This window comes from Lithobates pipiens, unplaced genomic scaffold, assembly GCF_037356315.1.
Source record: "Lithobates pipiens isolate NorthernLeopardFrog02 unplaced genomic scaffold, aLitPip1_a1.2 Scaffold_25, whole genome shotgun sequence".
Taxonomy (NCBI): domain Eukaryota; kingdom Metazoa; phylum Chordata; class Amphibia; order Anura; family Ranidae; genus Lithobates; species Lithobates pipiens.
The window spans coordinates 88258885-88330973 of NW_027507787.1; the positions used below are offsets into that span (position 1 = coordinate 88258885).

A 72089-nucleotide genomic window follows, 5' to 3' on the forward strand; every position below is an offset into this window, starting at 1 on the left:
GACAATTGCGCGGTCGTGCGACGTGGCTCCCAAACAAAATTGACGTCCTTTTTCTCCCACAAATAGAGCTTTCTTTTGGTGGTATTTGATCACCTCTGCGGTTTTTATTTTTTGCGCTATAAACAAAAATAGAGCAACAATTTTGAAAAAAACGCATTATTTTTTACTTTTTGTTATAATAAATATCCCCCAAAAATATATAAAAAAAACTTTTTAACCTCAGTTTAGGCCGATATGTATTCTTCTACATATTTTTGGTAAAAAAATGCAATAAGCGATTATTGATTGGTTTGCGCAAAAGTTATAGCGTTTACAAAATAGGGATAGCTTTATGGCGTTTTTTATTAATAATTATTTTTTATTTTTTTTATTGTGACTGCGACATTGCGGCGGACACATCGGACATTTTTGACACATTTTTGGGACCATTGACATTTTATACAGTAATCACTGCTATATAAATGCAGTGATTCCTGTGTAAATGACACTGGCAGTGAAGGGGTTAACCAGTGGGTGGCAGTGTAGGGGTTAAGTGTTCCTAGGGGTGTGTTACTAACTGTGGGGGGGCTGGGCTTTCATTTAGTGAACAATGATCTCTGTTCCAATCACATGGAGCAGAGATCAGCGTCCCTAGTTGCTAGGCAGAATGGGAAAATGCTGTTTACACAGCATTTCCTCCATTCAGCCGTCCCGTGAGGCGATCGCGGGGTATGCCCGCGGTGATCGAGTCTGCGGGACCCGCGACCAGACTCGCGGGGGTCCCAACCAGCACACGAGCGCGGCGGCGTGTTCGCGATGGCAGGGCGGCATTGAAGATTGGACGTACCTGTACGCCACTATGCCTGCCCGTGCCATTCTGCCAACGTACATCGGCGTGCGCTGGTCGGGAACCGGTTAATCATAATTTCATTTCTATATACAGCGCAGGGGCCCCCACATATAGCTAAACGAAAGGACTTTGTATTTTTATTTTAGAGTTTTTTCACTTTTTTAGATCTGCTAGGGGGGGAGGGTTTGTCTGAATACCGAATAAATCAAATTAGGTAACTGAAGTGACATTCTGTCTGCTGAGTATTCGATCCACTGGCAGTGCACATTTTACGACACCCAGCTTTGTCTTGAGAGTAATATTAGCAATAAACTGAGCATATATAAATAAATATAGTATATTAACATCTGTGATGCTGTTTAGATGTTACATTTTGAAAGAAGCTGTGGACACCAGCAGTAGGAAGGTGGCGGAGGCCATGTTGGTACACCCCCCACTGCTCAGCGCTAAACTTTTAAGCTTTCAAAATGTAACATCCAAACAGCATCACAGATCTGACAGAGCAGGTGTGTTAGTGTAGGGTCCAGGTCGTGGTGGAAAGCTTCATATTTTTCCCCAAAATATGTTGACTTGGAATACATATTTCATTTTCATATATTAAGTTGTAAGAGTGTTAACATAAAAGTGGGTGCAGTGAAGGACTCATGGGATGATTAGTGGGTGGATTTGGTGGCACAGCCAGTGGGTAGGCCATGGGGAATGTTGGTGGTCAGGCCCCAGGGGCACAAGCCTAAAGCTATGTAAGGGGCAACAAAATTTCTAAAGGCTGCCCTGCATAACAGTAATACTGATGATGTTTTATTGAAGGTGGTTGACTGAAAACCAGGTACCAAGGACATTAGAGAATCTTAATGCAAATAAATCACCAGGGCTAGATGGCTTACACCCATTAGTCCTTTTTGAGCTTATTTTAACTATAACCAAGCTGTTATTTCTAATATTAAACAAAACTTACTGACGAGAATGTTACCAACTGATTGGCATAGAGCAAATGTGGTACCAATTTACAAAAAAAGGATCAAGATGTATACCAGGGAACTACAGACCAGTCAACCTAACACCGATAATATGTAAGGTATTTGAGGGAATGGTAAGGACAGCCATCATTAAATGGTGGTTGGAGTAATGAAAGACCTTCTTGTTTGACTAACCTGTTATCGCTCTATAAGGAAATAAGTGAAAAATCAAATGGTGGAAGTCCAGTGTTTATATTTTGCTAAAGCATTTTTGATATTTTTGATATTGTATCTTAAACATTTCATAGATGAAAAGTTTAAGGTCTGTTGGAGTTGATAAAATTGTATGTACTGTACATGGATAGGAAACTGGTTACATGAGTGGGTCTAGACAGTTGTGATAAATGACTAATTTTCTGAATGGTCTAAAGTTGTGAGTGGTGTGCAGTACGGTTCTGTCTTGGGACTAATGGTTTTAATTTGTTTATTAATAATGTAGCTGTCGGAAACAAGAGCTCAGTTTCAGTGTTTGCTGATAATACCAAAATATGCCGGGAAATAACTTCATCAAAGGATGTGGCATAAAGAAGATCTTGATAAAATGGGGCAACTGCATGGTAGATGAGGTTCAATATTGAGAAATGTAAATATATCTACTTAGGTGGAAAAATACTCATGCAAAATATACATTAGCAGGGGCTCCCCTGGGACAATCAGAGATGTAAAAGGATCTGAGGATGCTTGAAGATCAGACTTAACAATTGCATGCAATGCCAAGATGCAGCTGTAGGTGTAAGTGTACCCTCGTAAGGGCTGCTGAGTGTTGTGATCCGTCTGTCACCCTGCCCAGCAAGGCACACAGTCTCATTCACCCTCAGGCTGAAAACCAGTCCTTGAGCTTTGTTTGTATTTTTATTGAGGGGAATAAACTTGGATGGATGGGTTATTCATGAGATGCCCAAATGAATGCATAAAAATACATGGGACCAACTATATATGCCACCGGTATATACAAATCTAATCTTCAACTCCAGCCCATCACTTGCTTGCAGACTTCGCAGACCAGCTAGCACTGATCTGTAGGGCTGACACTGACTCAGCCATGCCTAAGGTGAATGCCCTTTGCAGGCAGGGACTGTGGGCCCTTTTGGTGTAGAAAAATGTAGGTAGTCCCAGTGCTAGCTGTCCACATGGCTACTGAGCCTAGTACCACATCTTCAGGCCCTGCCAGCCCTCCAAACTGCAGCAGCCTCTCTCCACTGCCTGTGCCTCCACAGTCCACTCCACTGACTCTACACCCATCACAGACTGCAATCTCCCAGTCCCTTTAGGCGTGCCTCCCAGTCCCTTTCCTGACTTTGTGTCACTCACCAGCCCTCCTGGATGCGACCTGTTCCTCCCTGGAGACTTGCCCGGCAGTGCTCTCTCCTGTTGTCCTCTCTTTCTCCTCCTGTCCAGGACACCTCCACGTGTTCTTAGAAGGTCCTGTCCGCACCCGAGCCCAGGCCCAAGGTCACCCCCCAGACTGGGGGGCTCCCTCCAAGGCCACGACAGCATAGCACTCCATCTCCAGCTTCCAACCAGAACAACTCCTTCCCAGCTGGGCCGATCCTGATTATTGAAGGAGGCTTGCCCCCTGCAAATCCAAGTTGGGGATTGGTCAGGGCTCCTCAGAACACCCCAGGCAGCTCCGCTTCCCCTCACCTCTCCTTTTCCAGAAGATACCAGAATGTTCTGGAAAGAAGTGGGAGGTCTTAGTGTTGCTGACTGTGAGTCCCCCAGCTCTGAATGAGTCACTCCCAACCCAGATCAAAACACACCCAGGCTTGGCTAGTGTCATGCAATGCATTCCTCAGTGGCCAAGCTGTCAGATCCCCATCCCCTGGTCTTCTGGCCTTGAATGCAGTCCCAGAAAAGCCCCACACTCATGTTTCAACAGCGGTTAGTAAGTACACTAACAGAATTCCATTCACGCAAACAGGCTACATTAGAAAAGGCCATCAAAACAGGAACATCCTATAGGTGGAGGAGCTAATGCCAGTTGTTAGACAACCACTGTTGGTGGTATATTCAAAAAACATAACTCATAGAAACATCCTCTTAAAGGAGGTCCCTAAGAATACACATGGCTTTTGCTTCACAGAAAAAATGTTTTTGATAATAGTTGTGGCCTATACCTTATAACGCTGTACTTGTCAAGGAAATGTTTTTATCACCCACACACTAAAAAGTAATACCAAATCTCAGAATATTACCACTACATCACTGATTACTGTTTCTATATTCTTACATTTTACTGTTCACATACAGTATCATGGTGACCCTGACCTTTTGGCATGTCCCCGACTATCCCTGTTTGCCTGTAACCCTGAACCTTTGGCGTGTACTCTGTTGTCCTTGTCTGCTTGTGGCCCCGACCTTGGCTTATTCCCTTACTATCCCTATAGTCCTGTTGCCTACTGTGGGTATGAGCTAGGGGACCCTGGGGGTCGTAACCTGGAGCCAGTTGCAGCCCAGTCCATCCTCTCCACTAGAGGCTCTGGTGAACACCTGCTGGCTCTTAGACTCTGCTCCCTAGGGAATCTTACGCTCTAACCCCAGTGGGATCCGTGTTGGTGTTCCAGTGGCGCTGTCTTCCTTACCACCCTGACTCCCATCCGCAGCAGTCAGCTGTAGGGTCCACTACCTTGTGGTGCACGCCTGATCCCAACGGTGTGCATCTGTAACCTGTCCTCAAGTGACCTGACATACAGTATGTACACAGGTAAAATGAATAGCCTTAAAGATTTTAAAATCATTTTAATAGCGCAAAACTAGCCATAGAGCAGAAGAAACAAGTTAAAGAAATGGATCCCAATAAACCAGCTATGATAAACTATTGAACGTAAAGCCTAATGCCATGTACACACGGCCGGGCTTTCTGAATGAACGCACTAGCCCACACATGACCGGACTTTCCGGCAGACTAGGTCTGCCGGTCTTCCCGACGGCGTTCCAGTGGACTTGCCCACACATGGACTAAAGTCAGTTTATTTTGAACATAATCGATACCAGACCCTTATCTGAGCACGCAGCCTGGCCAGTCAGGAAAGGGGGTGGGGACAAGCGAGCGCCCCCCCCCCCCCCCCCGAACCGTACCAGGCTGCATGCCCTCAACTGCGGGCCCCCCACCCCAAAGCACTTTGTCCCCATGTTGATGAATACAAGGGCCTTTTCCCGACAACCCTGGCCGTTGGTTGTCGGGGTCTGCGGGCGGGGGCTTATCGGAATCCAGGAACCCCCTTTAATAAGAGGGCCTCCAGATTCTGGCCCCCCACCCTATGTGAATAAGTATGGGGTACATCGTACCGCTACCCATTCACCCGGGGGAAAGAATGTCAATAAAAAAAACACACTACACAGGTTTTTAAAGTTGTTTATTAGGCAGCTCTGGGGGTCTTCTTCTGACTTGGGGGGTCTTCTTCCAACTTCTCCACGCTTTCCAGTTCTCCTCCCACTCTCCGGCTTTTTCTCCCGCTCTTCTGCTGGGCTCCTCCACTATCTTCATCCAGCTCTTTTACTAGCGGTGGCCCGGGCTTCTCCTTCGTCGCCTTCTTCTTCTTCCTCCTTCTTCTCTTCTTCCGATGTTGACACAATGCTCTATCCAATTATATAGGCATAAGGGGCGGGGTCACCGTGTGACATCCCCGGTGACCCCGCCCCATATGCCTATATAAGTTGATACACAGCATCTCCACGGCATTACAGCGGGAGTGAGCGTTGTGTAAACATCGGAAGAAGAGAAGAAGAGGAAGAAAGAAGACGACGGTGACGAAGGAGAAGCCCGGGCCAACGCTAGTAAAAGAGCTGGCAGAAGAACCGGAGAGCGGGAGAAGAACCAGAAAGTGAAAAAGTCGGAAGAAGACCTCCGGAGCTGCCTAATAAACTACTTTAAAAACCTAGACAGAGGATATATATAGGACAAGGCTAATGGTCATATTCATCTAAATCATAGAAAAGTGCCACATCCCAGTTAGAGATTATTTAAAGAAAAGGGGAAATTAAGAAAAGGGACTGGAGGGTAACCAACCCCCCGGGACTTTTACAACGGCACCAAATATATTCAATCAATAGATAAAATCAATGACATTTTTATTTTAGTGTACAAAAAGCATTTTTCAAACAATTACATCCATTTACATATATAATAAAAGATGCGGGTATACAAAAGTTGGTATGTAAGCCTACAAGGCTCCATAAATTACCACATTTATATACGATTTAAACTGCATTGTTTCTTTCCTACATGTTTCGCTCTTCAGAGCTTCCTCAGGACAATTGCAGAATACAGCAATCAGTAGAATACTGAAATTATACAAACAAATCATTTGTTTAGAGATACAGATACATGGATAGTTCTGTACACACACAACCCCTAGGGGTACAAGAGGTGTTTTGCCCATATAGGCTGACACATTTAATTGAATAAATCTGGTGGTAGGGTTCATTCATGTCCAACATATGGGTTGGAGAGGAATGAAGCCCCCACCCTTAGAGTATTGAAACACAAGGGCATAGTTTGCATATCAATATTAAGTAACCTATTGGTTCTCCAAAAGGGAACAACCAGACCATTTGTATGGATGGTATCCCAAAATTGAATACATAAGGTATGAAATATAATTCTCCTTTGTGGAGATTGCAGATAGGGTCACAATAAAAATAAAAATGAAAATAAATAAATATAAATAAAAATGAAACTGAGATATGTGACAAAAACAAATAATACAATGAAAAAAGTGAGAAATAAGGGTAAACAAAATATTACAATGAAAATAAAATGAAATAAAAAAGTAAAACAAACAAAAACAAAAGAAACATCTTACCCCATATACCTGACAATATAATTGTCTATCATAGTTTTCAAATGTTATATGCATCTATTAGTGCTTAAGCGAGGACAGACTGTCTTTTTTATCATCAAGCAGGCGGATCGCGGCGAGAGCACCCTTAAGGATCCCCCAATTACTCCCCCCAGGGATCTGCAGAAGCACGAGGAACATATATATAATATATGTAGGCCACTTCAATAAAATGTCGAAATGGCACAATCAACACTGTAAAACATACCTGGTAAAACCAAGAAAATGGCTGAACTAGAACCAGTTAGGCTTGCCCGGTACCTATGATCCCCATGTGTTGTCAGATAGAGATTAAGCAAGGTATAAATTCTAGACACAAGAGATCTCTCTGTGCTGGTCTCTAAAAGAAAAAAGTAAAAAGAAAGACCATGTCCCCATCAATGTTGTATAAACATCTCAAGAGTATAGAATGCATAACTCTAGACTTGGACTTCAGGATCATCCGTCTAGTCCCATCAGAGCCATTCCATTCCTACCTGTTGAATATAGTAGTATGATGTAATCAGAAAGATTTGAGTGCTTTTTCATCCATACAGCAGCTCCACATGTCAGCTTCCATCGCTTGTTTGGATGACACTGACCGGGACCCGCGTTATAACTCGTGCTTCCAGCCCGGCAGCGTCTGACGTCACCGCCGGGCTGCGGGCACACCTACTGGGAGGATCTCCTTCGTGCGCGTCTAGATGGCAAGTGCGCATGCGCAAAGGACGTGAATTACGTCCGTATAGCGTATCGGCCATATTGGATTCTGGCCAAAGTCAGGAAATTTGCCAGTGATGATCCATCTATGCCTGTACTCTGATAGGAACCTGACATTCGATCAGAGACAGGCAGCCATGATGGCTGAGGGCAATATGCCCTGATCTTACTATCAGATAGACCAAAGTGCAAATAAACAGAGATGAAGATGGGCTGACACAAATGTCAATCACCATGCATCCCTAATTTCAAGGTGGAAAAAAGAATTGTTTGCAACAGACAGGCAAAAAAGGAAGGGGACCTCACATTTAGAAACGGGGCGGGCTGATCGAACCCCTAACTGGTTGGAAAGGGTTATAGGTCAAACCCGCCCCGGGGTGCCCGTACAGACCCAGGGAAGGCAGGGAGCCCTTGGAGGGTCCCTTTCAGGTATAGAGCTCTCACCACAGTCCGCGAGCCATCAGAATCCGCGACAATGTATTGCCTGTTTGATAAAATACAATTATTTATTGCTGCAATATACCAAGGAATAATAAAAAAAAATTTGCATCGAGCTCACACCCGTCCCCTCTGATAGCGAGTATCCCATACGGACAATATCTCCGTCTGAGACGGAATTGCAGCAGTCATGAGGATTTTGTCTCAGAAGCTAGGGAACTAAAGCCACGTACACACGGGCGGACTGTCTGGCCTACTTAGTCCGCCGAAACACATTTCAGCAGACAGTCCGCTCGTGTGTGGGCTTCAGCTGACTTTTTTAGCGTGCAGTCTGGCGGACTAAGTATTTCAGAATGTTGGAAATACTGTCCGCTGGACTCGCATTTCGGCGGACAATCCGCCCGTGTGTGTGCCAGTCCGCCGTACTTTTGAAATGAGCAGACTTTTCCCGCCCGGAGAAAAGTCCGCTCATTTAGAGCGGGTATCCAGGTAGGCGGGGCCGCGGCGGAGACGTCGCTGGCCCCGCCGCCTGGTATGGACTTAAAGGGGAACCCCAACGCCGAAAAAAATCGGCGTGGGGGTCCCCCCCAAGTCCACAACAGACCCTTGTCCGAGCACGCTACCCGGCCGACCAGGAAAGGGGGGCGAGCGAGCGCGCCCCCCCTCCTGAGCCGTACCAGGCCGCGTGCCCTCAACATGGGGGGGTGCCTTGGGGAAGGGGGGGCCCCTACCCATTCACCTGAAAATAAAAGTACCAAAAAAAACACAACACAGGGTTAAAATATTTTATTGCACAGCTCCGGGGGTCTTCCGTCTTCGGGGGTCTTCTCGCCGGACTCCTCCGCTATCTTCTTGTAGCTCTTTTGCTAGCGGAGGATTCCGGCACCTTAAGGGTGCTCTCGCCGCGATCCGCCTGCTTGATGATAAAAAAGACAGTCTGTCCTCGCTTAAGCACTAATAGATGCATATAACATTTGAAAACTATGATAGACAACTATATTAACTCACCAGATATATGGGGTAAGATGTTTCTTTTGTTTTTGTTTGTTTTACTTTTTTATTTCATTTTATTTTAATTGTAATATTTTGTTTACCCTTATTTCTCACTTTTTTCATTGTATTATTTGTTTTTGTCACATATCTCAGTTTCATTTTTATTTATATTTATTTATTTTCATTTTTATTTTTATTGTGACCCTTTCTGCAATCTCCACAAAGGAGAATTATATTTCATACCTTATGTATTCAATTTTGGGATACCATCCATACAAATGGTCTGGTTGTTCCCTTTTGGAGAACCAATAGGTTACTTAATATTGATATGCAAACTATGCCCTTGTGTTTCAATACTCTAAGGGTGGGGGCTTCATTCCTCTCCAACCAATATGTTGGACATGAATGAACCCTACCACCAGATGTATTCAATTAAATGTGTCAGCCTATATGGGCAAAACACCTCTTGTACCCCTAGGGGTTGTGTGTGTACAGAACTATCCATGTATTTGTATCTCTAAACAAATGATTTGTTTGTATAATTTTAGTATTCTACTGATTGCTGTATTCTGCAATTGTCCTGAGGAAGCTCTGAAGAGCGAAACATGTAGGAAAGAAACAATGCAGTTTAAATCGTATATAAATGTGGTAATTTATGGAGCCTTGTAGGCTTACATACCAACTTTTGTATACCTGCATCTTTTATTATATATGTAAATGGATGTAATTGTTTGAAAAATGCTTTTTGTACACTAAAATAAAAATTTCATTGATTTTATCTATTGATTGAATATATTTGGTGCCGTTGTAAAAGTCCCGGGGGTTGGTTACCCTCCAGTCCCTTTTCTTAATTTCCCCTTTTCTTTAAATAATATACTTTAAAAACCTGAAGTGTTTTATTTTTTATTTTTTTATTAACATTCTTTCCCCCAGGTGAATAGGTAGGGGTACGATGTACCCCATACTTATTCACATAGGGTTGGGGGCCGGGATCTTGGGGCCCTCTTATTAAAGAGCATCCACCCCCATGTTGAGGGCATGTGGCCTGGTACGGTTCAGGATGGGGGGCGCTCGCTAGTCCCCACCCCTTTTCCTGACCGGCCGAGCTGCATGCTCGAATAAGGGTCTGGTATCGATTTTTGGGGGAACCCCCATGCCCTTTTCAGCGTAGGGGCTTCCCCTTAAAATCCATACCAGATCAAAGGGCCTTGGAGGGGCATTCCCTCTCGTGCTCGCTGCGATCGGAAAATGTGTTTTTTCTATTGCAGCCAGCGCGAAATGTACAGTACCCTGTCGCCGAGAACCATTTTTGCGGGTAGGTGCTGTAGCTGCCCTTTTGTCGTATTTGGTCCATCGGTCTGAGTCCGGCGGAGTTCCGACGGGAACATTTAAAACATGTTCTATTTCTAAAGTCTGTCTGATTTTTGGCATGCAAAGGTCCGATGGAGCCCACAAACGATTGGCATGTCCGACGGATTTGTTCCATCGGACCTTTGCTGTCAAAAAGTCCGGTCATGTGTTTGTGGCATTAGAGTATCAAATTAAATGATAAAATAAGAAAAAGGGGCTTTACTTACCTTCAGTGTGATGCATAGCTCCCTGCTGTCCCTAATTTGGAGCAATGTCCCTCTGTCCCTCATTCCTCCTCATTTGTCCCTCATTTTGGTCTGGTCTATATAGATGTATAGAAAATGCACTTTTTATCTATCAAAAGTGTTTTCGAGCGCTAAACCTTTCATCTGATTTCTAAATTGTTGCAAATGTAAATTCTAAGAGCCAATATAAAAGGAATACTAGTGGTAAAATTAGCACTTGTGGGTTTAACCAATCTTGTTATCTCCTTTGAGGGGGCGTCGCAAGGGGTATCTCCTATGCCTGCATACTTTTGCTGATTTTGCTCATTTCCATCTCAAAAAGTTGGGAGGTATGGTGTGTCCTTTGAACTTCTGTCTTTTAGTTCAGTAGTAATTTTGTTCCTCTGATGCTCATCCCCACCCCTGCTGAAGTAATCTTTCGATGCAGTAGCGGGGGTTAATAGAATTGAGGAGCTGTCACAGACTCTCAAGGGTGCCGATTATGCTGCCCATCCTTTCTGTTCAGCTACCCCATTCACAGAAGTCAAACTAAAGCTTCTATGGATGAAATACGATCTCTGAATGGAGGAGGCAGACCTTTCAATCATTTGACTATGCTCCTTTCATCCGTTTTCATTCATACAAGCTGTAGTACTTAATTTTTTAGGGTACTTGGCCTGCAAGAGTACCTGTTTATAAACTTCACATAAGCATAACAAATATCCACTTTATTAGAATGAGGTAAACCTAGTCAAAAGTATGTGGTATAAATTGTCATGACTGATTAAAAGTGCTTGCCTGATCATAGACCTGGCTTTAGTCCAATGTTACTCACTGACCCTTTACGAATTACACTGTATTACCAAGAATATTGGAACGCCTGCCTCTACACGCACATGAACTTTAATGGCCTCCTACTCTTATGCCCTGTACACATGATCGTAAATTCCGATTGGACCTTTTCCGGCGGATTATATTGTCGGAAAATCCGACCAGCTCTATCAGACTTTTTCCGTCAGAATTTCCAGCTGGTGGCCCTCCAGCTGTTGCAAAACTACAATTCCCATGAGGCATTGCAAGGCTGACAGTTACAAGCAGGATTCCCAAAGGCATAGGCATGATGAGACTTTTTCGTTTCGCAAAAAATGTTTTTCCAAGCTATCAGCAGGATCATTGATGAGGTAGAGGATAGTCAATCAACATAACAGAATAGTCATTCAGCATCAGCATAGGCAGTCTTGAAGGGATGTGACATTTCCAAAAAATTATTCAGTTACATCAGTTTCAGGTGCGTGGTAGCAGGTGATGATCCAAGACTGATTCTTCTTTATGAAGGTCAGTCGATCAATCGAGTCGGTGGACAGGCACTGTGATCGGTTACAAAGCCTCCAGCAGCACTGAATGTGCGTTCCGAAACAATGCTGGATGCAGGACAGGCCAGTAACTCAATTGCATACTGTGCAAGCTCTGGCCAGGGATCCATTCTCAAGACCCAGTAAGAATTTTCGGTGGGAAAGGTGTCCAAGTCTGACCTTGCCCCTAGGTATTCCTGACCCATGTAAATCAGATGCTGGCGATGGTTGCTGGAAACAATCATACCTTGGGGCTGTGGATTAAAAAATTGTCTGACAGCATCGGTCAGATGGCCACCTTATCCACCGCTCCTTCTGACCGAAGCCTCAGCAACACGTTGTCCAGGACCAGGAGTTTGTAACCTCCCAGTCTCTGGGAACGCGTTGCACAGACCTTTCTGCAAGGCCTCCCGGAGATGTCTCATCCTCTGCTCCCTCTGCGATGGCAAGATAAGGTCCACAACCTTACCCTTGTACTGTAAATCAAGGAGAGTTGCCAGCCAGTAATGGTCCCTCTCCTTGATCCGAAGAATACGAGGATCCTTCCGCAGGCTTTGCAGGATCACGGAGGCAATGCAGCATAGGTTATCTGAGGCACTCGGTCTGGAGTCCTCTGGGTCACTAAGGACGACATGATCCGCAGCCACCTCCTCCCAGCCACGTACAAGTCTGCAGGTTTCTTGGGACAGTAAATCATCCCTAAAAGACTGTTGCTGCTGATGCTGAGTGCCAGGCTCCACCTCCATGCTGACACAATCCTCCTCCTCCTCCTATTCCTGTGTGATGGGTGGGACAGCAGGAACACTGTCTGGATAAAGGAGCTCTTGAGAGGCAAGGAAGTCCTCTTCCTGCCTCTGTTCTGCCTCAAGTGCCCTGTCCATTATTCCAAGCAGCGTATGCTCCAACAGGTGGACAAGAGGTACAGTGTCACTGATGCATGCACTGTCACAGCTCACCATCCTTGTGGCCTCCTCAAATGGTGACAGGACAGTGCATGCATCCCTGATCATGCCCCACTGGCGTGGTGAAAAAAAACGGGCTCCCCTGACCCTGTCCTGGTGCCGTAGTTGCAGAGGTACTCATCGATGGCCCTCTGCTGCGTGTGCAGCCACTGCAGCATGGCCAACGTTGAGTTCCACCTGGTGGGCATGTCATATATAAGGCAGTTCTTGTGCAGGTTCAACTCCTTTTGGAGCTCAGCCAGCCGAACACTGGCATATGATTGGCGGAAATGCACACAGACTTTCCTGGCCTGCCTCAGGACATCCTGTAAGCCGGGGTACCTGCCCAAGAACAACTGCACCACCAGGTTAAGAACATGCAGGGCACATGGGTCAGTTGTTCCTGTCGGAGAGCGGAGAGGAGGTTGGTGCCATTGTCGCAAACCACCATTCCTGGCTTAAGCTGGCATGGCTTCAACCACCTCTCGGCCTGCCCCTGCAGAGCTGACAAAATATCTGCCCCAGTGTGGCTTCTGTCCCCCAAACACACCAGCACAAGCACGGCATGGCATCTTTTTGCCTGCGTATTTGTGTAACCCCTTGAAAGCCTGCGGAGCACCACTGGTTCCCAAGGACAAAGCACAGGAAGAGGCCATGGAGGAAGAAGAGGAAGAGGTGGATGAGAGAGGTGTGTCACAACCAGTAGTAGCATTTTCGAGGCCTGGTGGTGGAACAACCTCCAACACTACTGCACCTTGCCCTGCATCCTTCCCAGCTGCCAGAATAGAGCCCCAATGGGCCGTGAAAGATGGGTAACGTCTCTGTCCATGCCTGCTGGACCATGAGTCAGCGGTAATATGCACCTTACCGCTGACCGCCCTGTCCAGCGAGGCATGGACATTGCCTTCCACATGCCGGTAGAGAGCCACAAATGCCTTTCGTGAGAAAAAGTGGTGTTTGGGAACCTGCCACTGAGGAACCGCACATTGCACAAACTCACAGAAGGGGGCCGAGTCTACCAACTGAAAAGGCAGCAGTTGAAGTGCTAGCAATTTAGCCAAGCTAACATTCAGCCGCTGGGCATGTGGAGGGCTGGGAGTGAACTTCTTTCGACTGGTGTACTGCTAGCAGAGTGCCCACAAGTACTTGGCTGTGACACACCTAATTCTACACCTTCATTCCTCTCACTGCAGGTTTCAGAGAGGACTGAAGGTATAGTGGGGTTGGAGATCCCAGCTGATGAGGAGCAAGGAGAGGTCTGCTTTGTTCTTTGTTGTGGGTTTTTAAGGTACGCTTGCCAACAAGCTGCATGGCAAGTCAACATATGCCTGGTCAAGCATGTGGTGCCCAAGCAGCTGATGTTTTGACCACGCGAGATACGCTTAAAACATATGTTGCAAATAGCAACAGTGCGATCTGATGCACTTGTCTCAAAAAAGGCCCACACCAAAGAACTTTTGGAATAATGCACAGAGGCAGCGCCCTGCACAGACGGAGCTCTGCGGTGTGATTCAGTCGGTGTGCTGACCCCGGAGGGCATCCTGCCTCATTGGAGATGTGCCTCCTCCTCTTCCTCCTTTCTCCTATCAGGCACCCATGTGGAGTTAGTGACCTAATCATCCCCTCCCTCTTCATCACTAGAGCAAATCTGGTAGTATGCTGCAGCTGGTGGAACATGACTGCTGTCCTTCTTGAGCATCCCCACTCTCTTCGTTCATGCTACTGCCTTCCTCTAGCTGGAAATCATCAGAGCCTTCAAAACACTGGGCATCCTCCTGGAGCATGTACCCAACACTATGCTCAAACAGTTCGGGGAACTCCTCAGGAGAACATGGTGGGTCTAGGGAAGGAGTGACTGATGACATTGAGATGAGGGAAGAGGATGCATTGGCAGCTGCTTTGCTAGTACCCTGAGCCTGGTTGAGAGAGGATGAGGAGGGCTTGGTCATCCATTCTACCAAGTCTTTGGCATGTTTTGGCTCAACACGTCCAGCTGCCGAAAATAATGACAAGTGTGTCCCATGGCCACGTGCTGATGACGATGCACCGCGTCCACGACCAGCACTGTTGCCTCTAGACACAGAGCCTGCTTGCCCTCTTTTATTGGCGTGATTGTCTGCCTCTCCTTGTTGGCCTTCCAGACATACTAAAGCCTGTAGGGAGATGAGAACACCAGCAATTGGGAGTAGCTTCAGGTGTATACCGTGCAGGTGGCATAATACACCGACTGTAACTGATCCAGATGCCTGTGTTAGAGAAACTGAACAACACCAGCAATCAGGGGTAGCTTCAGGTGTATACTGTGCAGGAGGCATACGACACACACTGTAACTGCTGCAGATGCCTGTGTTACAGAAACATAACAACATGAGCAATAAGGGATAGCTTCAGGTGTATACTGTGCAGGAGGCACAATAAACCCACTATAACTGTGCTAGGTTAACAAGAAAAGATGACACTGTCCCTGCCTATCCTGCTCTCTCCCTACATGCCAACACACTACACAAGGTGCTGGCGGCCTTATATAGTGTGGGGCGTGTACTAAACCCTCCGGAGCTATAATTGGGCACAGGCATCCTTGTCATAACGGTCTCTCCTCGCTTCCGGCGCTGTGATTGGCCAAACATGCGGGGTCACAGTGCATGCTTGGCCAATCATCAGCCAGCAATGCACTGCGATGGCGCAGTGCATTGTCGGCCGTGAGTGACACACGAATATGGCGCAAACGTCCCAAAAAGTTCTGTATTCACCAAACAGGTGAACAGCTGGTGTTCGACTCGAACACTGAGCTCATCCCTACTCAAGTATGGTATGCCGTGGTCTGCCCAAGCGTTAAGTAGCTATGTCTGTGTTTGCATGTGTCCTTGTGCACACCCAGGTCTAGGATCAGTGATGTAGTAAAATTTACTTTATAATACGATAATGAGCTAAAGCAGGTCAACACTTGATGGGCAAAATAAAGTGCTAAAAGGGGATTAGTTAGAAGGAGAATCACATCATCTACGAAGAGATTGATTACTAGATCTGTTATATAAATAAAAAACGGATATAGGAGGGTGGGAACGAATGGCTTCTGCAAGGGGTTCGATCATTAAATTAAATATAGCAGGGGAGAGGAGGCAGCCTTGGCCAGTACCATTGGAAAACCTTAAGGGTTTAGACAGGAGATCGGATGTATAAACATGAGCGTATGGTTCAGAGTACAAAAATAGCAGAAAAAAAAAACATACATTGGAAACAAAATTTTGATAGATCCAGTCATGTATCCCCATGTACCCTGTCGAACGCTTTGCATCGATGGAAAGAAGCAGAGAAGGTGTGAAACGCAACTCTGCATAAGACGATAAAGATACATCTGGTAGCATCATCTTGTTGACCTGGTAAAACCCAGTTCGTCAGGTTTGATCAGAGTGGGGATGATATTCAGTAAGCATCTGGTCAGAAGTCTGGCATAAAGTGAATATAAATCTGCGTAATCTTGTGAAATAAAGTGGTGTAAACAAATTTTGAATAATTAATAAAAGCTGCTGTCACTAACAAGTGTTCTCACTTCACTTAAAAGGTGCAAATAATAGACAGTGCTGTGCTATAAAAATATATCAAAAATAATAAAAGTGTGAAAATGGTAATCAATAAACATATATTGCTGAAAGTTCATATATAATATCTGTGACTGATCGTAGTGAATTAAAAAAAATCAATACATCAACGGTGCACAAATCCAAAATGCTTGTGCTTTCCTCCACCAGTATCACAGGCCGCTCACCTCACACCTGAGTCAAATCAGCAGTGTTCCTCTCTGAGGATATTAGAGAGGGCTGGCATGGTACTGGTAATCACTTTCCTCCTCCAAATCGCTTATTCACATGGGATAAAATCCCTGATCATCTCACCAAATTTGATGAGTATGCAAAAGGAGGATGGCAGAATCTAGTGCTCTCCGTTTAAAATACTTAATAATAAATAAAAAAAGGTAAGGTACAAAACTCATTTAGCTTACAGTGCCATCTTTGTAACACATCAGACACAATGGGTCTCAAGATGGCCGCGATGTAACATGAATACGCATATAATACGTAGGGTCGGTCAGTCACAGACACTATATATGAACTTTCAGCAATATATGTTTATTGATTACCATTTTTACACTTATTATTATTGAAGTTTTTTTTTTTTTTTTTTTTTTTTTATAGCGCAGCACTGTCTATTGATTATTTGCACCTTAGAAGTCTGGCATAGATTTTAACATCAGAGTTGAGTAAGGATATGGTGTAAAAATTAGCTGGAGTATTCGGGTACCTTGCCAGGTTTTGGGTGACAATGTGTGCTTTCAGCATTAATGAGGGAAAGGAATCTGATGATGCCCCTGCTTGGAACATAGTTTTAGATGGGGCTTTAGGAGTGGTTTCAAAGTTTTAAAGTATTCATTGGTAAGCCCATCAGGGCCAGGTGATTTACTGTTAGGTAGGGAGTCAATGAGTTTTATTATTTCAGTTATAGTGAATGGATAATTCAAATCCATAAGTGGTGAGTCAGTTAGGGAAGGGAACTTTAATTGAGCCAGAAATGACTGGATGTCTCTCTCAGAGGGCTGAGGCATGGAAGCATAATCCTTGAAATTGTAAAGTGAGCCATAGCGTCTGCCATGGCTTCTGGGTTCATAAGTTTCTATTTTAATGGTGGGATATATACGGGATTCTAGCTTTTGCTTTCTGAGCTTTACTTCTATTTACTAAGAATTTGTCCACTTTATTATTGTTCACCTGGAAGTTGAGTTTATGATGGCGTCATTTTTTTTACGCTGTTCATACAACAACCCTCTAAGCTCATTTCTCAATTTTACTAGTAATATGGCAGCCAAATTAGAAGACAAGGTCTTGTTTTGAAGGTCCAGAGCATGGATTTCTGAAAAAAGAGCAATAAGCTTAGCAATATGTTGTTTCTTAGCTCTAGAACTAAGTTGGATCAGTATGCCTGTTATGTACGTCTTATGGGTGTTCCATAAAGTAAATCAGGAAGGTCGTGGTTTCGGAAAAATTCTCGGATTTTCTGGGAGAGCAGGGCCTTTGCAAGACAGGGTTGTTACGTCACCACAGAAACACAGGAGGTAAAGGAGCCCTTTTTCTCCACTGTCATAGCAGTGTGGTCTGACCATGTAATATCATGTATTTGTGACATAAAAAAACTGCAAAATCCACCATTTTATTCTCCAGGGTCCATGCTAGAAAATTACTTAGAACCCCAAAACATTATATATTTTCTTGAAAGCAAACAAAAGCAGATTTTACCATGGATGTTGTATATGAAAAAAAGTCAAAATTGCCCAGGACAGCATGCAGTTAATGTAATCAGAATTTTGTTCATATGACGTGAGTGTTTGACATTTGCACCCTTTTATTGTAGAAAGTACAGTGCCTTTTAAATATTATTCAAAAATCTATCAAAAATGTACTAGCTGGGAAATCCCAACAAAAGAGGAACTAAAAGATTTTGGCTAAAAAGTTCAGATTTCTGACACCTGAGAAAATATTGGTGGTTTTCTTACTTCCGCTGTAATCTCTGTATATTATATTCAAGACAGACAAGGCACCGACACAAGTCCATCTAAGCCACCATATGTTTCCTGAAAGAACATAGCGACAAGACTCCTTCAAATGTGAGTATATCTATTCTAGAATTTAAGGGTGTCACCAGATATACAGAATATGTTTTAGGGAGCGTATTACAATTCTGAGAGACAAGCAATTTAATTGATGTGGGTTATAGGACTTAAATTAAATTGTCTCATTCACTTAAGCATGTATTAAATGCAATTGTTTTCCCTGTAACTGATTGCTTTTTACATCATAACAAAACAAAAATTACGGTGGTGGTACCTTTTGGTGCAGAAAGAATTTAGCTTTATAGTTACATATTAGGAAAGGCTGAAAAAAGTCATAATCTATGTCCATTGAGTTCAACAAATAGACAAAATCAAATGAAAGCCTACATCCACAAAACCCTAAACCTGCAACTGACTAAAGGGCAGGCAAAAAAACAATCCGCAGTGTTATTATTTGGGAATATTGATCTTTGTGATGTAGGAATGCTGAACCTTATGGAGGTGCGTTAAAACATAATGGGTGGTTTGGTGTCCTAGAGGCTGCTTGCCAGTAATTGTGATCTTGCTTGACCCCAAAGGAGTTTGCTAAAGGTCTGAAAGAATGGGCGCACCACCCCAGCTTGCATAGTTCTTTAAAAAAAGAAGAAAAAAAAGGAGGAAAAAACAAAACAACTTTTTAAGGCAATAAAACAGCACAAAAAAAAAATTATTTTGTTAGTTGTTTGTTGCCTTAATAAGAACACGTTTAGTTTTATATAATTTTTTTTCCTTGTTTATCTTTATATATATATATATATATATATATATATACAGTGGTGTGAAAAAGTGTTTGCCCCCTTCCTCATTTCCTGTTCCTTTGCATGTTTGTCACACTTAAGTGTTTCGGAACATCAAACCAATTTAAACAATAGTCAAGGACAACACAAGTAAACACAAAATGCAATTTGTAAATGAAGGTGTTTATTATTAAAGGTGAAAAAAAATCCAAACCATCATGGTCCTGTGTGAAAAAGTGATTGCCCCCTAAACCTAATAACTGGTTGGGCCACCCTTAGCAGCAACAACTGCAACCAAGCGTTTGCGATAACGTGCAATGAGGCTTTTACAGCCTCCTGGAGGAATTTTGGCCCACTCATCTTTGCAGAATTGTCCTAATTCAGTTACATTAGAGTGTTTTCGAGCATGAACGGCCTTTTTAAGGTCATACCACAACATCTCAATAGGATTCAGGTCAGGACTTTGGCTAGGCCACTCCAAAGTCTTCATTTTGTTTTTCTTCAGCCATTCGGTGGTGGATTTGCTGGTGTGTTTAGGATCATTGTCCTGCTGCAGAACCCAAGTTCGTTTCAGCTTGAGTACACGAACAGATGGTCGGACATTCTCCTTCAGGATCTCTTGGTAGACAGCAGAATTCATAGTTCCTTTTATCACGGCAAGTCTTCCAGGTCCTGAAGCAGCAAAACAGCCCCAGACCATCACACTACCACCACCATATTTTACTGTTGGTATAATGTTCTTTTTATGAAATGCAGTGTTCCTTCTATGCCAGATATACTTGGACACACACCTTCCAAAGAGTTCCACTTTTGTCTCATCGGTCCACAGAATGTTGTCCCAAAAGTCTTGGGGATCATCAAGATGTGTTGTGGAGAAATTGAGACGAGCTTTGATGTTCTTTTTGCTCAGCAGTGGTTTTCTCCTTGGAACTCTGCCATGCAGGCCATTTTTGCCCAGTCTTTTCCTGATGGTGGAGGCATGAACGCTGACCTTAACTGAGGCAAGTGAGGCCTGCAGTTCCTTGGACGTTGTTGTGGGGTCTTTTGTGACCTCTTGGATGAGTCGTCACTGCGCTCTTGGGGTAATTTTGGGCGGCCGGCCACTCCTAGGAAGGTTCACCACTGTTCCATGTCTTCGCCATTTGTGGATAATGGCTCTCACTGTGGTTCGCTAGATTCCCAAAGCTTTGGAAATGGCTTTATAACCCTTTCCAGACTGATAGATCTCAATTACTTTCTTTCTCAATTGTTCCTGAATTTCTTTGGGTCTCGGCATGATGTGTAGCATTTAAGGATCTTCTGGTGGACCTTACTGTGTCAAGCAGCTCCTATTTAAGTGATGCCTTGATTGTGAACAGGTGTTGCAATAATCAGGCCTGGGTGTGGCTAGAGAAATTGAACTCAGGTGTGGACAACCACAGTTATAGTATGTTTTAACAAGGGGGGCAATCACTTTTTCACACAGGGCCATGATGGTTTGGATTTTTTTTCACCTTTAATAATAAACACCTTCATTTACAAATTGCATTTTGTGTTTACTTGTGTTGTCCTTGACTATTGTTTAAATTGGTTTGATGTTCCGAAACACTTAAGTGTGACAAACATGCAAAGGAACAGGAAATGAGGAAGGGGGCAAACACTTTTTCACACCACTGTATATATATATATATATATATCTCATTTTGTTGTTGTTTCCTTAAGAACAAATTTTAAGGATTTTTGAATTTTCTTTTTTCTCTATTGTCTAGTTTTTAGCCCTAATAAAGGGGAGTGCTGATCCCCTGAAACGCATTGGTCTTTGCAAAATAAAATCTTTTAAAGTTTCATAGTTTCATAGTTTCATAGTTAGCAAGGTTGAATAAAGACACCAGTCCATCCAGTTCAACCTGAGTGAGTGTCTACAATTGTCCCTATCCCTGCACATTGCACACTCACATCGGTCCCTACCCCCAAGAAGCCCACAATCCAAGGTCCCCATTCTTATACTAGGGTCAATTTTGGACAGAAGCCAATTAACCTACCTGCATGTCTTTGGAGTGTGGGAGGAAACCGGAGTACCCGGAGGAAACCCATGCAGGCACAGGGAGAACATGCAAACTCCAGGCAGGTAGTGTCATGGTTGGGATGTGAACCAGCGACCCTTCTTACTGCTAGGTGAGAGTGCTAACCACTACACCACTGTGCTGCCCAAAGTACAATGGTGCAAGATGGTGTGGAGCTCCCATTCTTTCAAAACTTTAGAAATATTGATATCCAGTTATATTCTTTACATTTAAATACATGTCCAGTGTGTTTCTTTTTCAAACCTTCTACACAACCGTCAAGATTCAACCACTTTTCCTCCAGTTGCATAGAGTGCATTGACAATGACCTTCAAGTGAACAACTTTGCACCAAATTTACTATATAGAACATTTATGTATTTATACAAGGTGATCAAATTCCCTCTAAATGCCTTCTTCATCTTTGACCCAGAGGTGTAAGCTGGCCATACATCTTAAGAAATTCAGCCAGTTCCATGGGGACGTGTGTACAACCAGCCTGTTTGAAAATGTTCTGTTCTCTTACTATAGCTGGTGGTGCTGATCAGTGTATTCTGACGTTGGGGATATCGCCCTGATGTCAGAATACAATAGCTCCGTCAAACTGGATTCCCTTATCTACATCGAGTGTGTGGAGGGGGAAATAAAGTAATTTTCTTTTGTTCAACCCACTGAATGGAAAGAAAATGTCTCGTGTATGGCCAAGCTTTAGGAGGATTAGAGGGAGCGTTATAGCAAGGATTAATATTAAGCTGGCCATACACCAGTAGAATATCTGTTAAAATGTTAGTTTTCAGAAAGTTTGTTTGACTATCTAATTGTTAGGTTAGTGGGGTAAAATCTGCATTTGGAAAAAATTGTATACATTGTAATGAAGCCAGTTTTTTGTTTTTTTTTTGCCTCTGGGATTCCATTCAAACAGTAAGTTTGCGTATTTACTTTAAGGACTTTCCAACAAAATCAGTTGACTCAATGATGGCAAGACAGAATGCTTGAAAAAATGATTTTTCAGAATTTTCATAAGAATATTGGTTCAGAAATCTAACCATGTACTGTATGGCCAGTTTGAGGATTACAAGGAGGGTTAGTGGGAATATTACAGTGAAGGGTTAGTGTTAGGATTACAGGAAGGGTTAGTGGGAATGTTACAGGGAGGGTTAGTGGGAATTTTACAGGACGGGTTCTTGTTAGGATTTTTTTCAAAATGTTCTTAGACATTCTCTGAATGCTACTTAGCTGGTTACCAAATGCTTGGAAAAATGCCTAGAAAATGCAAGTATTTGGAGCATTAACATAAAGGTTTAAAAAGCACTTCATTGTAAGTTTATAGTTCTTAGTAAAGATGATTTAAAATGTTATTGTATGGTGTAGCACAGCCCTTGAGATAAATTGAAGGTGGTCATGTGGTTTATATGCAGTACCTTCTGGTAACTACTTACAATGGAAACCTAGGTCCAGAGAGGCCTTTCACATACTAACCCTTCCAAATCCTAAACCCTGGCCTTAATCCTTCATTTGAAATAGATTAACCTCTAATTACAGGTGCCTTATGTATCTAAATCCTCTAAAAGATAGCAGAACGGTAATACATCTAAGAGTAGCTAAAAAAAAATTAATCAAATTATAATACTTTTCTTTATCTACTCCTCAAGGCATTCCCCTCCCTCCAACTTTCAGGATTCTGATATTTCTGTGCCAAGAAATTCATATGGTGCAGCTCCCTAAAGATAAGAGTTTTCATGTATTTAGTGATTTCCTTCATTTATTTGGTGACTTTTATCCCGTACCGGTACCTTGGAGCTCCCATGTAGTAGCATTACATGTGTACATTTTCTAATTAGAAGAAAATTGCTGACTTTGCAGAGCTGAAAACTAGCAACAATTGAACACTAAGGCCTGATTCACACCTATGCAGTTTGCAGTTTGCATATTGCAGGTGCATTTTGCTTTTTCAATACACATTTTCGATTCATTTAAGTCTATGGAACCAAAAATCAGAAAAAAATCCCTGGTCCTTTCCATAAAATGCACAGATGTGAACAGTCTGGGGAAGCCTGCTGACAGCCGATGACTCCTCGGCCCTCTCCTTAGCACCCAGCTATATAATGTGTGAAGAATATTAAAAATATCTATATTCTTATATCTCAGAGGTGTTTCCGTATCAATAGCATTGATAGTCAAACTCACTTAAAATAAAGTGTGAGTTTATTTGTCACACAGTTGGCATCATAAATACAATGTAAAAAGTATAATAGTTCAGTTCAGTGTAGGTAAAAATATATGAAACAGAATAATTATAAAGCTATAATAAGCTTATGAAAGCATGTGTGTTTCAATGGTTGCTGTCTTGCTGTCTTGTGTGTCCTTCAAGAAGAAACCGGAAATGACATTCTTAGACTTCTGGCAGAATTCAGCTTTTCCCAAGTCATCAGTCTCTGTGTGAATATGTCAGTATCATCTCTCCAGTGGGTGTGTGTGTGTGTGCGTGAATGTGAGTGTTCCTCTTGAATCTTGAAACGTTGGCTTATATGTTACATGTGAACGTCATAACCTCACAAACTTAGAACCTTGTATGGCACACATTCATTTCTGCTAACTTCCGCAATGTGCGATCCAAAAGTAGATACTAACTCAGAGAGTCACATGGAGCTTGATTGACAAGCTCACATGTAACACTCCATACTTGACATCATGTGCTATTCATGTAATGTCATATAACCATACATTTACATAATATGAACACATATTAGCAACTTTACATTAAGTAACTATATACTAATATGTATTAACATGACTGAGACTACTCCTAAACTTATTTTAACAAGATATAATCCATAATGTATCATTGCTTTGGCTACATAGACACATGTCTATTTTTGTCTTCTCATTCTGTACCAAGATACCATATATGTCATACTCAAATTTCCTACATCAGAAACTTACTACTAACTCAGCTTTAGAGGAGGATATGTTTCACTGAACACTTGATCAAGGTCATTCACACATACTATTTTTATTATGATTAATCATAAAACCAAATGTTTTGCAAGCTTGCCATAAATATATTATAACACCTATACGTGCCGAATTATGAATTTGGAATAATATTCTAACAATGTGTAAAAATAAAAATGCAAATCGAGGTAAAAATGTGGTACTTGCATTTTTGGATGTGGGTCAATTGAATTCTATTACATGCAAAACTCTGCATTTTTCAGGTGAAAAAGTCCCTGACCCTTTCAAAAAAATGCAGAGGCACAAAAATGCATTGATGTGAACATATTCCATAGGAACTCATGTTAAAAAATAAAAATTCCATGCATTTCTACAAAATGCAAAATGCATAAAAAAAGCATTAGGTTACAGTTTGCACATTGCAGGTGCATTTTGCTTTTTCAATACACGTTTTTGATTCATTTAAGTCTATGGAACCAAAAAACAGAAAAAAAGTGTCTGGCCCTTTCCATAAAATGCATAGACGTGAACTACACACATAGAAACCCATGATTAATGGACTGTAGTGAGTTTCTGCAAAACTGAAAACGCACTACAAAATGTATAGGTGTGAACCAGGTTAAACTGATGATAAGCAAAAGATTAGGAATGAGTGGAGTGATTTTTGTGAAACTGATTTTGTGGCAAAAATTTTCTGAAACTCTAAATTGTATTAACTAAACCACTTAGATGAAGTTTGCTTAAAATAATATATATATATATTTTCTGGTGGGGGTGTGTTTATTTTATTTCATTTACTGATCTTTGTTTGTTCTTTCAATCGTTATGCATGTGATTATTGTTTGTGCACTGTAGCTTACTTATTTTTAGTTCACTTTTTTTCCACTGACTTTTTGAAAATTACCTTAAAGTCAAATAATGAGGCTAATTAGAGGGTGTTTTTGACTGAAGAACAGGTCCAGGGCAGTTAAAAGAGCCTCTGTAATCCTCAGAGGCTATTCAAAGCACATTGCACTCTAAAACAACCACCTTCATGTTGCCTCTCCGATTGCCCACAACATGTTTTGCCAAACTCAAGATTCTTCCTGAAATTTCCCAAAATTTTAAACTCTCAACCTTGCTAATCTCTATAGCAGAGGTTAACATTTTTAATTAACTTGTTGCTTGGTGACAAAGTCAAAAAGGTAAACACTATATATCAGTGGTATGTATGAAATCTTGCAAGTTCACTTTACTCACAACATTTATTTCTAAGTTTCTAGGATGTCAGTCGGTGCAGTCACAACAGAGGATGGAAAGGTTTCTTGCAAAACTGCAGAGGGATCAGTGATCAATATTAACATATCACAACCATGCTCCTGGGACTATCTGAATGATGGTGTCAATCGCTTGAGAAAGATTTGGATTGAGGCACCACCTACAGAACCAATGTCACCTACATCCAATGAGATGACTGATGCACTACCTTTAACACTTGGGGTAAGACAACCAATGGAAGTAAATACCAGAACATCACAAATGTACATCCCTAGGAACTTTCTGAATTTTGGCCAGCAATGCCAGCTTTTTGTTTGTATTGTACTGGCTCATTACCAGCTAAGCTCAATTTTCTGACTTCAAAGATTTAAATAGACAGTATGGTTGGTCAAGGGCTGCTCACCAGTCCTGTGTACACAGCAGCTTTCAGTCCATGTGCTTGACAAAAGGGGCTTTATTGGTGATATCCTCAGCATCCTTCTGCCCCCAGGTAAAGATGTCCCGCTGTCTGCTCACACTGCATACAGGTGGGTGCTATGGCGTGCACTGTCCTGGTCTCCCCGCAAAAAGAGAGAGTTCTTCTTATATCAGTCTGGGAAAACTATTGCAGTGCCATCCCCAAAGGAGCTGCTGGAAATTTCCCAGGTTCTTTTCCTTGTAGATTTCCCCGCAGCCAGGCACAAGACCACAGGCACTCTTTTCCTCAATAACCAGTCTAAGGGTGTTCTTTTTGGTGGTTTCATTTTTGGAGTAACTGGAATTCGGGTTGAGGGAATTGAGTGGGATATTTCAAAAAGAGAACTATGTACAGGTTGAGGACTATAAACTCCTTTCTGAAAAACTAAAGCAAAAGTCCCTACAAAAGCAAACTGTGGACTCTTGGAGTAGAAGCAGTTAAAAGCAAGCTTCCCCTCCATCCTTCCCCCTCCATTATCCCTCCATCCTTCCCTCTCCATTATCCCTCCATCCTTCCCCCTCCATTATCCCTCCGTCCTTCCTCCTCCGTTATCTCTACATCTTTCTTTTTTGTGAAGGGACTCTGCTCTTGCTGCTCTAGATAGACTGAGCTCTTCTGTAGCAGTTTTTCTGCCTACCTCCGGTAATAAAAACTTCCCATAATCCATTACGATCTTGCATCAGGGTCTCTCCAGTACAGATACTCCTCAGACTTACCTGTTTAACGACCTCAATACAGGGCACTTACACCCCCCCTTCCTGCCCAGACCAATTTTCATCTTTCAGCGCTCTTAAAATTTGAATGACAATTACTCAGTCATGCAACACTGTACCCATATGAAATTTGCGTCCTTTTTTCACACATAAAGAGCTTTCTTTTGGTGGTATTTAATCACTAGTGGGTTTTATTTTTTATTTTTTGTACTATAAATAAAAACAGACCATACATATTGTGAAAAAATGCCTTTTTCTTTGTTTCTGTCATAAAATTTTGCAAATTAGTAATTTTTCTTCATACATTTTTTGGTCTTTGTGAAAGTTAGAGTCTGCAAACTATGGTGCCAATCACTGAAAATTGATCACATCTGATCAGGCCTTCAGTACATCAGGTGTATCTAATTTTTTCAGACACTAACAAATCAGGAAAGTACAAATAACGCCCAAATTACCCCTTTTTAGAAAGTAGGCATTCCAAGGTATTAAGTAAGTAGCATGGTGAGTTTTTTTAAGTTGTAATTTTTTTCCCACAATTCTTTGCAAAATGAAGATTTTATTTTTTACAAAATTTTCATATTATCAGGTTATTTCTCACACACAGCCTATGCATACAACAAATTACACCCCAAAATACATTCTGCTACTCTTCCCGAGTATGGCGATACCACATGTGTGAGACTTTTACACAGCCTGGCCACATACAGAGGCCCAACATTGAAGTAGCACCTTCAGGCGTTCTACGAGCATCTCAGTTCTCAACCACCTATTACAATTTTGAAGGCCCTGGAGCACTGGGACAAAGGAATTGCCCACAAAATAACCCCATTTTGGAAAGCAAACACCCCAACATATAATCTATGAGGCATAATGAATCTTTTGAATGGTTAATTTTTTTCCAGAAGTTTTTGGAAAATGTGTAAAAAAATAAAAAATAAAAAAATAAATGCTTTTTTTTTTACACAAAGTTGTCAATTTATAAGATATTTCTAAAGCATAGCATGTACATAGCAAAACTGACACCCCAAAATACATTCTGCTACTCTTCCTGAGTATGGCGATACCACATGTGAGACTTTTACATAACCTGGCCACATACAGAGGCCCAACATTGAAGTAGCACCTTCAGGCATTCTAGGACCTTTCTTCTACCTATCACACTTTTGAAGGTCCTTGAGCACCAGGACAGTGGAATTACCCACAAATTGACCCCATTTTGGAAAGCAAACACTCCAACGTATATTCTATGAAGCATGGGCTGCAGATAGGTACTCCGTAACTTTATGAGCTGCAGACAGGTACTCGGATGGCCTGGTGACAGGTACTCGGGTACTCTGATGGGCTACAGATATGTACTTGGGGACTCTGATGGGTTGGTGACTGGTATCCGGGTACTCTGAAGTGCGGTGACAGGTGGTCAGGTACTCAGATGGACTGTGACAGGTACTCAGGTACTCATATGGATTGTGGCCACTACTTGGGTACTCAGATGAATGATGACAGGTACTTTGATGAACTGTGACACCAACTTTTATGGTTGGTGACAAGTTCTCTTTATTAGGGCAATCAGTGTGATTGGTGTACACTGTAAGTGGTAACGAGAGGTTAACGCAATCTCCTTCTCACACACGATAGGTGTGTGAGGAGGAAAACCCGGTAATATCTCGTTAACGCTCTGTTTACATTTAGTGGTCTGCTGTGAAAGGATCACAGCTGATCACGTGGTAAACAGCCGCCGGCTAATGGCTGTTTACCAGCATCGGTGACAAACAGTGTTCCCGAGAAAAGTGGGGCGGTACCATCTGTGATGTGGATTCATCACGGCCGATCACGTGGTAAACAGCCATGCTTAGTGGCTGTTCACCCCCTTCGGTGGCGAGCGGTGTCTCCGTGACACGCCGCCACCTAAGGTACAGAGCTGCGTGCACACAATAGTGTGCACGCCCTGTTTAAATGGACGGACGTCATATGACTCCCGCCCAGAGTCACCTGGACATTATATGATTGCCGGCGGCAAGCGGTTAACGACCGTTTGGACTTACGACCAGCTCCCCCGGCCCAAGCAATGCACTGTACCGTCATTGTATTGTACAGTATCGTACAGAATTTGTTTATATTTTTGTGTTCCGTACTTATGCAAATTAAAACAATGTTATTGAGTTTGAGTTGGATTTAGTATAGCAAAAAGTTAAAAATAATGTGTTTTTTTTTCAAAATTGACGCTTTTTTTGTTTATAGCGCAAAAAATAGAAACCACAGAGGTGATCAAATACCACCAAAAGAAAGCTCTATTTGTGGGAAAAAAGGATGTAAATTTTGTTTGGGAGCCACGTCGCACGACTGCGCAATTGTCAGTTAAGGCGAAGCAGTGCCGAATTGCAAAAAGTTCTCTGGTCTTTGGCCAGCCAAATGGTCTAAGGCCGCATACACACGGGCGGACTGTTCGCCCAACTTTGTCCGCTGAACAGTGTTTGGGCGGACAGTCCGCTCGTGTGTGGGCTTTCAGCGGACAGTTTCAGCGGACAGTTTGACGAACAAGGTTTTTCGGAAATTCCGTAAAACTGTCCGCTGAAACCTTGTTTCAGCGAACAGTCCGCTCGTGTGTAGGCTTGTTCGTCAAACAAAGTTGCGCGCATGCTCAGAAAGGATTTTCACGCCGAAAGTTATAATGCAGTGTATAGGACGTCGTATTTTTCGTCCCGTCGTACGTGCCGTTCACGTCATCGCGCACGGTTTCAGCAAACTGTTCGTTCGTCGTGTGTGGCCATGTCCGTCCATGCTAATTTTGAGCGGACTGTTTGCCGAAACTGTTTGACGAACAAGGTTGGGCGAACAGTCCGCGCGTGTGTACGCGGCCTAAGGCTTAAGCGGTTAAGTGGGGAGAGCATGTATTCCATGATTCAGATGCTCCCTCTGGTGGATAGAAGTGGAACACTAGTTGTATCAGCATGTAGGTTCTGTGTGCAAACACACAGAGTAGCAACAGCAGATTAAGGAGGCTATCTTTCTTCTGCTAGTAAAATACATACAGACTTCACCCCCTCTAAGCTTGGGTGTGGTCTTCTCCAGGTACTCCTCCGCCACTGAACATATAAAGTCAACAGCACTCCAAAAGTATTCTTTTTCAATGATATATTATGAAAAACATGCCACATGTTGCCTTGATAAAAGTGAACATGTGAGGTTGAAACATCACGTGATTGCAATTTGTTATAATAAGTGAAAGAAAATATTCTTGGACTGCTGGTGATTTTCTTGGTTAGACTGGTTACATGTTGTCATGATTAGGGTATTAAAGATGATTTGTCTCCAATACTGCTTGACCACCACTCCACTACTTACCTATACCTAAGTAACCACAAATTGGAGTTTAATGGCCATAGAAGCCCTTTATTAAAGTGTAGTATACCCCCTTAATGGCCACAGATGAAATGGGATCCCCCATCCTACACAGCCAAGGACACCACATTTTACAGGCACTCCAGAGACAGAACAGTCCGTGACTTTGTTTTTGAGGTTTATTGAGGGTTAATAACTTGGATAGGGAGAGGAGGTTATGAGAGTCCCCTGTTACTTCAGCAACAACTTCAGGGACATCTTCCTATACACAGTCTATATACAGTCTCCTTGATATGCCTCTTGCACTTGTTTGCAGACTTCAGCTTAGTCGCTGTAAATGGATCGGACAGGCACAGTCAGATTTAGCAATGGCCCTTAGCAGGCAGGAACTCTAAGCCCCTTGTTGTGTAGCAGAACACCGTGATCAGCTTGCACTTTCTCTTCTGTGGCTACTGATCCTAGTACCACCTCTTCAGGCACTGCTAACCTCCCTGGTGGCAGCTGCCCCTTTCACTAGCCCTCAAAGCTAACTTTCCTCTACAGTCCTCCAGTCTGGCTCACACCAGCCCACCTGGCTGACTCTGCAGATCTCCCAGGGAAAGGATGAAGACTTAGCACACCACTGTCTTCAGGGAGAACTGGCAACTAGGGATGAGCCAAACCACCCTGCTATGGTATAGAGACGCTTGGGGGCCATCTCCCCCTCACTCGTCTCCATACCCAGCAACGTGAAGGAACCGATCGCCTCTGCCCCTACCGACGGCTCCAGTAAGCGGCAGAGGACATGGTAGAGCGGCGGGAGGTGGTTCCCTTTCCCACCGCCAATAACGGTGATCTTGCAGCAAATCCGCTGCAGAGACCACCATTATCGTAAACAAAACCACCGGCTCTAAAGATGGATACCTCGGTTGTGGCTGCTGCCATTACCGAGATATCCATATTCAAACTGCCGATGCATATCTACATGAGCTGGTCAGTAAGTGGTTAAATATCGTGCTGGGGGGGGGGGTCTTCTTAGTCTTCCTGTAAAGTAGCACATATTTCCCATGTTTAGAACAGTACCACAGCAAAATAAAATTTGTCAAAGGAAAAAAATGTCAATCAAAACTGCTTGCGGCTGTAATGTATTGTCAGATCCCGGCAAAATAGATAAAAATCATTGAAAAAATGGTGTGGGTTGGGTCCCCCCAGTCCATTACCAGGCCCTTGAATGAATATTAAGAGGAACTCCACACCAAAATAAAAATAAAAATGGCGTGGGGGTTTCCCCCAAATCGATACCTGGCCTTTCAGGTCTGGTATGAATTTTAAGGGGAACCCGTGCCTTTTTTATTTTTTAAATGCCGTAAGGGTCCCCCCAAAATCCACACCATACCCTTATACGAGCATGCAACCTGACAGGCCGCAGGAAAAGGGGGGAACAAGCCCCCCCCTCCAGAACTGCACCAGACCACATGCCCTCATTATGGGGAGGGTGCTTTGGTGTCCACCCAAAAAATGTTGATGGGGACAAGGGCCTCTTCCCCACAACCCTCGCCCTGTGGTTGTGGTGGTCTGTGGGAGGATTATCAGAATCTGGTAGCCCCCTTTAACAAGAGGGCCCCCAGATCTCCCTCCACTATTTGAATGGGTATCTGGTACATTGTAAAAATGACAGGAGACCGTTTTGGTTAATTCCATTATTTAGAAAAAAATAAATAAAAAATGTCCTGCAATTTCAATTCATCTTTAATCACAGTGCTGACGACCCGAAAAAAAACAAAAAAAATTGAAAAACTTTGTGTCCATGGGAGGCGTCCCACCGACTGTGGCCTTTTCATGATGACAGCTATGATATAGCTGAGAGCGGGTCCACCCGGTGACGTAACCGGTTGAACTCCACCCCCTTCTGATGTGATGTCAGAGGGGGGTGGGGTCACCCATTTATGTCACTGGGTGGCCCTGCTCTCTGTTATACAACAGCTGTCATAGTGAGAAACCTGCAGTCAGTGGGACGCATGGAGGCAGAGTTTTTCAGTTTTTTTTCTCAGGTTTTTGGTGCTGTGATCGAAGATGAATGGACATCGCGGAACACTTTTTTTTTTTTTTTTTGTTTTTTTTTTAAATAAAGGAATTGTCTTAAACTGTCTCCTGTCATTTTTACTTTTTGGACACTTTTTTTGGTGAATGTGTAGGGGTACAATATACCTGATACCCATTCACATAGGGGGGAGCCGGGATCTGGATTCCAATAAGCCCCCCACCCGCAGACCATTCAAAACCACCGGGCAAGGGTTGTGGGGAGGAGGCCCTTGTCCTCATCAACATGGGGGACAATGTATTTTGGGAGGGAACCCAAAGCACCCTCCACATATTGAAGACATGTGGCTTAGTACAGTTCAGGAGGGGGGACACTCTCTCTCCCATTCCCTGAGTCCTGCCAGGTTGTGTGCTCGGATAAGGGCCTAGTATGGATTTTGGGGGGCCCCCATGCCATTTTTTTTACATTTTGGCTTGGGGTTTCCCTTAAAATCCATAACAGACCCAAAGAGTGGGGGAGAGTGACAGGTGAGGGGTCCAGTGTGACAAGTGGGGGACCAGTGCCACAGGTGGGGGGGTGGCAGTGTGAGAGGTGGGGAGAGGGCAGTGTGAGAGGAGAGCCCGAGGCAGGCATATTGCATGGAATCCTGTGTGAGAAGAGTTCTATCACAGGAGAATGTTGTGACTTCTGCTACAATAAGGGGCCATCAGAGCAGCCAATCATGGAGTAGTGCGCTTGTTGTCCCACAGCCAATCAATAGCAAGGGTGGGCGTTCTTTGTGGTGGCGGGCAATGGCTGCCTGTCTGTTGTGTTGTCCTGGGGCTCAGCGAGTGCCGAGTAGAGACAGCAGGACAACAGAATACCTGTGTCTGTGTATAAGGAGTGTGGTCACTGGTCAAGCGTTACCCGCCCCAGGACTGGGGGAGTGAGCAGGACGGCCTTCCCCATTATTAGGAAGGGATTCCCACACTTCCCTCATTCCTCCCCTTTAATAAACACTGACAAACGGCCTAAGAAATCAAGGCAAACTGGAGGCAGAGCAGAGCACAGACAAACACGTCGCTCTGTGTGAGCGATGCTGAGACGGCCGGCAGTGGTCGTGTGTTGTGCACGCCCTCCTCGCCCTAGACTAGGGAGACTTAGTAAATGAGGTAAAGATTCAGTTTGCAAAGAAAAGTAACATGCAAGGGAAAAAAAAAACTGCATTTTTGCTTGCACGTGATTGGGTTATGGAAGTCAGCAGAACTTCTGTCCATTTACTAAGTTCTGGAGCAACTAATCTTGCAGAGTGCAACTGCACTTTTACCAAAGGCAAATAGACTGAGCACTTTGCAATCAACCCCTATGTCTTACAAACTCCATATCTCACCATGTTGTACACTCGTCTCCTGCACCATTCCGCTCCATAGAATCTGCTGAGCATTTCACATTTTACAAAGCACCACATTGGACAATTTTATATTTCTTTTATAAAGCTTGGTATTAGCCTTTAAATTATCTATGCAGTATCACAGGAGAAGGAGGGTTAGCAAGGGGCCAGTTAGGTGAGCCATATGTACATGTGCTGACAAACAACAAGGAAGGAGTAGGGGAATGAGCCTGTTGGTATACTGCTTGGAAGAGGTAGTACAGAAATTATCCAGGCAAATGGCAAAATGTTAAAGAAAAAAAAGAAACTTTCAATAGAGAAAATGTGGTCAAACTCTAGATGGGGGTAATTGATATAGGCAATGATATGCTACACCAAAAGAGAAAATACTCCAGTCAGTGGCTATTACAACTGCTTAAAATATCTTAAACAGTAATATTGTCTTCTTTATTCCTGTAGGTTTCGCAGTTCCCCATCGGTATCATCAGTGTTGCATTGTATGCCATCATCTTGGCTATAGATTTAGAAATACTTCGTGGTGCTCCTCTCTGGATGGGAACTCCGGTGAGTAAAACCTGTGTCAGTCACTTTTACATAGAGAATCTGCCACTTTAGCCATTCAGGATCAAGACAAATTGACATGTTCTGTGACTATTCAGGATCCAGACAAAGTGACATGTTTTTTGACCATTTAGGATCCAGACAAAGTGACATGCTCTTTGGATCCTAAATGGGAAAAGAACATGTCACTTGGTCCTCATCTTGAATGGTCAAAGAACATGCCACTTTGTCTGGATCCTAAATGGGCAAAGAACATGTCACTTTGACCATTCAAGATGAGGACCAAGTGACATGTTCTTTGACCATTCAAGATGAGGACCAAGTGACATGTTCTTTTCCCATTTAGGATCCAAAGAACATGTCACTTTGACCGTTCAAGATGAGGACCAAGTGACATGTTCTTTGACCATTCAAGATGAGGACCAAGTGATAGTTTCTTTGACCACGCAGGATCAGGACAAAGTGACAGGTTTTTGATCATTCAGGATCAGGACAAACTGACAGGTTCTTTTTCTAATTAACCCCCAAAACGCTGTTATTCATTGATTAAAGGAGTTGTAAATTCATTAAGATTAAAAAATTTTTTGTGTAGCAGCCCAGTCAGTCTGGGGAGAGAGGGGGGCGGGAACTGGGTCTGGGCTTTGTGTCTTAATGGACACATGGAGCTGTGACTCGGCTCCTGTGCCCTTATAGGAAGCTTCTGACTCTGACTGGGGGCACTCAACAGGAGGGAGAAGACAGGAGCACAGAAGAGGGACCCGAGAAGAGGAGGATCTGGGCTGCTCTGTGCAAAACCAACTGCACAGAGGAGGTAAGTATAACATGATTTTTATTTTTATTTTTATTTAAATGGAACTTTACAATCACTTTAAGGGCAGTAGATGCATGGCAAAATTATCAGTGGGTGAGGAGTGGCCTACCAAGAGAACCTGTCACGTTGCTCTAATGTATATGTTTTTATTCTCCTTTTAAAATAATCCAGTGTCTAGATCTGTTTAATTCAGAAAAGATGTATTATTTGTTTAGCTCTTCTCATATTCTATTAGACCCCTTTCACACTGGGGCGGTTTTCAGGCGCTTTAGCGCTGGAAATAGCCACTGCTAAGCACCTGAAAAACGCCTCTCATTCATTTGTGACTTTTCACACTGGGGGCGATGCACTTGCCGGACGTTCTGAAAAGTCCTTTGGGCAGTTTGGGAGTGCTGTATTTAGCGCTCCCAAAACTCCCTGCCCATTGGAATGAATGGGCAGCGTTTCCGAAGCACCTGAAAAGCACTTCAGAAGCTCCGCAACATAGTAGTCTTTAACCCCTTGTTTTGGTGTTCAAATTTCCAGACTAGTGGCAAAATAGTGCCGCTTAAACAGAGCCAAAGCATCCGACGGATTTTGTCCGAAACTGTTGCATACACAAGGTCGGACAAAGTTGTCGGAAAATCGGATCATTCAGAAGGTGATGATGTTATTTCGTTACGATGGGACTACGTTCAGGCTAGTAGCCAATAGCTTTGGTGTAGGAATTTGATCTGAGCATGCGTGGCACTTTGTCCGATCGGAATTCTCTACACATGATGATGGCAAACTTGGTCAGTCGGATACTCAGATGGAAACAGTCCAATGGAGACCACACACAGTCGGATTATCCGACAAAACGGTCTGATGGGACACATTCCATCGGAATCTCCGACCGTGTGTACAAGGGCTTAGAGTCATAAGTAAAGTATATTTAAACTGTAGAACAAATTCACAAGTTTTGCTTTGAATCCACTGCAAAAACAATCACTCCTGTCACATTCAATAGGCAGTACCGGCGCCAAACGCAACACATTCAAGTGATCAAGAATGCGCCACAATTGTGCCACATGTCAGTGCAGCATTTACCAGGTTAAAACAGTAGTTGAGGAGTTGTCATTTTTGCCTCCTCACCATCTGTCAAATGCAACTGAAAAGTGATCTGAATGCAGATCACTTTTCCGAGGAGAAGCAATGAAGCTGAACATGTGTATTTAGCCTTATTGTGGTGTTGGAATTCTCAACAGGTAAAAATAAAGCAAAAGAAGCCTGAAAATAAGAAACAAATGCAGCCACCACATCTAAGGACTGGTAAATTACAGTATACAGTATAACATTTTTTCTCTTTGGTTTGAATGCACTTTAACCCCCTGCAGCCAGCAAAGTGGAGAAAGCGGATAATAAATATTTTTTAATTTCCCCACAATTTCAACCCCTACTCCTACCCGATCTCTTTGACAGGGGCTAGGGCATTATGAAGACAGCAGATAGATAAAAGCATAGGGATTGTTGATGGCTAGGACACTACTGCCATTAGTAGACTCCTCTGGGCTTCTGGAAGGATTAGGCAACAGAGATGGCCAGATCGGAATGGCTACACAACTGGTACCAGATTCAGTATGCAAAATCCATACAAACACCAGCTCACAGTAAACATAAAAATACAAGTGAACCAAACACCCAGTGGCAACATACTTGACTAATAACAAACAAAAGTCTAACAATTAAATATATACACAATGGGGAACGCTAAAAAGCAAGGGGAAACTGGAGGTGCGGGAAGCAGATGGTCTCTGAAACAAGGTGGAGCAGGTACAAGGCAGTAGGGTACAGGGCAGAAGCATAATCAAGATGAATGGCAACAGGATCTGCCAGCAACAAAGCAGAACACTGGAGCAAAAAAGCCACTAAAAGAAAAGACTTAAATACTCTGTACACCATTTGTTAAAACATTTCCATACCCTCTGGTAAATGGTGTGAGTCTCCATTTTCCTGCTTTTCAGCAGTGTATCAATTAAACGGTTTGAGAATCCTTTTGCTTTCAGCAGTTGTTCCTCAGAAATCAAGTGGCCAGATTCCACCTTTCAACTTGAGGGCAACATACTGGGCCCCTGGGAGAGGAGATCCTTCTGGATTGGTAATAACCAATGGGGTTCTAAAGCATGTTCTTTGAGCATAGAGAACCACGGTCTCCTGGGCCAATGTGGTGCAATGAGAATCAGTGACGTGTTCTCTGTATGAAATTATCTTTGTACTGCCGGTTAGACATGGGTGCCGTCAAAATTTTGTAATTTGTGTACAAAATTCAATTCGGATTCGTCCGAAATACGAATTTTCATAAGATTTGTAAACTTTTCGTTAAATAACGAAAGTTCATTTATGATGGATTTATCATTATGAGGGGTTCCCACCATCCCTGTGCTGTGCTAACTTCCTCTGATTGGTGAACAAAACACCAGTCATGTTTCTGTTAATTTGGATCCGAAATTTCATATTTTGTATGAAATTCGTAAGAATAGAAATTCCCATAGGGTTCCCACCATCCCTGTGCTGAGTTCCCAGGTCTGTACACCTGCTGTGTGTCCACTATGAGGGGCTCCCACCATCCCTGTGCTGAGTTCCTGGGTCTGAGTGTACACCCGCTGTGCCTATTATGAGGGGTTCCCACCATCCGTGCTGTGCTGACTTCCTCTGATTGGTGAACAAAGCACCAGTCATGTTTCTGTTAATTTGGATCCGAAATTCCACAGTTCGGTAACAAAATTTCGTATTTCATAAGAAATTCGTAAGCATAGAAATTCCCATAGGGTTCCCACCATTCCTGTGCTGACTTCCTGGGGTTTTAACTTTTAGGTTCATTAACTTTTCGTTAATTATGAATTTTCGTTATGAATTTGGATCCGAAATTTCGTAATTCGTTTGTAATTCGTATGCATAAAAACTCATATTTCTGATTCATACGAATTTTCGTTTTGTACAAAACTAATCGCACATGTCTACTGTTGGTAGGAGCACTGGTGGGGGAAAGGCATAGCATTTGTTGAATGCCCACTTCTGTGCTAGTGCGTCTACTCCGAGTGCATCATTTTCCCTTTTCAGGAAGAAGAAAACCTGAACCTTTCTGCTTTCTTTTGAGGCAAATAAGTCCACCTGAGGTGTTCCACACTTTTTCGTGATCCGTTTGAACACTTCCTGATTTAATACCCAGTCGCCTTATCTCAATTTCTTTGTGCTGAGGAAATCTGCCACTTTATTTATAAAATTCCCCTTTTAAATGCACTGCTGACATGAAGAGTGTGGTTTTTCTCTTCCCAGTTTAGGATTTCCTCTGCTAAGGTCCACAGGGTTCCGCTCCTAGTTCCTCCCTGCTTGTTGATGTAGGCAGTTATTGGTGAATTGTCGGACCTGACCTGTAAGTGATGACCACTCAGTTCTTTTTAGAAGGATCGAAATGTTAGAAGTATTGCCTTCAACTCCTTCCAATTGAATGATCTCGTCATCTCTTTCCAAGTCCCCTGTGTTACCTGGGAGACTAGATGTGCTCCCCACCTTACGTCGCTTGCATCCGTAGTTATTATTCGGGTGATTGGTAGGGCCCACATCCGTCCTCTGTTTACATTTGCTGATCTCCTCCACCACCACAGGGATCTTTTTACCTGTTACATAGTTACATAGTTACATAGTAAAGTTGAATAAAGACACCAGTCCATCCAGTTCAACCTGAGTGAGTGTCTACAATTGTCCCCATCCCTGTACATAGAACACTCATATCGGTCCCTGTGTTGGTATCAGAACCTATGTGACTAAGGACTCTTGTTTGCGATCCAATACTTTTAATATAAACATCTGTAGCGGTCAAAAATGTAAACCCACCCATTGTACTTCCAGGATTGCCGAATTAGCAATCCTAATGTTGACATTATTCGTTAATGTATAGTTTGGGGGTGATCTTGAGAACTCCAAGTGATACCTGTTTCCTATCGTTAAATATGATCTGATTGGAGGATATCTTTTACAATTGTGAGAGGAAGGCCCCCATGCTTCTTCCCACTGTGACTGGTTTGTCATTGTTTGTTGTAGGCTTGTTCAGGAAGATGAAAAATTGACCCTCCTTTTGCACTTTCCTCTCTGTACCTAAGGTCTTTTTTGGTTTTCCTCCTTGGGTGCTCTGAAGTGGGACCTTTTGTCCCCTCTTTGCCTCTTTTTATTTTGCTGTGGCTGTCCCCATTCTGGTTTACGCTTCAGCGGAAATGCTTTTTTCTTCTCCAACCCTGGTCCAAACAGCAAGTCTCCTGTGAATGGGATCCCGCAAAGTTTGGCTTTAGATGTGCAGTCCCCCTGCCAGGTCTTTAAACACAGATCTCTTCTTGCGGAATTGAATAAGGCGGAGGATCTGGCTGCCATCCGTACTGATTTCACAGATGCATCTGTGATATAAGCAAAGCCTCGCAGGAGCATGGGGAAAGAGGATAGAATCTGCTCTTTTGCAGTTCCTTCCTCAATGTGGCCCAAAACTCTACATTTTGGGCTACTACAGTTACTGCCATAGCTGATTTTAGGATTGCCACCATGGAGTCCCACGACTTCTTTAAAAGGGAGTCCATCCTTTTGTCTATTGCATCAGACAGGAACCTCATGTCCTTGAAGGCCAAGTCTGTGTGCCTCGAGACTTAGGAGAAAGCTGTGTCTAGGTTTTGGGGTCTTATTCCAAACTGACGCCTCTGTAAATGGAAACCTTCTTTTTAAATATGGTTTCCTCTTTGGATCCTGTCATTCCTTCTTTATTGCCTTTACTAAAACCTCATGTACTGGAAAATTCTTCTTTTTCTGTTCCCCTAGGCCCTCATACATTTGGTCATGTAGAGATTGGGGCTTCTTTTTTTGTTTGCATACCTAATGTGGTATAAATGGCCCCCAAGAGATTGTCCACCTCTTCCAGCAACAGTTTGTACCGGGACAGCTTTCTGGAATCCCCTTCCAGAGCTTCCCTCTGACACCAGAGGGACTCTTTCCCTACCCCTCCAGTCCCATGGAAGGGGTGTGGGTTCTGATGAGGGGAACTCCACCCTAGGTTCCCCTTACCTAAGCATGGCTGGAGCTGGCCTCAGCTGGAGCAGTCTGGTCCCTTCCTTCCGCTTCCGACAGCACAAGCTCCGGTGGTGGCACCAGTATGTCTCCACAGCAATTGCAGCCCCTCTCCAGCTCATGCCTGGCTCCCTTTAAAAGTGCAGCGGCCGGAACCAGAAACCGCGAGTCAACAGGAAGTGCCCGCTCCTTCCACCGTCACCTGCCACCCAGCTTCCATGAGGTCCCAGAGCACGGCGTGGTCTCTGCACTGCTCTGTGCTGCTGCCGGTCCGGAAGTGATGACTGGGCCTGCACTTGCATCTACCGCACTCGGTAGTGAAAAACTGAGCCCCCCCACCTCCATCTGCTCTCAGGGATGGGGGGCTGGTGATCTCCACCAGGAACATTTTACCTAGCCTGTCAAATGAGCCTCTGCCCCCTTTCAGGACTCTCTGCCTGAGCCTCCCTTGCTCTCCTGGCTTGGTTCCAGGTGGTGTCTCCCCTCTGGACGAAACATAAATAACTGAGGAGCCAGCAGGGGAGGAGGACATTTAAAGAAGGCCTGTGTGGTGTTTCCTACAGAGAGCAGGAGTCAAGGTCTCTCAGGTGGCTGTCCTGGAAGACGAGTAGGGGACATATTTTGACATGGATCACCAAAACTTTGCAAATTTCTGTCTGGTCTGAGGAAAGTAGTCTACCATTGCTTCTGAAATATCTAAAGGGCAGGGGACAGATGAAGGCCAAAAGAGGAGGTCAGATTATCTGAACTGTGACTGGGGATAGCAAAATGGGGCAATTATTTTTATTAACAGGATTTATATAGCGCTAACAGTTTGCACAGCACTATACAATGTGGGGCCAGACAGTACAGTTACAATTCGAGTCAATAAAAGAGGAATCAGAGCCCCCTGTTCCTGAGAGCTTACAATATAAAAGGAACAATCAAGCGATACAAAAATGTAATAACTGAGGGGTGAGCTGATGGGAGAAAATAAAAAAATAAAAGTACAGTTATTAGGTGAAGGCAGGATAGACTTTTCTAAAGAAAAGGGTCTTCAGGGAACACTTAAAAGTGAACTAGAACTAGATGAGGGTGTCCATCACTATGCACCAAAAGGCCACTTATCTAAAACGTAACCTTTATTATAAATCATAAAAGTTATGTAAATTACCATAACAGGTATACCTATAGGGTGAGGTCAATGCCACTAAAATATATATATATATTAGTGTGTGTGTGTGGTAATATTTACATCTACCCACATTAATTGGTGAAGCTTCTCTTAACCACTTGGGTACCGCGCTATTGCAAAATGACGGCAATAGCGCGGACCCACATTTCCGGGACTACGTCTATTGACGTCATCCCGGATACGAGCGGCCTGCGCGCCCCCTGAGGGGCGCGCGCGGCGCACTCTGTGATTGGCGAGTCCGTGAGACTCGCCTGATCACCGATCCGTGTAAGGGGTCGATCCCGACCCCTTATCACGTGATCAGCTGTCAGCCAATGACAGCTGATCATGTGATAAAACGGAGCCGGTAATCGGCTAGTATTCCTCCTCGCGCTAACAGCGCGAGGAGAAAAAAAAAAAGCCGATCGCCGGCGGCCGTGTTCGGGACATCAGTCCCGATCACGGCCAGCAATTTAAGCGGACACCTGCCCCCTGCCAGTGCCCACCTGCCACCTGCAGTGCCATCCTGAAATAAAGTAAGTGCCCCCCTGTCAGTGCCACCCAGCAGTGCCCATAGTGCCCACAGTGCCACCCAGCAGTGCCCACAGTGCCACCCAGCAGTGCCCACAGTGCCACCCACAGTGCCACCCAGCAGTGCCACCCAAAATCTGCCTCAAAGGTGCTGCACCCCAGTGCCGCCCATCAGTGCCCAGCAGTGCCGCCCATCAGTGCCCAGCAGTGCCGCCCATCAGTGCCCAGCAGTGCCACCTATCAGAGCCACCTATCAGAGCCACGTATCAGTGCCCATCAGTCCCATCTATCTGTGGTACCTATCAGTGCCCATCCGTGCCACCCATCCGTGCCACTTATCCGTGCCACCCATCCGTGCCATCTTATCTGTGCCCATCTTTGCCCATCAGTGCCGCCTTATCTGTGCCTATTAGTGCCGCCTTAACTATGCCTATCAGTGCCCACCAGTGCAGCCTATCAGTGCCCACCAATGCAGCCCATCAGTGTCCACCAATGCAGCCCATCAGTGCCCACCAATGCAGCCCATCAGTGCCCACCAATGCAGCCTATCAGTGCCGCCTAATCAGCGCACTTCAATGAAGGAGAAAAATGACCCGTTTGCAAAATTTTATAACAAACTATTAAAACATGATTTTTTTTTTTTTTTTTTTGCATCTTTTTTTGTTTGTTTAGCAAAAAATAAAACTCCGAGCTGTAACTAAATACCACCAAAAGAAAGCTCTATTTGTGGGAAAAAAATGATAAAAATTTCATTTGGGTACAGTGTTGTATGCCCGCGCAATTGTCATTCAAAGTGCATCAGCGCTGAAAGCTGAAAATTGGTCTGGGACTGAGGGGGGTTTAAGTGCCCAGTAAGCAAGTGGTTAATATACACATATAGACAATATGAGGGTTATTTTATCCTCTTACATTTAATATGAATGCTCCAGGCTATTAAGAGGAAATATAAAGTCCAAGTCTAGTCACCAAGACCAACCCGTATAAAAAGATGGGGGTACATCTGTTTCTCCTCCTAAATATTAACCACATATAAAAATGGGATGAACAAGAAAGACAGTATAGTAGTAAATGCTGTCTTTCTGAAGATATATCTGTCTTCTGCTCTATGAAAATATTAATCTCTTAGATACTGTATGTAATACGGGTACAATCATCCATGTGGACAAAACCTACCACTTATTGACAAGCCCTAAATATCACCATATCCATGAAAAAAGCTTCTCTATTAATCAAGACTGCATTGACACAAGGCTTGTCCCACCCCACAAAAATTAAAAAAAGGGGGGGGGTGAGAATGTGTCAGGACAAAAATGAAATCATGTGAACCTAAATGAAAGTAAAGTCAGAAAGTGCTCCTAAAAACAAATTGCTCACTCTTCAAATAGAGCTTCTTTAGAGGTAAGAAAGTCAAAGAAAGTGAAGAAAATGAGCACACAAAAGTAGATGACTTTCACATGGTAAAAAGAAAATGGCATCTTTTGTTTGTAGTCCCTCTATTTATAACCTGTCCATCTAAGATGGCTGCCGCACATGCTCATTACTGAGGGGAATCCTATCACCATCCTGTGGATGAAAATCAGAACTACAAGGCAATAACTTAGTATTGATTGCTCCTATCCCATATATCATTGTCTTGTGCATACAATATAATACAAAAAGTATTGGGACGCCTGCCTTTACACGCACATAATCTTTAATGACAGCCTAAAGGCCCATACACACGATACAAAAATCAGATAAAAAATGTAGTTTGAATAACTGATCTGTCGATTTTTCTAATCGATAGTATGGTGCTTTCAACAGCCGATTCCTGTTTTTCATCCGACAAAAGCTGGATGTGCAGACTATAAAATGTTTGTCGTACGTGAACTCGACCTCAGATTTTCTTTTATTTAGTACAGTTTTCTTACAAAAAAAATTGTAAGCTAAAGACCACGCATGTTCAGAAACAAAAGAATACATACAAAACTAGTTAACACATTACGTTACTTCCAAAGTTGTATTCTGTTGTATGAGAATTTTGGTATGGTGAGTAACCTTTTTACTTTCGACATGAGACCAGCATGCAACAAAAAATGGACATTCGGTCATCCGAAAATCTGGTCATGTGTACGAGGCTTTAGTCCGTAGGGTTCAATATTGAGTTGGCCCACCCTTTGCAGCTATTACAGCTTCAAATCTTCTGAGAAGGCTGTCCACAAGGTTTAGGAGTGTCTATGGGAGTGTTTGACCAATTTTCCAGAAGCGCATTTGTGAGGTCAGGCACTGATGTTGGACGAGAAGGCCCGGCTTGCAGTCTCCGCTCAAATTCATCCCAAAGATATTCTACCGGGTTGAGGTCAGGACTCTGAGTTTGGGGTGAAGGAACTTGACTTAAAGGGAACCCTTAAGGCACCAGCATACCAAGACATTTTGGACAATTTCATGCTCCCAACTTTGTGGGAACAGTTTGGGGATGGCCCCTTCCTGTTCCAACATGACTGCGCACCTGTGTACAAACAAGGTCCATAAAGACATGGGAATGTTTGACCATTCTTCCAGAAGTGCATTTGTGAGGTCAGGCACTATTGTTGGATGAGAAAGTCTCCGCTCTAATTCATCCCAAAGGTGTTCTATCGGGTTGAGGTCAGGACTCTGTGCAGGCCAGTCAAGTTCATTCACCCCAAACTTGCTCCTTCATGTCTTTATGGACCTTGCTTTTTGCACTGGTGGTAATATTACCACATAGAGATAGAACTTTGGTCCATATATAATGGCATTGACCTCACCCTATAGGGATACCTGTTATGGTAATTTGCATACCTTTGCTGATTTATAATAAAGGTTACATTTTACATAAGTGGCCATTTGGTATGTAGGGAAGCGGACCTTCATCAATTCTAGTTCATTTTTGCCATAGTTGAGTCCTATCAATATCACAGGCTTTTGTATATTTGTAATCGCCTAAAAGTGGACAAAGAAAAAGATAGATTGTGGTAAGGAGTTCCAGAGGATGGGAGAGGCTCAGGAGAAGTACTGGAGGTGAGTATGGGAGGAGATGACAAGGGAACTAGAGAGCAGGAGGTCTTGGGAGGAACAAAGAGAATGATTTGGTTGGTATTTTGAGACTATGTTAGTGATGTAGCTGGGGGCCGAGTTGTCAATGGCATTGTAAGTTGTTAGTATTTTGAATTTAATTTGCTGGTTTAGTGGAAGCCAATGAAGGCATGTTGCTTCAAAGGAGGAACATCCCTGCCTGTAACACTGTGAACTTAACGTAAAAATCACACGCAATTATTTTTGAATTTTCTAGTTCATTCTCTCTGGACCGTTTGAAGTTGTGGCTTACAAAAAAAAACAGGGCTTCTGGGTAAGTAGACCTCATATTCCCGTTAACTGTTCTGAGTTTGCAATTTACCAGTTCTATTGCCAGCAAACCTTAAAGTGTATCTCTAAAGTCTTGACTTTTTTCAGTTTTGGCTAGAGTAAAGAACAGTCAGAACCTCTTTCGGGGGTTTTTTGTGGTTTCTCCAGGGGGGAGATTTCTCCTCACTTCCTGTCCAAGAGACATTAGTAGGAAATGAGAAAAAATCTATCCAAAATGGGGGGAAATCCCCTCTTGGACAGACATGGTTAAAACAGGGGTTCCCATTGGGACATTTTCTCTGTTTCTGTTCCAGGACATCAGTAAAATTTAGCATTTTCCATCACTTTTTAAATCCAGTGATAATAGTTACCAGCAGGTGTGTAACTAGGATTGTGAAGGACCTGGGGCACCCAAGGAAAGAAATTATTGTGCAAGAATCCTGGATGTGATCTAATTGCACTAACAGTAGAAGGGGCTTAAAGTGTAACTCCACTTTCAAAAAATTGCAAAATACAAAAAAATACTAATATACGGTATACATTTGCAACACAAGTCATATTGTAATTGAAAGTTAATTAAAAAAATTGCCTTTCCTTTTCAATCTGCAGCCACTGTGCCTTTCCATACAATTCTATACAATATGGCAACCTGGAGGCATTCTGTACACAGATGGTATAAGGAACTCCCCCCTCCCCTCCCTCCCACAAATGTCATTTTCTCTATATGTGATTTTGTTTACAGATTTTCCCAGAAATCTGCATTAAGATACAAGTCAGATTTTTGGCTGCCTCTGCAACAAAAATTAGGTCAGGCCAGTCAAGTTCCTCCGCCCCAAACTCGCTCATCCATGGCTTTATGGACATTTCTTTGTACACTGGTCCAAATCAATTGGTGGAGGGGGGATTATGGTGTGGGGTTGTTTTTCATGGGTTGGGCTTGGCCCCTTAGTTCCAGTGAAGGGAAATCTTAAGGCGGCAGCATGCTAAGACATTTTGGACAATTTCATGTTCCCAACTTTGTGGGAACAGTTTAGGGATGGCCCATTGTTGTTCCAACATGACTGAGCACCAGTGCACAAAGCAATGTCCATAAAGACATTGATGGGCGAGTTTGGGATGGAGGAACTTGACTGGCATGCAGAGTCCTGACCTTAACATGATAGAACACCTTTGCGATGAATTAGAGCGGAGACTGGGAGCCAGGCCTTCTCGTCCAAGATCAGTGCCTGACCTCACAAATGCGCTTCTGGAAGTCAAACATTACCATAGACACACTCACTAAACCTTGTAAACAGCCTTCATGGAAGAGATGAAGCTGTTATAGCTGCAAACGGTAGTCCAACTCAATATTGAACCCTACGGACCAAGACTGGGGTGCCATTAAAGTTCATGTGCGTAAAAAGGCAGGTGTCCCAATACTTTTGGCAATATAGTGTGTATATATACATATATGGCTGCTAAAAAGGGAGTATAGCTAGCCTTCCCATACTGGACCTGGGCCACATTAGTTCAACAGACCCTGCTTGCAGCTAAAGGGGTAATGATTGGGGGGGTGTAACAGTGCAGTCCAACAACTGGGTTTTACTGCCCCGCCACCTCACCTAATGGCTCATGCACACAGGTACTCTGGCCGTGTGAATGGGTGATTTGTTCATGTAGCTGGAGCAGCCTGGTATTTAAGGTGTGGGTGAATGGCCCTGGACACACAGTCTGTGTTCAGGGCTGTACACATGCACTCTCACTCCTTTCATAGTTGGTAAGGTTGAGGACAGACACTAGTCCATCCAGTTCAACCTATGTGGCTGTGTGTGCTCAGATTAGGACCTGCGGCTATGTTAGTATGGCTAGTAAATTCGCATTGCATAACTTAGGCTTCCTGCACACATCAGGCAGCTCTAACCACAAAAACAAACCACTGATTCACACTGTTATGTTGTGTTTATGTCAGCTATTAATTATTTTAGTATATTTTTAGCAAAAATTGTTTTGATATTTTCTGGGGGGGACACCTTCACTGACCACCATGTAATAGGGCCCTACTGTGGCTGTCCACCTGTGCAATGAAGGCAATAGCTCTAACTGCCAATGTAGCAGACAAATTGATTCTAACCATACATGTAACAGGGCAGGGTATTCACACTAAGCACTAGAGATGAGCCTGTTAGGTTTCACAGCAGAACTCCCAAACAGAGGAAAGATTCTGCCCCAAACAGCGGACTCCATTGAAGTCTATGGGAGCCAAACATGAGAAATCAAAAGTCCCCAAGGCTTATATGCAAGTAATTGACCATAAAGGTGTATAGGGTTCCAGGTACTGCCCTGGGGGACATGTATCAATGCAAAAAAAAATTGTAAAAAACGTTTTTTTTTTCAGGAGCAAACAGCCAATGTTCGGCCCGAACTCATGCTCAGGCCAAACTGTTTGCCAAACACTACTGACCACTAATGTACACTGAGTATAAATGCAGCAGATGTATTTAAACAGAGGATCAATGTAACAGGGGAATCCATATAGACCATCAATGTAAGAGGTTAACCCTGTGTGGAGTAGTCACACTAATTACCCTTCAGAATCCCTCCAATTTTGTCAGTCCACAACTTGCTTTGTTCAACACTACTGAGCCCTTATTAAGGAGGACCCTCTGAGCCCCCAAAACTCATTGGCTTTTTTGTTGACATAGTATCTAGTCATAGGATCTAGTATCAGAAACATTTACAGTGACCACAAAAGTATCAGGGATATGTACACTGGTCACCGGTGTTTGGGGGTATACTGATCCAGCTGCTGAAGGAAATTCGATTTTTGTCATACAATTCTCCTAAATTTTATCTCCCACTCCAGTCCTCCAACAGCAATTTTCTTAAGCTCTGATGAAGGGGACCAAGTGAGACCCCAAAAATGCATTGGCTATTGCCTTCACAAAATGTTTTGGAACAAAACCTACCATTTGGATTTCAACATTCGGTGTGGTGCTCCAATTCTTCGATTAAAACATAATACTGATTTCCCAAGGTTTTCCTTGGAAGTCCATCTGTGTATAAAAATCAGCCTACATAGCACTCAGATGTCCCATCAGGTTAATAGTACCTAAGATTAGTATTGCCTCAAAACTCTACTACTGAGTAGAATCCACATAGGGTCCCAACACCATTCAATCCACTATTATAAGTGTAGTGCCGGGCTCCTGAAGAGCACCTGCTATGTTTTTGTAAATTTAGTTTTTCCTAAGACCATTGGGTCTTAGGGTTGATTACAGTAAGTTAAGGTCTCAGCATCAGTTTGGCTGGACTGTACTATGTTCTGCCTGGACATAGGTGTGGGTGTCACCTATGGCAGGCATTGGAACGCAGTCTGGTTGGACGCATTGGGTACCAATCTCTCTCTCGGAGCCAATCAGCTGGTGCGTTGTCTCGCTGTGTATTCCGGGAGAGGGTACTTAAGGTGAGGACTCTTCAGAAGAGGGCCACGCACAAGGCTGGCTGCTCAGTAAGAGCCTGGAAGCTAAGCTGGAGAGGACACCAAGGTGAATCCACATTCTTATGGTATCGCCGTACCGTATGAAAGTTCCTAATTTCATCCTTCAGTTACAACTAAGTCTGTGGCAGAGACTTTGCCACAGACTTGATTGTAGAACTTTAGAATGAGAAGAAAAAAAAAGGGGATTTATCTGACAGCTGTAGCATCCAGCTGTGAATGGCTATTCCCTGGATTGTGTAACGAGAGACAGTCAAGTATTAGCAGTTCCAAGAGTACCTGAGCGTTACTACCCATACCCTCTTTTCCCTACTGAGAGACTGTTTGTGTGTTCAACGTTTTGCAAATAAAAATCCCTAAAGTGGATTCAAGTGTCGGTCTCTACAGTTTATTGGGCCATCAACCTTGGGAAACCCCTAGATGAGCACGAGGAGGAGAAGGTAACGGTAAGCCCAAAAATAACCAGCCGCTCCTTCGGGGTCAGTGCTACATAAGTATCCATTATTATATTTGGAAGCGTTGGTGAACATTGTAACTGTCCCTGTTATATTGGTGGTTAATGTATTGCCCTTTTACAGAGGTGGGCACTGTAAAAGTCCTTTTACATTGGTGTAATGTGTAAATACCCTCTATGATAGGGAAGGTTTTGCTGAATACCAGTGCTTGGGGGTACCTTATTTGGGGAGGGATCTAAATTTGATGGATTTATTTAGGGAGAGGGAGCTTCCCTATGGGGGACTGATGGCAGAATATAACAAGATTGGTGGTGACTAAATATGATGTAGTCCCACATTAGAGGAGGTAGTGGTAGATGAAGGGTGTTGATTTAGTCCCTTGCTGACTTTGCTGGCCACTGCCAAGAAAAAAAGGGATGGTTTTAGAAGAGGGAAGCAAAATAAGAAAATACATTATCCTATTTTGTACATTTTAAAGCTTGGCACTGCCCCCTTTATCTTGCCCTAGGCCCTGGCCCACAAGTTTTGGTAAATAAGAGCTGCACTGATCCAGTCCTAACCGCCTATGGCATGTAACCTAAAGATCACAATCCTACACAGTGCTGTACAGTGTCAAAGTGCAAATGCTGTAAAAGTGCTATAAATATTCTTAAATAAAGTGCAATAATCCATGCCACTCCAACACAAATCTTGTTTCACTCTGTGATTGGTGCCCCATGTCCTTCTGGGACTCAACAGATGCTGTTGACCACATGAGTTAACACTGAGGTAGGTAAAAAAAAAGCACTGGATCACAGCCCCCCTGTGTGTGCCAATTTCCCAAGGTCAGTCTATGCAAGACACCTCACGCCCACACAGGAGAGGAATCAAACAGGAGAAAATTTCATAGCGTAATACTGTTTATTAAAATTTTCATTAAAAGTTAAAAAAAAAAATCTAACGCCGAATTATAGGTGCCCAACCGGGCACCCCATTATCATCTGCCAAAACTTAGTTGACAGCCACCACTCCAACCAGCATAGGAGTTGGTGTGTGTTCCATAAGGCGGAAGTGGCACAGGAACCAGGAGTCACTTGCCCCTACGCATTTCGTCCCATCCAGGACATCATCAGGAGGTATGGCGAATGTTCTCCTCCATATTTATATCATGCTATTAAGTATAAATGGATAAACGCCACTCTATGGTGTCTGTCAGAGAATTAGTAGATCAGACTGTGTGGACTGCACAGAGGAAATCAGAAACACTTGTAAGTGAAAAATAACGGTGTTTATTTACTTGGGGGAAAATTAATTGAAAATTATGTGAATAAAATAGTGCACAACCAACCCAAAACCACAAACAACAATGATATATACAAATATTGGGGAATACCAGAATCGTAACAAAAGCCAGGCCGAGGTCATACACAGGGGGTCAGCAGATGGGTAAGGATGGGGAACCAACAGGACAGGGCGAGGACATATAGATGGATGAGCTGTAGAGCAGGGATCCAAGGCAAACAGGAGGGACAGGTCCAGGATGGGGTCAGATACAGGCTCAAGGTCAGGATAGCAGGCTCAAGGTCAGGATAGCAGACTCAAGGTCAGGATCCAGGGAGAAAGATACCAAAGCAAGCATGTGTGGGCTTGCCGGGTATTTATAAGACTGCATTAATTGTCCAAGTAACACCTGAGTGCAGGAAGTGTTGCCTGCTCCCTACTGCCAGGATCCATCCACTGGTGGACGCTAGTACTGCGGCCCAATGATGACATAACACCAGCAGGGAAAGTCTCCCCTGACAGTTACAAACTGCCAGGAGACACCTGCTGGTGGACCTCAGCACTGCATGCCAAATGATGGCTCTTACCAGCGGACGGACCTTTTCCTGACAGTGTCCCACAAATACCTTTTGGTAAAAACAACCCGTATAATACAACATAAGGCAGAACAGGAAATGCTGTACACAATTACTCAATACAATACAATTTAAAACATAACAAAGTAACGATTAAAAAAAATCACACAGTGCCCATCTACGTTGTTCTGCAGGCTAGTAGAACATGTGTGATACTTTATATATGTGTTAACAATGAATGAATGTGTCTTCTTTGCTTCCCTTGGTCTGTTAAATATTCTACAGAAAACACTTTGTTGTATTTGTTTGATAATTGCAAAAAGTTAAACATTTTTTGATCCTGTCAGAAATCTAGCAAACTCCTAATTTCTTTTACAATCTGCCTGTGCTAAAATGAATTTCTAATTCTTCGGTTTGGAAAAAAGGATTTTAACTTTTCTTCTTCATAGTAGGGTTGGTACGGTGTATGTCTGCAGGCTATTGTATGTTATTTGCCTTATATTATTTTAATTGTATTATTTTTTCCTTAGGTGTTCCTCTCTGTTATCATCCAATCACTGATTTTTTCTGTCTCAGTCGTTGGTCTTGTATTCACTTGGGATGCAGGGCATTATAAGGTACCGTACTGTTTAAAAGATGACACATGTAAAAGACTCCTAAATAAGGCTCAGCCTAGCAGCTATCAATCATATGATTTATCGAACAGCTACAACCAGCATATCAGCTATTATCAAAGCAAGGCTCTGAAGGAATGCCAACAAGCTGTCAATATGGCTAAGGTGACAATATTTTATTTATGAATGACTTTCATTTTTACATTCAGTCAAAGTCCAGCAAATATTTTCTTTTCATTTTTGGGTATCGTGGGAAAGAATAAAAAAAAAATTATATATATATATATATATATATATATATATATATATATATATATATATAATATACATTTCTATCTGGGAACTGATATTGCAAAGATATCACAATTTACTATAACCATAAACTAGTGGAAGCTATTGCCCTTAATTATAAATGAGAATAGAATCAAACGGTTTAACCCTTTTTACTGCTACTGACATATGCCATACGTCAGTGGCATTGGGGGGCTACATCAAGAGAACCTGTTCCCAAAAATCAATCTATCCTTCTCCTATGTAAAGAAAATAGAAAATAATAGAAAAAAAAATGTAAACAAAAATATAAAATAAGATTTCAAAGTGACAGTGTAACGTAAATGCATACATGGGGCACCTACGCACAAAAACAGGGTTTTTAAAATGTCAGGGTACTGAAGCTAGGGTAGTATAGGGTACAGAAGTTGTAATTTCACAAAAAATTTGTAAAAATAATTTTTTAAACACATTAAAGTAAAAAAAAAGTGCTCAGCCAGTGAAAGGGTTAACCACTTGTCAACCGCGCTATACCCAAAATGATGGCTACAGCGCGGTCGTCTAGTTCTGGGATGCCATCACATGATGGCGCTCCCCAGACACTGCTGATCACAGAGTTAAAGAGCCAAATAATCAGCTGTGTCCAATCACGGAAGTAAACATATGCCGGTGATCGGCACTCCTTTCCTCATGCTGACAGCATGAGGATCAGAGAAGACAGCTTGGATATGGGTACTCAAGCTTTTCATCTAAACTTATGTCCAGTTTATATCCAAAAAAAAAAAACAATAGTGACCACTGATAAGGTGTATCTTATTCATGCTTTTAGTAAGGAACAGGGCAGCACATTGGTGTAGTGGGTAGCACTCTCACCTAGCAGTAAGAAGGGTCACTGGTTTGTATCCCAACCACGACACTACCTGCCTGGAGTTTGCATGTTCTCCCTGCGCCTGCGTGGGTTTCCTCCGGGTCCACCGGTTTCCTCCAATGATCCAAAGACATGCAGGTAGGTTAATTGGCTTCTGTCCAAAATTGGCCCAAGTATATGAATGGGGACCTTGGATTGTGGGCTCCTTGAGGGTAGGGACAGAGATGAGTGTGCAATGTACAGGGATAGGCACAATTGTAGACACTCACTCAGGTTGAACTGGATGGACTGGTGTCTTTATTCAACCTAACTAACTATGAAACTATAAGGAAGATACTGATCAGATTATAACAGGTTTGTACTAAGTCATCTTTAGCAGTTGTCCTCAAACTTTTAGGCACCAGGGATGGGCTTCACAGGGGACTGCACTGTAATGATTACAGTGCCCCTTTACAGTGCAGTCCCTTTTATATTACAGTAACTCTAGCAATCACAGCCTCCTCCATCACAGTGCCCTTCCAGTCTGCCCACCACGCCCCTTTCCTCTCTAACATCACACTTTTATATTCTAATTCCTGCCTCCCCTACACAGGACTCTTATCTTTGGCAGGACAGCGTCTGATCAGTCCATGTGTTCTCTCCCATCTCCCCCTGCCCACCTGACAATGTCATAGCAGGGCAGGAGGAGCTCTCCATTCAGATCTGAAGCTCCTACCACCCCCTGCCTTGCTGATAGGATGACCGGCAGGGTGTGTGGAGGAGCTGTGAGAGGACACACATGCATGGCCACAAAGAAGATGAAAGGCAACTGTGGTCTGTGATAGCCCCATGCAGACCGCTGTCACAGCTCATCTCCTGCTGTGCAGGCTGGTCATCAACAGGCTGTGGTCCAGCATCGGTCTGCAGCCTGGTGGTTGGGGTCCCTGATCTATAGCATCAAAGAAGTCATTAAATACTTCCAAGAAAAACTGCTGACTTCACATTCACCATTATCATCTAGGGGTTTCATTTCTGTCATTACAACCTTTTAACTGTCTATCAGAACTACTTTCATGCAGCAGCAAAAGTATAACTTCTGCAATCAGTCATTCTGTGGATCATTGGACCATAAAATAAACTCTGCGATAAACTATTTCATAGTCCTCTAAAACTAGCATAGCCTCTGGTCTGAAGCTATAATATATGAAAACCACAGTTGATTGTGTGCTTATTTCCCTGTTAGTCTCCTCTCAGCAAAAAATGGTAACCGCTTGTTCAAAAGTATATATCTAGAATTGGATCTGTGTAATACTTTAAGTAGTTGTAAACCTTTTGTAATGAAAAATGAAACAAAGCATATTTAACTATAGTATGTGTTAGCCTTGATTCAAAGCACCTGATGGGATTTCTGTAAGCCGCCTCCTTCTGCGTGAGTCATTTCTGATACCAGACACCTCCTGCATGTTGAAGGCATATGGCCTGGTATGGTTGGGGGGGGGGGGTCACTCGCTCACCCCCCCTTTTCCTGACCTGCCAGGCTGCATGCCCGGATAAGGGCCTGGTATGGACTGGGGGAACCCCATACTTTTTAATCATCTGATTTTTATTTAAATCAGCTGTCAGCGAGGAAACCTGCTGGGAGCTGATGAGTCATCGGTTGTTAAGGACGTAGTGGCCGGCTTCCCAGCCCACTCTTTAGCAGCCAGCTCCATGCAGTAAATTAACGCAATACCTAATGCAGTAATTACCATTAATACAAGTGAATACCGCATTCAGTATTTAACGCCAAATTCTTAGTGAACTGAACACTTGCACCATCATTACCGCATAATATTAGCCTTTTTTTAACTCTTAGTGAATTGACCCCTATGCCACTACAATTTGCTACAGAGAGTGCTAAACTTTCCATACATGGATAAAAGTTTAGCAGGAACCAGACAAATTTATATATATCTATAGTCATTCCTCTTCATGGTAAGTCATCCTATCCATCAACTTCTAATGAATCGGCTTATTGGTAAATGTTCACTTGATCAGTGCAGGAAGCCAATCAGCTACAGCACTGATCAGTGTATTCTAATGGTGGGAAAGTCCCGCTGTCAGAATACAATGACAGTGGCAAAGATTCCTAAATCTACATCGAATGAGTGGATGGAGCAATCAGGTCAATTTACTGTTATTTTAGTTATATTCGGAGCCTGGTGACCTCACTCAGCTATTGGTACCTTTATATGCATTGGTTACTCCAATAGTGAGATCTTCCTGCCATAATTGCTGACCCAACTCCTCTGCAATCTAGGAGTTTTTTGGTGTTTCTATAACCTGTGAGTTTCTTAGAATGGGCACAGCAGGTGTTCCCAGAGATCTCACCAATATGGTGGAGTCTCAAAGAGATAGAAGAAACTTCTAGAAAACAGGAGGTTTAACTTTCCAGCAACATCCAAACACAGTTTGGGAAACTCCTAGCTCTTCAGTAGTGTAAAGATGTCATATACCACTTGCCAGAGAGGAAAGCATTTTGCTTTTTTTATTAAAGCGGGCTACTGACTTTAATTGGTTGGCACGCATGTAAGTTAAGCCCCCAGCTATCAACTAGGAGCTGCACTCTTTCCCTTTTCTCCATTTATCTGGCCAATTAGAATACCATTATTGACTCTGAAATTATCTTTGGCAAGAATGGTAGGGCAAATATCGAGAATGAAGATCTCAGTTACATACTGCATACAAATCTGGCATTGGGCATCTCCTCAGATAAACAGAGGGTTCAAGATTTCTGTAGATACTGGCAGATGTATTCATATCATTTCTTGAGGGATGGGGGTTAAGGTGCTGCACTAAACTGTGCAGGCAATCAAGCCTCACATTGGTCCATACACAGAAGAAATCCAGAGCTAGAGCTAGATCTGCAGCAAGAAAAGACAGTCACATCAAGGAGAAACAAGAAATTATGATTAATACTGTAAATAGGAGAAATTTTGGATTTTTAGCAATTAAGTTTTATTATGTGGTTACAGTGAAGGACAGAATTGGGTGAGAAAAATCTCTATTAGGTTCTTGGGCATTCTATAAATCCAGTGAGTGGGTGAACTTACCGGTCAACACAAAAGACATCTCTCGTTATTTACTTCATTAAGTTCATTAAGTTTCATTTCCTAATATATTTGTTGGCAGGGTCTCTTAAATGGGCTCCTGATTATGCTGCTGATCATCGGTTCCTGGGGAGTGATCTCATCAACCATTAGTATCATCTACAGACTAAAAACAGAGTTTGAATTCTGCAATCCAGATAAGGTTGGTGCTGTAATATTATATACAGGAAAATGCTCCCTATACTGCAATCACAGAGGCTTTTAGAACATTATGGAATGTGAGATCCAACAGTAGAAACCATGGTATTTGACACACCTTTAAGTGCTGAATACCTGCAGCAGCTTGGGGAGCAGAAAGGCTGCAGAGGTTGAAGACATAGGGCACCGGAAAGGTAAGTATGTAGATATTTCTGTACTTTCTAAGATGAGGAAAAAGTCTGATATGTGCATGATAGTGCTGGGCTGTTGGAAGTGAGGCTTCATTCTGATGGATATACAGTGGAGTACATCCTCCTTCAAAAGGAGCTGATCAGTAATGGAGGAATCGTGTGGTTGGACCATGTTATGCTCCTAGGCTGCTACCTCTCTGATGACAAAAAGAGTACTTAGCAGATGATAAACTCTGGGGTAGGTTTTGAGGAGCGCATAGTACAAAAGTTTATTTAAATTAGTGCTCTTTTTTTTTTTCAATGTTTATTGATTAAAAGCATTAAATGCAACCAAGGCGTTTCAGGGAAAGGCCTCCCCCTTCCTCAGGGCTGGAGCAGTGGATGTTACTAGAATCACAATGGTTTGCAATAGAAGACCTAAGTTGCGTGATATGAATTTTTGTACTAAGTTTTCATCCATACCCACTCTAAAGATTACAAAACTGGACACTTTTGGTACAAAGTATGTGGGTAAAGGACACACTTCCAGATATGAGGAGCACAAAGGGTTAAGGTGATAAAAAGTTTGGTTACATACAACAAGTGCTTTTTTCACCACACTTTTTCTTTATGCTGGCTTTCCAAAATGCAATCATTTAGATTTTGGATGAAATATTTACAGTAGCGTAGTACACGTTTAGTAGTTAAAGTGGTTGTATAGTCAAATTGGGGACTTTTACCTACAGGAAAGCCTTTAATAAGGCTTACCTGTAGGTAAAAAAAATATCTCCTAAACCTGTACGGTTTAGGAGATATTCCCCTCACAATGCGCCGCTGACTGCAGCAGTGCATGCGCACAGGGGATGCACGCTGGACCCGGCTGGAGAGAAATCTCCCGTGTGCATGCACACTCACAGCGCCGGAGCCGCGATAGCCGGAAGAAACGCAGAGGGAACATGTCAGCTCCCTCGGCGTGGAACGGGACAGATGTTGGGGCCTCATTCCAAGGTAAGTATTTCATAATGCGCTAATATGCGGTGCATACTAGCTCATTATGCCTTTTGCTTTGCAGGTGAGCAAAAAAAATTAAAAAATTCAGCGGGTATACAATTGCTTTAAAGAGTACATTTTCACAGGTCCACATATCAGACCAAAAAGAGGACATATGATAACGAAAGAGAGAAGAGCATACGTGTGTGCCGGATGTGCCTGGGCACACCCTAATCACCCTGTGTGCTACCCAATCTCCCTGCTTTCTTTCCCCCTTGTCTCCCGCTATAGTGCTGCCAGCTTCCCTCCTCTCCTCCTGCGGGGAATGCTTTTAGGATGGAGAGCAGAGCAAGTGGCCAGTAAATATTTAATTTACCCCTTCCTTTTCTGAATGAACACAGTAAGTGATCTGTACCGACCGCTACTGTGTTCATTCTTTTATGAAGCATAGGATAAATATATGTTTGAGAGACATCGGGGCTCTGTTTAGACCCTTGATATTTAACTAAAGCCTCCAAAAGGGGCTCCTAAAAAATTGTAAACAAATAATAAAAAATATTAAAAAAAAATAATTATATTGTAAAAAATAATACAAATGAAATACTACTGACATTGTACACTGCTCTGCTGAAATGCACACCCTAATACAATAGGCTGTACACACCAATGGGGAAGAGGAATTTAGTTGCTAAGAAGGTAATTTCTTCCAAATATGGGTCAGTAGGGAACATACTAGCAGGATGGCAAGGTCACTTTAAAATATATCTAAAGCTAAACTTTTTATACTAGTTTTGGATAGAGTGGATAAGGTGTTAGAAACATTTTAATTGCTGTCTGTGTTTTGTGTTTAGGCAGTTTCACTCTGTAAGTGGGACTGAAAGTAAGAGAAAATCCAAAACTTGCCAAGGGACACTTGTTCCTGGAATAAATACTTCCCTCACATTGGAGAGGTTTCCTCTAATTTTCTTTGGTTTCCACAGGATGTGAAATTAAATCTTCCAAATAACATAGATGGCAAAAAAAGCTAACAGGGGTTTTAGCTATTCCCTATGCCAGGCTTTCTCAACAGGGTTCCGTGGAAACCCTACGGTTCCTCCAGAAGTTGCTAGGGTTTTCTCACGTAGTGGCAAATTTATCTCCTTTTTACAATGTCCATCAGTGTAAGGGGGCAATTTCCCAATTACATCCAATGTAATGGAATGCCACTATGCTGACCACCAACATAAAGTCGCTTTTCTAATCACCACCATTGTATTCACCTATCTAGTTACAACTAGTGTAAGGCCGCGTACACACGGGCGGATTGTCTGCCCAACTTAGTCCGCTGAACCGTGTTTCATCGGACAATCCGCTCGGGTGTGGGCTTCAGCGGACTTTTTCAGCGGACAGTATGACGGACTTTGTCTTTCGGAATTTCCGTAATTTTGTCCGTCCAAACTTGGTTTTGTCCGTCCAAACTTGGTTTCAGCGGACAGTCCGCTCGTGTGTAGGCAAGTTGGACGGACTAAGTATGGCGCATGCTCAGAAAGGATTTACACGGCCGAAGGTTGCATTGCAGTGTATTGGACGTCGTTTTTCTAGTCCTGTCGTACGTGCTGTACACGTCATCGCGCAAGTTTTCAGCGGACTGTCTGTTCATCGTGTGTGGTCAAGTCCGTTCATTCAAAATTTGGACGGACTGTCTGTTGGATTGTCTGACGAACTTAGCTGGGCAGACAATCCGCCCGTGTGTACGCGGCCTAAGAGGACACTAAACTTTTGAAGGTCTACATTTTATTTTTGCCCATTGTTGTTATTATTATTTGTTTTATATTACGATTTATATTGTGGTATAGATCAGGGGGAGTTGTAAAATGTCCCACTGTGTGTGCCAAATACTTTTGCTATTCACCATACCTGATTTTTTTTTAATTTAAAACTTTTACATAACTAACTGATCATGCTAATGAATCATGAGCTGTAGATAAAATAATATTTATTAGGGGTTTCCTGAAACAAGAAAACTGTGTCAAGGATTCATCCAAGTTAAAAAGGCTGAGACAGGCTACACAGTACAAATTAAAAAAAAACTTGAAACATGAAAAAAAAAAAAATAGTTTTGTGGGGCATATTTATAATGTAGTGAAGGTCATGTAAACCAAACATTCACTGGTGATAAACCAATCATTGTCATTTAAAGCACATACACCTGAAGTCAATGTTATGCCCTGTACACATGGTCGGACATTCTGACAATAAAATCCATTGGATTTTTTCAGACGGATTTTGTGCCAAACTTGTCTTGCATACACACGGTCGGACAAAGTTGTCCGAAAATCCAATCGTTCGGAATGAGGTGACGTTAGTTGCGGAATTCTCTATAAACGATTGGAAAAAGTCAGATCAGATTTTGTTGTCGGGAAAATTTTAGATCCAGCTCTCAAACTTTTTCCGTCGGGATTTCCGACGGAAAATGTCCGATAGAGCCCATACATGATCGGATTTTCCGACAACATAATCTGATTGGACCTTTTCCGTCGGAAAATTGGACCGTGTGTACAGGGCATATTTATAAAGCAGTTAATCTGGCATTCACCAAAGTGTTTATTTTCTTTCTTTCTTTCTTTTTCTGCTATAGCTGCACGACATGTGTGACATGGAGGTTTGCCCTAGGCGATGGCAGTCATACTGCCCATTAAACAATAAACTCACACTATTTGTTACTGTCTATTTATTTATTTTTTTATATGAAAAATTTGATAAATCAGTTTTCTTCTCTCTTCTTGTTTATTAGGAACTTGCTGAAGAGGACACTGAACTTCTGGAGAAGACTCCTCTTTATACCATCAATGTGTAAAGGAAATAACCCAAAATTCAATATCCCTGTATCTTTTGCCGATTTTGTCATATATTATTTAGTATTTAAATAGTTAATAAAATTAAAAAAAATAACTAATCAAACACTTTCAAATAATCCATAAATCATATGTATATGCAAAATGTATAAACAACTAATATGTATTCTGTTATGAATGATTTATACTTTTTTTTTTTATGTGATAATAAATTTAATAAAAAGAAAAGATTTTTTTTTTAGATATTTTATGCTTTTTAATTAGCAATGTGACACCGGAATAGTCCCACTTTTTAATTAATCAGTTTAATTAATTTTATACAAATTAATTCAGTTAGGACCTTGTAAGTAATATATTAAGATGCATTCTAGGCATGGTATATTTATACATACATTATTTATGTTGGTCTAGCTTGGACAGATGTGACAATGTATATATCATAAACGGTTGATGCCCCTGGAAGCTGTAAATCACTAGAGAGTAGGGATGAGCTTCGTGTTCGAGTCGACCGTACGTTCGACTCGAACATTGGTCGTTCGGGCGTTCGGCGAATTCCGAACGTTTGGGCCGTTCGCGGCAAAATTCGTGTGGCCCAAAATGCACTGCGATGGCGCAGTGCATTGCTGGCTCATGATTGGCCAAGCATGCACTGTGACCCCGCATGCTTGGCCAATCGCAGCGCCAGCAGCGAGGAGAGCCATGATTGGCCACGGGCGTCCTGCCTGTGGCCAATCATAGCTCAGGCTGTGTAGTGCACGTCCCACACTATATAAGGCCGCCTTTGAGGCGGCCTCGTGTAGTGTGTTGGCATCTGAAGCAGTGGGTGTTCTGTGTACCTTCAACACAGTTACACACCAATCGTTTTTGGCTGATTTCCTATCTTGCTCTTGTGTAGTGGTTACTGTCTGTGCCGTGACCGCAGTATACACCACTATATTCACCTCACCTATATAGCTAGTGATCTAGCTTTAATAATAGAGCTTGCAGTCAGTAGTGTTAGTGCGTGCTGTCTGCGTGCTCTGTACCCAGTACATACCACTATAATCCACCTACATAGCTGTTCTCTATTTGAGCCCAATTGCCATCTGCAGGAGTTATTGGAAGTTGTGTGTGCTTCCAGCACAGCACAGCACAGTATACATCTGTATATACCCCTTTAACTCTGCTGTTTTCTGGTTATTGTCTGCGTGCCCTGACCGCAGTATACACCGTGATATTCACCTCACCTATTAAGCTAGTGGTCCATCTTTAATAATAGAGCTTGCAGTCAGTAGTGTTAGGAGATAGTGCGTGCTGTCTGCGTGCTCTGTACCCAGTACATACCGCTATAATCCACCTACATAGCTGTTCTCTATTTGGGCCCAATTGTCATCTGCAGGAGTTATTGGAAGTTGTGTGTGCTTCCAGCACAGCACAGTATACATCTGTATATACCCCTTTATCTCTGCTGTTTTCTGGTTATTGTCTGCGTGCCCTGAACGCAGTATACACCGTGATATTCACCTCACCTATATAGCTAGTGGTCCATCTTTAATAATAGAGCTTGCAGTCAGTAGTGTTAGGAGATAGTGCGTGCTGTCTGCGTGCTCTGTACCCAGTACATACCGCTATAATCCACCTACATAGCTGTTCTCTATTTGGGCCCAATTGTCATCTGCAGGAGTTATTGGAAGTTGTGTGTGCTTCCAGCACAGCACAGTACACATCTGTATATACCCCTTTAACTCTGCTGTTTTCTGGTTATTGTCTGCGTGCCCTGACCGCAGTATACACCGTGATATTCACCTCACCTATATAGCTAGTGGTCCATCTTTAATAATAGAGCTTGCAGTCAGTAGTGTTAGGCTGATTTCCTATCTTGCTCTTGTGTAGTGGTTACTGTCTGTGCCGTGACCGCAGTATACACCACTATATTCACCTCACCTATATAGCTAGTGATCTAGCTTTAATAATAGAGCTTGCAGTCAGTAGTGTTAGGAGATAGTGCGTGCTGTCTGCGTGCTCTGTACCCAGTACATACCGCTATAATCCACCTACATAGCTGTTCTCTATTTGGGCCCAATTGTCATCTGCAGGAGTTATTGGAAGTTGTGTGTGCTTCCAGCACAGCACAGTATACATCTGTATATACCCCTTTATCTCTGCTGTTCTATAAAAAAGGCATCTGCAGGAGTTAGTGGGTGTTGTGTGCCTCCAGCACAATATAAACTACCCAACTACTGTTTTACCCAACTCCCTTCAGGCCATTACCATGTCTGGAAGGCCAGCAAGGAGAGGCAGACAGGCGCGATCCGATAAAAGAGGGCAAGCAGGCTCTGTGTCTAGAGACAACAGTGCTGGTCGTGGACGCGGTGCATTGTCATCAGCACGTGGCCATGGGACATGCTTGTCCTTCTTTTCTGCAGCTGGACATGTGGAACAGCAACATGCCAACGACTTGGTAGAGTGGATGACCAAGCCCTCTTCATCCTCCTCATCCTCTCTCACCCAGTCTCAGGGTAGTATCAAAGCAGCTGCCAACACATCGTCTTCCCTCCTCTCAATGTCATCATCAGTGACTCCTTCCCTAGACCCACCACGTCCTCCTGAGGAGTCTCCTGAACTCTTTGAGCACAGTGTTGGGTACATGCTCCAGGAGGATGCCCAGTGTTTGGTGGGCTCTGATGATGACACTCAGCTAGAGGAAGGCAGTAGCGTGAGCGCAGAGAGAGGGGATGCTCAAGAAGGACAGCAATCTGGCAGTCATGTTTCACAAGCTGCAGCATACTGCCAGGTTTGCTACAGCGATGAAGAGGGAGGGGATGATGAGGGCACTGACTCCACGTGGGTGCCTGGAAGGAGGGAGGAGGAGGAGGAGGCACATGTCCAATGAGGCAGGATGCCCTCCGGGGGTCAGCTTAGGGGCAGCACACCAACTGAATCACACCGCAGAGCTCCGCCTGCACAGAGCGCTTCCTCTGCGCGTTATTCTAAAAGTTCTTTGGTGTGGGCCTTTTTTGAGACGAGTGCATCAGATCGCACCGCTGCTATTTGCAACATATGTCTCAAGCGTATCTCACGTGGCCAAAACATCAGCCGCTTGGGCACCACATGCTTGACCAGACATATGTTGACCTGCCATGCAGCTCGTTGGCAAGCGTACCTCAAAGACCCACACCAAAGAACAAAGCGGACCTCTCCTTGCTCCTCATCAGCTGTCATCTCCAACCCCACTAGACCTTCAGTCCTCTCTGAAACCTGCTCTGAGAGGAATGAAGGTGTAGAATTAGGTGTGTCACAGCCAAGTGCTTCCGGGAACTCTGCTAGTGGTACATCCACATCCGATTATAGCAGGCAAATGTCCCTGCCCCAGCTGCTGGACCGGCGGAAGAAGTTTACTCCCAGCCATCCACATGCCCAGCGGTTGAATGCTAGCTTGGCTAAATTGCTAGCACTTCAACTGCTGCCTTTTCAGTTGGTAGACTCGGCCCCCTTCCGTGAGTTTGTACAATGTGCGGTTCCTCAGTGGCAGGTCCCCAAACGCCACTTTTTCTCACGGAAGGCGATTCTGGCTCTCTACCGGCATGTGGAAGGCAATGTCCTTGCCTCGCTGGACAGGGCGGTCAGCGGTAAGGTGCATATTACCGCTGACTCATGGTCCAGCAGGCATGGACAGGGACGTTACCTGTCTTTCACGGCCCATTGGGTCACTCTTCTGGCTGCTGGGAAGGATGCAGGACAAGATGCAGTAGTGTTGGAGGTTGTTCCGCCACCACGCCTCCAAAATGCTACTATTGGTTGTGACACACCTCTCTCCTCCACCCCCTCCTCTTCTTCTTCCTCCATGGCCTCTTCCAGTGCTCTGTCCTCAGAACCAGCGGTGCTCCGTAGGCGTTCCAGGGGCTACGCAAGTACGCAGGCAAAACGATGCCATGCCGTGCTTGCGCTGGTTTGTTTGGGGGACAGGAGCCACACTAGGGCAGATGTTTTGTCAGCTCTGCAGGGGCAAGCCGAGAGGTGGTTGACGCCACGCCAGCTTAAGCCAGGAATGGTGGTTTGCGACAATGGCACCAACCTCCTCTCCGCCCTCCGACAGGGACAACTGACCCATGTGCCCTGTGTAGCTCACGTCCTTAACCTGGTGGTGCAGCGGTTCTTGGGCAGGTACCCCGGCTTACATGATGTCCTGAAGCAGGCCAGGAAAGTCTGTGTGCATTTCCGCCGATCATTTAATGCCTGTGCTCGGCTGGCTGAGCTCCAAAAGGAGTTGAACCTGCCCAAGAACCGCCTTATATGTGACATGCCCACCAGATGGAACTCAACATTGGCCATGCTGCAGCGGCTGCACACGCAGCAGAGGGCCATCAATGAGTACCTGTGCGACTACGGCACCAGGACAGGGTCAGGGGAGCTTGGTTTTTTCTCACCACGCCAGTGGGGCATGATCAGGGATGCATGCACTGTCCTGTCACCGTTTGAGGAGGCCACAAGGATGGTGAGCAGTGACAGTGCATGCATCAGTGACACTGTACCTCTTGTCCACCTCTTGGAGCATACGCTGCGTGGAATAATGGACAGGGCACTTGAGGCAGAACAGAGGCAGGAAGAGGAGGACTTCCTTGCCTCTCAAGGCCCCCTTTATCCAGACAGTGTTCCTGCTGTGCCACCCATCACACAGGAAGAGGGTGAGGAGGAGGAAGAGGAGGAGGAGGATGATTGTGTCAGCATGGAGGTGGAGGCTGGCACTCAGCATCAGCATCAGCAGCAGCAGTCTTATAGGGATGATTTACAGTCCCAAGAAACACGTGGACTTGTACGTGGCTGGGAGGAGGTAGCTGCGGATCATGTTGTCCTTAGTGACCCAGAGGACTCCGGACCGAATGCCTCAGCTAACCTACGCTGTATGGCCTCCCTGATCCTGCAAAGCCTGCGGAAGGATCCTCGTATTCTTCGGATCAAGGAGAGGGACCATTACTGGCTGGCCACTCTCCTTGATCCACGGTACAAGGGTAAGGTTGCCGACCTTATCTTGCCATCGCAGAGGGAGCAGAGGATGAGACATCTCCGGGAGGCCTTGCAGAAAGCTCTGTGCAACGCGTTCCCAGAGACTGGGAGGTCACAAACTCCTGGTCCTGGACAACGTGTTGCTGAGGCATCAGTCAGAAGGAGCGGTGGAGAAGGTGGCCGTCTGACTGATGCTTTCAGACAATTTTTTAGTCCGCAGCCCCAAGGTATGATTGGTTCCAGCACCCATCACCAGCGTCTAATTTACATGGTGCAGGAATACCTAGGGGCAAGGTCAGACTTGGACACCTTTCCCACTGAAAATCCTCTGGCTTACTGGGTCTTGAGGATGGATCACTGGCCAGAGCTTGCACAGTATGCAATTGAGCTACTGGCCTGTCCTGCATCCAGCGTTCTTTCGGAACGCACCTTCAGTGCTGCTGGTGGCTTTGTTACCGATCACAGGGTGCGCCTGTCCACCGAATCAGTTGATCAACTGACCTTCATCAAGATGAATCAGTCTTGGATCACCCACAGCTACCAAGCACCTGAAGCTGATGTAACCGAATAATTTTTTTTGAAATACCACATCCCTTCAAGACTGCCTATGCTGATGCTGAGTGACTGTCCTGTTATGTTGATTGTCTATCCTCTTCCTCCTCCGCTGATATGTTGGAAGAACATTTTTGGTTCTGGGTGATGCCAGCAGCCCAATTTTTCTGCCCCTGTTTAACAGGGGCGTTTAATTACAATTTTTGATGCAATGCTTTGCAGCAGGGCTAATTCCTGCAATAAAACTAGAGTATATGGCAGAGGTTGGAGTGTGGTGGCACCAGCACCAGTGCCTAAGGCCCAATTTTTCTGCCCCTGTTTAACAGGGGCGTTTAAGTACAGTTTTTGATGCAATGCTTTGCAGCAGGGCTATTTCCTGCAATAAAACTAGAGTATATGGCAGAGGTTGCAGTGTGATGGCACCAGCACCAGTGCCTAAGGCCCAATTTTTCTGCCCCTGTTTAACAGGGGCGTTTAAGTACAATTTTTGATGCAATGCTTTGCAGCAGGGCTAATTCCTGCAATAAAACTAGAGTATATGGCAGAGGTTGCAGTGTGATGGCACCAGTGCCTAAGGCCCAATTTTTCTGCCCCTGTTTAACAGGGACATGTAATTACAATTCTTGATATAATATTTCACAGGAGGGCCCCTTCCTGTGCCCACCCAGAGTAACGGTGAGGACTTATAGTGTTGTGGCACCAGCACCACAACCACCAAAGGTCAATTTTTCTACCACTGTTCAACAATGCCATGTAATTACAATTCTTGATATAATCGTTCACAGCAGGGCGCTCCAGCGCCCACCAAGAGTCACTTTCAGGGCTTACAATGTTGTGGCAAAACCAACACCTTGTTCCGCCATTTCTGCAGAGCATATAGGGCAGGCCCCTACTTACTAACATCCAACTTACAAACATCAGACAGCAGCAAGTGAGATGAAAAAAGATGGACGAAAAAACAAATTATACAGGGGTGATAACCCTTCCCTATGTTTTCCAAAAAGCTTAAAAATAGTATTTTTTGACTGGAGCTACACTTTAAAAATGTACCAGTTGAAAATTACAAACAGATTCAACTTAACACAACAAACCTACACAGTCCCTGTCTTGTTTGCACCGCCTGTATACTGCTGTTCTGAGTATATAGGGCCTGGGGGCCACACGCATTTCCTTTTTTTAATATGGGTACGGGGTTCCCCTTAATATGCGTACAAGACCCAAATAGGCTGGTAATGGGCAGGGAGGGCTACCCATGCCATTTTTCTGAATGATTTTCAACCATATTGCAGGAACCAGATATAACATTAAAACCGCAAGCAGTTTTAAATGGTGTTATTTCCGTTTAATGTCATTTTGTACAGGGACTGTTCTAAACACGGGAAACACGTGGCACTTCACAGGCATACTACAGACACCCCCCAGGCACCATATTTAAAGGAATATTTCACTTTTTTTTTTCACTTTAATCGTCATTAAAATCAATGCTCCCGCCAAAACGGCCGTTTTTAAAACCTTTTTTTGCATTGACCCATGTCCCCTGAGGCAGGAGTCAGGTCCCCAAACCCTTTTTAGGATAGTATCTTGCATATTAGCCGTTAAAATTAGCACTTTCCATTTCGAACGTTCGAGTCCCATAGACTTCAATGGGGTTCTAACGTTCGTTTCGAACGCGGGGTCCGTTCGAAAGTTCTGGTGCGAACCGAACCGGGGGGTGTTCGGCTCATCCCTACTAGAGAGTAGACACCGCTACTCCTGTGATCTCCACTAGCTTCTGGGTCCCATGCCCAGTGGTTGGCCTGATGTGTTGTGAACAGAGGAGTGGAGCCATGGGACAACTATTTTGTGCAGGTTTATTGTCCATGCATCAACATATGGTGAATTCCCAAACCAATTTTGTTATTACACACTTCCGTACCTCCTCCTGGGACTTGTGCTCCATCTTCTGAGGAGTCTGAGAGTGCATGCGGCCAGATGTATTTAAATATTGTGGTTTCCTGATGAAGCAATGAGTTAAACATGTTGAGCATGTGAATGCAGAGTAAAAACAATAAATTAAAAAAACTATGTGGAAAAAATTAATAAATAATAAAAAAAACGCAAAAAAAAATACCTGGATCAAGTTTTGATCTAGGCCAGGGTTAGTGTTTTGGGTCAAATGTCAGGGTCAGTATTTTTTGGGATAGGATTTTTTTTACAGTTAGCATCAGTGTGTTTTAGGTAGGATACATACAAAAAAAAGCAAAATAAGCACCATTGTTTTTGGGCTAGACTACGGATACAAACAATAACTAACATATATGTGATAAAGCTGTAATTATCAGGAGTGGGAAAATCTTTTTGGATTGTATCTTTGGTGGTAGATTATGATAGTAGAAATAAATATACAGCTACATTTATTGGGACAGTTTTCCTTTGTTAATAAAAAAAAAAAACAGTCGGGAAATACTCATTACAATTTAACACCAAATGAAAGCCCAATTTGTCCTGAAAAAACAAGGTATAATCCACATGGATGAACAAAATAGTTATGACGATATGTACACATTTTTTTTTTTTTTCTTAAAGTTTTTTATTGAAGTTTTACAAGTGAACAAAAGCAAGATCAGTAAAATTCAATACAATAAGTACATGAACTATAAGAGTACAACTGCAGTTAAGTACAAGCAATGTCATATCAATCGGGAGATACCGTCTGGTGGAAAGCTTGTTGGTATAACAAATAATCTAAGATCAAATACAACATTGAGAGGTGATCAGCATAAAATCGTGTTCGGATATTGCATGGAGTTGTGGCCGGGTATGGAGAGTGAAGTGTTAGTGCACTAGGTATGTACCATACTCCGTAAAAGCGAGAATACAAGTATGAGACCTCGGCAACCAGTCGCCCCAACTGGGACCAGACTGCGACTGGATGGAGGAAAGGGATAAGGTTTCCAGAAGTACGGTAGTACCCCGAGCACTAGAAAGTATGGATGAAAGAAGTAACAAGAAGGAACTTGTAAATATTATAAATGTTTGTTAATGTGCATAAACAGGAACAACAGGTCTGGTGATAGCGGAGCCAGCCGCTATTCAGCAAAAATACATATAAAGATTTAAAGGCCTAACCAACGTTTCATATTCAAAGGCGTCCATCAGGACTATAAAGGGAGGATTGTTAAGGGTAACGGGAAAAAGGGGTAACCAATGAAGGGCAGGAGTGCCATGTATAGAGCCATTAAGAACTTCATCCAGTTAGTTATGGTGTCACCATGAGAAGAGAGGATCTGAGCGTTAAGGGAGGTCTCTGGCGTCATAGAGGGAATCCCTGTGAGCTGGGATTTAGTGCTCAAAGAAGAAAATACATCAAGTGTATCTGTGGGATAAATGTGGTGATGAGACCGGTTATGACAGGTGATACAGTGTGTGAAGGAAATTCGTCGATGGAGTTATCACATCAGGTAACGCTCGGTATTTTGGTGTGGTGATAAAATGCTTCCAACAAGACCAGGTCTGAACATATTTAGAAGGTGTGTCATTCGCCTGATGGATCAAATCTTCCATGTCAGCTGTTTTTTGGATGCGCTCGAGCCAATCCCTCATGGAAGGTGGAGTTGGTGAGCGCCAATGTTTGGGGATGCACATATTGGCAGCAAAAATCATATGCATAACGAGAGAACATTGGTATGATCGGCTAGGTTTGGTAGGATGATGGAGTAAAAATTGTGCAGGGGTAAATTCTAATTTGTAGGTTGTAACATGATGTATCAGCTCATGGTCTTTCACTCAAAATGGTTGAATCTTAGTGCAGGACCACCACAGATGTAATAAGGAACCTGGTTCGGATTCACATCTCCAGCACTGCGGCGAAAGTGATGGAGAGATGTGATGTAGATGGAGAGGGGTTCTGTACCATCTGGATATTAGTTTGTAAGCATTTTCCTGTGCAGAAATGTTCAGAGATCCTTTGTGCGCTAATGTGTATATTTTTTCCCAGTCCTTGTTTGTAAGGTCAATAGAGAGATCTCTAGACCATTTCTCTGTGTTTCTATCCCGGAGATTAGTGTGAGAAGGGAACAGTAGGGAATACGTAAAGGAAATGAGGTGTCTCTGTGGTTCAGCTTTTTGATACATGTCTTCGAAAGGGGTTAGGGATCTGTACAATGTTGAGGTTTTAGCTTGTGATTCGAGAAAATGTTTAATTTGGATGTAAGTCCAATACGGAAATATGTGGGGATGTAAACGATCTAATAAATTAGAGTGTGACATCAATTTGCCATTAGTAAAAAAATGCATGGCCCGGACAGCTGCATGAGGCCAAGAGTCTTTCAAAAAAGATGAATGCATGCCCGGTAAAAAAGCCGGATTTAGTCTGAGGGGTCTCATAGGGCCAGTAATAGAAGATATCTGAAATCATGAACAGACTTTTTGAAAGATAGACAATGTAGGATGAATCAGTGGATGAGAGCTGTAGGTCAAGGGGAAGTGAGTGGCCAGTATCCAAGGTGCTGAAGCAAGTGGAATGTGTGAGAACATGTTTTCCAATTGAACCCAATCTTTGGAAAGGAGGTGAATATTCCAATCTAAAATCCTCGTTAGATGACTTGCCTGATAATATTTTTCCACGTCCGGGAGCCCAATACCTCCAAGCATCTTGGGGGATGTAAGTTTAGTATAACTCAATCTGGGGCGAAGTGTACCCCAAATAAATTTAGTACAAATTTTCTGATATGTAGTGAAAAATGGTGGAGGAAGTTTAATGGGGACTGTTTGTAGCAAATATAAGACCCTCGGGAGGATATTCATTTTGAGTATGGCCGCTCTTCCGAACCAGGAAAATAGTCCGGAGGCCCAATTTTTTAGATCTTTAGTAATAGTTTGTAACAGGGGTTAATAATTTACATCGTAAAGTTTGTTAAGAGAAACAGGAATTTGGATGCCCAAATAAGTAAGGGTAGAAGTGTTCCATTTGAATGGGAAATTTTGCTGACAATGAGAGCATTGTGACGGGGTTAAGGTGATGTTTAAGGCTTTTGATTTTAGAAAATTGATCTTGAGGTGGGACAAGTAGGTGAAATGTTCAAGCGTTTTCAAAAGGTTTGGCAATGTAGCCAAGGGCTCCGTCATAAATAAAAGGACATCATCTGCAAAGGCAGCTAATTTATAAGTATGGTCATGTATATCAATTCCTTTGATATCTGGATTTTCCCGTATGCAGCGAAGAAGCAGTTCCAAGGTAAGTACAAAAATAAGTGGAGACAGTGGACAACCCTGTCGCGTGCCGTTGGAGATGGGGAAGGTGTCCGACAGGTGGCCGTTGACTCGGACTCTAGCGGTAGGGCCAGAGTAAAGTGCAAGGATATAATTTAGCATCCGATCGGGAAGGCCCGTAGCCCTCAAGACCTCTGACATATAATCCCAGGCAACTCTATCGAACGCCTTCTCCGCATCCAACAACAAGAAGAATCCCTTTTGGTTGGAATTATTAAGCCAATGGTGAATATTTATGGCTTTGAGGGTGTTATCCCTTGCCTCTCTGCCAGGAATGAATCCCAACTGATCAAGATGGACCAGACCTGGAAGCAAGGGAAGGAGTCTATTAGCCAAGATCTTAGCATACCACTTAAGGTCAACGTTTAAAAGGGAAATTGGTCTGTAATTAGATATTAGTGAGGGATCTTTACCCGGTTTCGGGATGACCGTTATGTGGGCCGTAAGTAAGTCTCTCGGGGGTGAAGTGGGTGTAGCATAGGCATCAAAAGTGTTGGTAAAGATAGGCGTTAAGTATTGTTTGAAAGATTTATAATAGCCGACCGTGAGGCCATCTGGCCCTGGGCTTTTACCAGCTTTCAGCATGTTTAGGGCAAAGTTCGCTTCTTCTGTGGTTATGGGTTTGTCTAGAACTTGGCAGATGGATTCAGAGATAGGAGTAGGGATATAGCGCGTAAGGAAGGCTTTGATCAGTTGTGTCCGTTCTGCAGCCGTTTTTATGGAATTTGGAGAATTCAGATTGTATAATTTAGAGTAGTATGATAAGAACTGTTTAGCTATGTCTGGGGTGGAAGTACGTTTTTGGCCTTGCGTGGTGGTGATGGAATGTATGGTCGTTTTGGCTTTCTTAGTTTGTAAAGCTCTAGCTAATAGTCTACCTGCTTTATTACCATATTCATAGAATGTTTTTTGGGTAAGGACAAATTTACGTCTGATTTGTTTGCCTAGTAGGGTTATTAGTTCCTTTCTACATAAAGTTAACGAATGCAAGGTATCTTGGGCTAATGTTTGTTTATGTACTTGTTCCAAACGACGTATCTTTTGTAATAAATCATTCTGGTATTGAGATCTAAGTTTCCGTCTTTTAGAGGCCTCAGCAATAAAAAGCCCCCTAATTACGCATTTATGTGTTTCCCATGTGATTTGTGGTGAAGTATCGGATATATCATTTTCAGCAAAGAATTGTTGTAATCTTTTCTCAATTTCTGATACTATAGCTGTGCCAGTGAGTAGGGAAGGATCTAATCTCCACGTTTGTGAGCGAGGAAGTGAAGCTGGGAATGATAAGGTTATTGAGATTGGATGGTGGTCTGAAATGAACATTGGATCAATAGTAGCTTTCTGAAGTAGTGGAAGATCTGGTTGGGATAAGAAAAGGTAATCAATTCTAGAATATTTCAAATGAGGCTGAGAAAAATATGTGTAATCTTTATGATCAGGATGAAGCATACGCCAGGTGTCGTGGAGTAAAAATGATTGTAATTCCAATTTGATTGCTTTAAGTTCTGTGTAAGGTAAAGAGGAAGTACCCGTGGAGGTGTCCAGAATGGGGTTTAGTGGGACATTGAAGTCTCCTCCTAAGATTAACGTCCCGTCTTGGAAATTGGCTACTTGCTTCATCAGGTCACGGAAGAAGGGTACTTGACCACTATTAGGAGCATAAATATTGACTAGTGTGATTGTCCTGTTCCTATATGTGCCCTTCAGGAAGAGGAATCTTCCTTTGTGATCTGACAGCTCACCCGTGATTTGAAAGGGAGTATGTTTTGATATAATAATTGAGACACCTTTCATTTTTGCTATATCATTTGTTGAATGAAAAACTGTGGGGTAATAAAAATTGTAAAGTT

General features: G+C 43.3%; 1 protein-coding gene across 1 annotated transcript; it reads left to right on the top strand.

Moving 5' to 3' along the window:
• Positions 1–25311: 25311 nt before the first annotated feature.
• Positions 25312–59569, top strand: LOC143929911 (uncharacterized). The gene is made up of 6 exons (XM_077453847.1): positions 25312–25536; positions 33672–33776; positions 44625–44681; positions 50973–51059; positions 55345–55464; positions 59394–59569. Exons 1-6 carry the CDS (start codon positions 25321–25323, stop codon positions 59454–59456), a joined length of 648 nt encoding a protein of 215 aa, XP_077309973.1. The 5' UTR covers positions 25312–25320; the 3' UTR covers positions 59457–59569.
• The last annotated feature ends 12520 nt before the right edge of the window (positions 59570–72089 follow it).

What these genes read in the sequence shown, in the direction of transcription:
- LOC143929911 (XM_077453847.1), top strand. Translation starts at nt 25,321, where the DNA reads ATGTCAGTCGGTGCAGTCACAACAGAGGATGGAAAGGTTTCTTGCAAA. An exon ending in CTCTCTGGATGGGAACTCCG is followed by an intron (nt 33,777 to 44,624) that starts GTGAGTAAAACC and finishes TGAATTTTCTAG; the next exon opens with TTCATTCTCTCTGGACCGTT. An exon ending in GGGATGCAGGGCATTATAAG is followed by an intron (nt 51,060 to 55,344) that starts GTACCGTACTGT and finishes ATTTGTTGGCAG; the next exon opens with GGTCTCTTAAATGGGCTCCT.